The sequence below is a fragment of the Nelumbo lutea genome, chromosome 1 (assembly GCF_056320005.1).
Source record: "Nelumbo lutea isolate HS-2025 chromosome 1, American lotus-T2T, whole genome shotgun sequence".
NCBI lineage: Eukaryota > Viridiplantae > Streptophyta > Magnoliopsida > Proteales > Nelumbonaceae > Nelumbo > Nelumbo lutea.
In genome coordinates, this window is record NC_142684.1 from 16,579,932 (window position 1) to 16,652,020 (window position 72,089).

Consider the following 72,089-nt stretch of genomic DNA (forward strand, 5'->3'; position numbering starts at 1 on the left):
CGGGCTGAAAAGGGGAAAGAGACAGGCAGGAGAGATGGGAGGGTAAAACTTACCGAAGTTTAGGGGCAACAACAGAAACACAATTAGAAATCAACGCCTTCTTCTTCTTTCTCGTTATTGTTTTTTCGTTTGAAACAGGGTTGAGAACGAATTGAATATTTGGGTGAAAGGGTGGCGGTTGGGAGGAGATTTTGAACGAGGCAGCAAAGACAGAGGGTGGCTGTCTATCTCTCTCTTCTCTCTCTCTCTCTCTTTTTCTTTTCTCTTTGCTTGCTTTGTTTTCCTTCCTTTCTCCAACCTCACCAACCACCCCCCCAAACTGTCCTGTTTTTTTTTTTCCTTTTTTTCTAAATTTTCTTTTTTAGTCGGTCCCACTTTCTTTTACATAATTACATTTTTCTTTTTTTTCTTGGTATTTTTGTGTTTAGATTTTTAGTGGACTCACATTTGATCGCCGGACTTCAGGCCATTAACTGCCACCGCCGGCGAGATATCCATCCTCGCGGGGTTTTCGTGGCGGTAATGAATCCCACCTCCGACGTCCCCGGACGCGCCAAAATTTCATTTGCCCCCGTTTGACCAGGACCCCGGTCTTAATACTCTTATCAATGAATGGCTCACAGCAGTGATTAAAATATGGGCTTCTAGTGGATAATGGCAATTTTTTGCCCTTAATATTAATAAAAATAATAATTTTTATATAATTAGAAACTTTTTTCTTTTTTGAATTTTTAATTTTTTTTAATACATGTTATTTTTGAAACTATCAATTAGAAACTCTACTTTCAAAAAAAAAAAAAAAAAAAAAAAATTCTAAAATCTCTCTGTCCCACATGTTCCAATAATCTAAATAATCTAATATCCTAAACAACCTATTCCACTATCCCCAACTTTCTCCTAAATTATCTCTAATTTAGTAGAGAATTTATCTCCTAAATTATCTTTAATTATTATTTATCTTCTCCCCCACTTTTTATCTACTATCGAGTTAAGCTTCAGGGCAAAGCCCATTTGGACAACTTTTACTGTCTTGCATTGAGAAGATCTCCATACTTGTGTGCTATATTTTGTATGAAAATATTTCCAATGCAAGGCTATTAGAATGGTATATGCACACATTTGCCCTAATAGAAGCTGATCTCACATCTATCTAAAGAAAGTTTGAATTAAAAAAAATTAAGAATTATTTAAATATTCTAACAAAATTATATAATAACTTTAAAGTATTTATTAAAAAGACAAAAAACAACTATAATCGATTTAATAATATTCATATTAGTAATAATTATATATTTTTACAAAATTCATCACAAAATTATGTACAAAAAATATAAATTATGATTTTTTGGATTATCCAATCTAAATGTTAATCAAATAATAAAAATCTAACATTAAAAATGAAATATTACTTAAATATTTCAATAACAAAATATTTAACATAATTAGATTTTAAATAGTTAAAATAACAAAATTATGTATTAATAGTAATATAATTTTATGGATTATTAAATTCAACAAGTAATTAATATTTTAAAATTTAAAAATGATATTATTTCAATAAATCAACAATATTGTAAATAAACAATTTCATTTATACCAATTAATAATTCTAGAAAATAACTTTCAAAAAAATAATGTTTATTAATAATAATTTAAAAAACATAATCTATATTTATTATATATTTATATATACTAAAATTAATATTTATTGTATTTTAGTAATTATTTATTATTTTCTATGATAAATATATTTTCAATAATTATATATAAATCTATTTTTTTTGTTATTTAAAAGAAAATTTTCAATAATTATTGAAGTTTACTATTATTTAGCTTTTTAAATTTAATTTATTGTTTATTTTGCTATAAATTTTTAATAATTATCCTTTTCAACCATTTCTAAAAACAAGTAATGGATAGAACAATGAAGGCATAGACAAATAAGTAAACAATTGTTACAAATAACTCACATATTATCTATTTCTAATAATAATTAGTAGATGAATATAATGAATGCAACATAAATAAATGAACAATTGTTACAAACAATTCAAGTTTGATTGAACAACATATAAAGATCTAATACATTTGACACAATATACATAATAAAAATCTAGTACATTTGATACAATAGCCTAAATAAGAAATTGCATTACTTAATGTCTAAATTGTTGCCACATCTGATTTGTCAAGTTGTCTCTGAATGCAGCCCATTCATTGCTACTCTCTAGAATTGTGATTTGTTCATCAACCTCTGCTACACTTTGTGAACCTCCTTCATTGGCTAAGAAATTTTCAATTCTTAATTCCATGGAGTCAATTGACATATTTTTCCTTATATAGTTGTGTAAGAGGCAACATGCACTAATGGTCCTATACTAGGTCTTTATTGGATACCAAGTTGAGGTCCTAAGTATTACCCACTTTATTTTTAGGAGGCCAAATGTCCTCTCAATTACATTCCTAGTTGCATTTGGAGTACCTAACATCATACAAGTAATAATAACCTAAACAAATATGACAATACATATTAGTTTCTTAAACATCAATATTAGAATTTTTTCTCTAATGTCTTAATTCTCATGGTTCAATTATTACCTTGTGGTACTTTTAAGCCATTTCTCCTTGAAATGGCATCACGAAAGACTCTAGTGTCATGAGCAAATCTCTCCCAACCAAGTAAGGTGTAGATGAATTGCATATCTGGAGAGCAAACACCCAATACATTTGTTGCAATTTCATTCTTCTCCATTCGATATCAAGGCTTATCTTTTTCAGACACTTGGAACCTAATATATGTTCCATATAAAGCCCCTAAACAACCCTATATAATAAAATAAGAGAGATAAAATTAAAAATTCTAACCTTTAAAGGTTTGTTATTTGTAATTAAAAAAATAAATAAATAAATGGACACACCTTGAACCACTTCCATTTCTCATCAATTGAATTTGCAGGCACAGGTTCGAGCTTTTTAAGAAGGATTTCATGTAAGTGTAACACTACATTCAAGACCATATTGAAGTACTTGCTTAAGGTGGACCCAGACCTCCTAAAATGCCATTTTTGCTCCCTAATCTTGACATCTTGTGATAAAATATTTTGGAAGCATACAACAATTTCTTCCACTCCCACATGTTTACTAGTTCTTAATTTTCCTACACTCCTTAGTAACTCACATAACCTCAGATAACTAGTCCTATCCATTTGTATATAGTCTATACATGATTGATTTGATTCCATGACCATAGACTTAATGTTTGAAAACTTAATTGCAAGCCTTTCCTCCCATGATTCCCTACCATTCCCCTCTTCATCATAACTACTCAGTATTGTAGAGACCATCATAAATAAGCATACTACATTATCATTTCATAATGAGTAGAAATAGCAATTGCAGCCAACTTTTTCTTTTGATTCCTATTTAGTGGTAATCGAGGTATGTCATTGCAAAATATAGTGATGACCAAGGCATGCTTTTCAAATTAGACGTGCAAGAAATTATTAGAATAAAAACAACTTAAGATGGAAAGAAATTCAAGTTACATAAGGCTTAGTTTAATGTAGAAAAAAACTTTTCTTGTCTTAGACAGTCTTGATATTATTTTTTTTAAGCATCAAGTAATCCATGTATAGCAAATCATAGTGATTAGGTCATCTCCCTGCAAAATGTAGAGAGTTTCAAAGCCATCATCCCCTATACCTATACCAATTAAATATAGTTATCGAGAAGAGCCCAAGTAAAATTAAAGTTTGTTAAATACCTATTTATCAAATACAAAATGGACATGTAAAAAGGTAAGAGGGAGAGAAAGGAGATATCTTTCTTTCTTTCTTTATTTTTCTCCATGGGGGGAGGAGGGACTGAGGGAGAGAAAGGAGATATGACACACTTCATATCTATGGATGTTTTATAGTTGTATTTATAAGTAGTACTATAGTTATTGGGAAATGTTTCCAACATCATTCCCAAACAATGCTTAATTCTCCTTGCGGCTAGATGAAACAAAGACTTACCTTAGTTAAAACAGTTTCCGGCAGTTAAATGGTTTAATTTAAGTTTATGAAATCTAGACAAATGAGAATCAGTATAAAACATCAATAAGCAAAACATTGAGATCATGTACTAGACCTAGCCATTCTGTTTCCCATAAATACCAAATAAAAAAATCAGTATACAAATAAACAATTAAGATGCTCCAAATCCCCCACATGTTTCCACATACATTAGTTTGGACCATTCAACATATAAAAATTGTGTCTTTCACCATCTGTGGATATGTTCATGAGACAAATTCAAACACTTAAATAAAATTGTCACGATCAATGTTATTAAAAAACTCTACAAAGGTGTATTACAAAATTCCAGATCCAAAAACTTGGCATTTCACTTGAGGCTGGGGCCATCCAAATATGCAACTTATAACAAATTGCCTCTCTAGAATCTAGTGGTTGACACCAACCAGCACCTAATCAAGGCGAATAGGTGATGCAAGATCCAACAATTCAGATATGGGATTTGCCAAATTATATATACATACATATATATATATATATATATATATATATTTGATATTATTGCCATTATCATTATTTCAACAGCTATTTTTTTCTATCTGATATTTTGATTTTGATTAGTTTAGTGGTCATACCTAGCTGCATTAGGAACCGGTTTTCTTAATTATACCAGGAATCATCCTAATTGGATTATAAGTTAAAGAAGAAAAACAAGGGTAGCCAACCATCCCATCTTTGAGTATATAAGACCCTCTCTTTTTCTATATTTTTTTCTAGAAAAGGTAAAGTGTAGCTCTCATTGTACATGGCAAAGATTGGAATACAAACCAGAATGAACAAGACAACAGAAGCAATGCACATGAGAGAATATAAGCATACCCTAATAATGAGCTTACGCAACCAACTTTATATAAATTAACATAAACTAGATCCTGTGTGGTTCAAGAAATCTAAAATGGGTTGAGGCAAAAATCCCTTTGCAGTTACTATGAGAATTAAAACAGATAGTTGCATAATCGTTTTAATACATTTACTAAAAATCTAAAATGAGCTGAATGGGTTCAATCATTTGTATGGGAGCATTAGGGCAAAGAAGTCGAGCATATTACAAAAGAAGATGCACATTCTTAGAAATCAGAGAAGACCGAGATAAAGATTTGCAACTCAAAAACCTAACTAATCGAACAAAGTTTAATAGAAAATGAAAACCTAACTGATCAAATACAATACCATCTACTAGCTCTTACAAAAGCTATGAGATTTGCGACTTACCAGATCGAGCTTGAAAGTTCTAGTAATGGAAAAGAGAGTGGAGGCCTAGAGGTGGAGGGGACGTCGACCTTTGCTAGTAGTGCGAATGCCCTAAGCTTGTTGACAACACAGGGGTATTTTCAACTGATTAAAACACCCCACGATGAGAAAATAAACTTATCCACCTCTGAGGTGGGCAAGTTTTTCCTAGGTAAGTGAGCTTTAAACTTACCCGGGGGATACTTTAATTTCTGTGGGCTCCACATGTTATTGTAAAAGAACATGGGAAAGTTGGTCAATTCCCACCTCAACTTATTGGTAAACGAACGGGGCATTAATAAAAATTATTATAAAATACATTAATCATAATGAAATGAAGATGATATAAAATAAGATTGTACTTTTAAAGTCCAACATCTGCAACCCAAGTGAGTTCAATTCAATAATTTAAAACTTTTCATGACCTAAAAATATATAATTAAGAATGAGAAAATATTGCATATAAATAAAATTATTAAGAAGATGATAAAAAGGCTTAGTCATTTAATAACATACCTAGCATTAATACCACATGGAGGTTGATAATCAGGATCGAGATGGCTAATATCAATGTTATGCATGTTTCTAATATAGTTGCAATATTGGCCCCAACTCATGAAATTGCGATGATAATCTCTGAACCCATTCAAAAGTTGCTGATATCTCTCTTGAGGGACGTATTGTGTTCCAAATTCATGTAAAGATACACCACCACTATCACCATATCACTCAAAGGACTAGAATCAAAGAGCCAAGAACCAATTACAGATTGGTAAGAACTGTCATGCCCATATGAATCATATCTTGAAATTGATGAAGACAAACTCATACTACTAAGTCTTGCATCATTTCATCATAATAATGAGATTGTCTTTCATGATTACGATTTGGTTGTCTAGTTGTATGACTAGAATGATCTTGGTTTATGTGACATGATCAAAAAATTGTTCTTCAATAAATACAATCATATCATCATTATCAACATTGCCTCTTTGTGGTGTATATTGAATTTCACTCTAACCACCACCACCACCACATTCCTCATTATTGTCATTATCATCATCACCACCATCACTATAATGACTATCATTTCTATCATTATCATCAGTAGATTATGTTTCATCAATATCCCTTTGGGTGCATTGTTCTTCAACCCAACTATCAACATCTACATGTAATTTTTCAATAATGAATGTGTTGGGTCTAAGTGGATCACCAAGTTCATCTAGCAACATTGTATCATTTTGAGCACTTTGCACTTGTATCCATTCTATTAGTGAATCATCATCATCATCATATATGCCGTCTAAATTTATAGGATCAGAATATCCCTCCGAACGTTTTCTATCATTTATAAGATCTCTAATCTTTAACCTTATGTTGTAGTGGACGTAAACTGACATTTCCAAGTTTTTATATGATAGATGATTTCGCTGCTTTTAATGTATAAAGTCAAAAGTGTTCCAATTACGTCCACACCCATTATATGATGTAGTCTGTGATAGTACTTTCATTGCAATGAATTATAGATTTAGAGTGCTTTCTCCAAATAAAAACCGCCATCCAGCTACAAAAAAAAACAGAAAATCATATATTAGTATAATATATAATTTATCATCAAATATTTAATATTACAAAAGTTACAAAAATTAAATTACTTAGATAAGAATTGTCTCTTAATCTTTTGCTTGAAGAATTTGCAAAAACTCTATATGCCTTACGAAATTTTTTTATCTATTTCGTAACAGTAGTTGTTAATACAAGAGCTTAAATATGTTACTATAAAATAATTTGAATTTTACTTTTTATTACCTCTTGTAATACCCCAACTACTTTATCTTCATCTCTTTACAACTTCATGATAATAATTCTTAAGGATCTTAATAGATCTTGATCGACATCGAGGTCTAAAGAATATGTTAAATATGTTATTATAAATACAAGAGCTTAAATATGTTATTATAAAATTATTAGAATTTTACTTTTTATTACCTCTTGTAATGCCCCAACTACTTTATCTTCATCTCTTTACAACTTCATGATAATAAGTCTTAAAGATCTTAATAGATCTTGATCGACATCGAGGTCTAAAGAATAGTTTGAGTGTAAATAATATGTTAAAATTCAAAAATAACAAAATATTATTAATATCAATTTAAATATTCAAATTATGTAAATATAATTAAAAATATAACTAACCAAACATACCTACTGCATGCAAGTCATGAATAAGTTGCTTATTCGATATATTTTCTATAATATTTAATATCTATTTACAATATCTTGGACTACCTTTTTCAATAGTAGCACATATTCTATGCATGGCTTGATCGACAACACCCATTATTGCTTGTTTTTCACCATCTACAATTCTTAACAGTTTCACAATTGGCTCAATCATTTGACAATATAATTCACATTACTAAAAATTAATGTCACTGATTATGGTTTTCACATCTCTACCAATTGATGTTGAGGTTGTTTTCAACCATTTTTGTTCATAAGAATCTATCATAGCCCTTAAACTTGCTCTTTGCCTAAGAATGCTTTGGAGTGCAATAAAATTTGTTGCAAATCTAATAGGCTCTGGACGTATTAGCTCACAATTCGACCTTCCTCAATGAGTTTAGCAACATATGGAAGTTTTGAAATATCTTCCAACATTATATCAATACAGTAAGTTGCACATGGAGTCAAATATAAGTGTTTTCTCTTATGCTTTAATAACTTTCTAGCTTTTTTGTATGCACTCTCATTATCAGTGATTATTTGAATGACTATTTTTGCTCCAACTTCATCAACAACTGTATCAATCAATTTATACAAATAATTTGTGTCATATGTCTTTTCTGATGCATCAATTGACTTATGAAAAATAATTTATCCATTACAATAAACCATGAAATTGATGATGGACAATCTTGTAGGCCATATCCAACCATTACACATGATGGTAAGTCTATATGTATTAACATTTTGAAAATAAGAGTTAAAATACTGTTTAAGTTCTTAAACTTCTTCATCAAGAAAAGCACCCATAATCTCATATGGTGTAAGGCATTTAACTCATTTTCCTACTGTTGCTATCTCATCAATCATTATTTGATAATATGGAGAGATGGCAACATGAACTAGTATATTATTATAAAACAAAATTTTTGCAATTGATCTCTTGGCATTAAATCCATAACCTTTACTTAAAGAAGCCCCTTCATAACATTCCTTTATTTTCTTTTATCTGACATCTTAATGTCTGTACATATATGGATCAACTTCTTCAATACTTGGAGATTAACCTTTTAATCTTGATTGCTTCTTGGAGAAATTAAATATACCTAACAACTCTTTTATAGATGATCGTCGTTCTACTGTACTTTAACTTTTATTTAATGATAGTTGGGATGAGCCTCCTTTTTGATGTTGTGATTCTTCAAAGGCATGTCTTTCTCTTTCTAATTTGTGTCTCTTCTTTTGATCTCATTACTTAGATCAGGACATATGCCTTGCTATGTTAAAATTTATTTCATCATCATCATCATCATCATAATCATCATCCTCATAACGCTACAACTCCCACATCTTAGTGATTCTAGTAATTGTTGCTTCTCTATTTCATTTTGATTCCTATGTGTTTTTTGTTCTTTAAGATGTTGTTTCATCAACATAGAAATTTCTCATGGACATGCACTACGATCATTAAAGTTTGAATATCCACCAACTAAATGTTATTTAAATCTTGTAATCCCACCACCTTTTCATTTAAATCCACAAGAATTTCACTTAATGTGGAATCTATTCCCTTCAAGCTTAGTTCCAAACTTCCATCCAACATTTTATTCTTATTGCTTTTTTGTGTCATTTCAGTATAAAAATCTTCTCACTATATCTTGTTACACTTCGGTAGTGATGATACATAAACAATATTTATTTTATTATGAATAAACAATATGAAAATTTTGTAAATGCATAAAGAAATAACTTATATAAACAATTTGTATAAATGATACATATTCTTTCATTTTAGCTTTTATGATACTAATTTTTAATTTTTTTATAATTATAAATTTAATTTTTATTTTACTTATTTTGTATATTTATATAAATGATAATTATGTTTTCTTTGAATTATTTTATTAAATATATACTTTTCATTGTTATAATTTTTGGTTTGAATCACTTTATTTTAGTTGTTTTTCATAATTTTAATTTTGATTTTTATTATTTTTTCAAAAATTATTGATCTATTTACAAAATAACTATAATTTCTAAATAATAAATATTGTTTTTAAATAATTACCACTTATTTTAGTTTTTATGATTATAATTATAATTATATTTTTTATTTTACTTAGTATATTTATATAAATGATAAGTATGCTTTCATTGTTAAATATATAATTTTCCATTGTTATAATTATGGATTTATAATTTTACATCACTTTAGTTTTTTCATAAATCTAATTTTGATTTTTTTTATTATTTTTTTAAATTTATTTATTTATTTATTTAAATAATAAATTTAATTTTTAAATAATAAATATGTTTTTAAATAATTATAGTTTTAGTTTTTATTATTTTAATTACAATTATAATTATAATTATAAAAAAGTACGCTTTCATTGTTAAATATATAATTTTCAATTCTTATAATTATGGGTTTATAATTTTATATCATTCTATTTTAGTTTTTTTCTTAATTTTAATTTTGATTTTTTATTATTCATAAAAAATATTCATTTATTTAAATAATAACTATAATTTTTAAATAATAAATATGTTTTTAAATAATTACCACTCTATTTTAGTTTTTATGATTTTAATTCTATTTTTATTATAATTATAATTTTTTGATTTTACTTCCTTAGTATAACTTTATAAATGATAGGTATGCTTTTATTGCTAAATATATAATTTCTATTATTATAATAATGGGTTTATAATTTTCTATCACTCTATTTTAGTTTTTCACAATTTTAATTTTTAATTTTTTATTATTTTTAAATTTATTTAAATAATAATTTTTTAAAAATAATTGCCACTCTATTTTAGTTTTTATGATTTTAATTTTCATTTGTATTATAATTATAATTATAACTTTTTTATTTTACTTACTTAGTATATTTATATAAATGATAAGTACGCTTTCATTGTTAAATATATAATTTTTCATTGTTATAAGTATGGATTTATAATTTTGTATCACTCTATTTTAGTTTTTTCATAATTTTAATTCTGTTTTATCATTTTGAAAAGTTATTTATTTATTTTCTATGTAAATAATAACTATATTTCTAAATAATAAATATGTTTTTAAATAATTACCACTCTATTTTAGTTTTTATTATTTTAAATTTTATTATAATTATAAATATATATTGTTTATTTTACTTATTTAGTATATTTATATAAATGATAAGTATGCTTTTTAGAAATTGTATTTATTTAGTATTTTTATTATTTTATATAAATAACAAGTATATGTTTTCAAATAAAAATATGCTTTGCTTTTAAGTTTTAACGTATATGCAGAATAAAATATATAAATTTGTAATATCAAATTGTTTTTATTATTATTAATTTTTAGTTTAATTTTTCTTAAAATTACAAATAGAACTACAATTTTGAGAATGAATGCATGACATATGAATCATATAAAAAACTAACAATAAATGTTTTTTATAAATTATAGAATACAAAAAGAACTACAATTGCAAATATATTATTTATTTACAAAATAAAAATATAATTCATAAAAATTTAAATAAGAAAACATTAATAAATATACCTTACGATGGACTCATGGAGTTCTCCTCCTCTACTTCTTCTTCCTCCTCCTCTTCTTTCTTTCTTTTTTCCTTCTCTCTTTTCTTCTTCTTCTTTTCTCCCATTTTTATCCCTTCATTTGTCTTAAAGTAATTATTCTTTATCCCTATTTTTGTCCTAAAGCAGGCCTCTAAATGATGGAATATGCTTTTCACTAAAAGCATGCCAAGACCAACCAACAAAAAATTGAAGGCAGTCATTTCTCCCATTTGTCGTGAACCCAGGCCCCGATACGGAGTCGTATCGTATTGATACCTACGATCGGTCGTAGTGTATCCTGGTATAGGAGTGTAATAGTCATAGCATACCCCGTCTCCATAGTCATCAAAACCGATATGATACGCCTCGTATCGGGCGTATCGTATTGATATTTTAATCCCTGGTGGAATGGACCACATAAGTTAAGGTGGTCCTACATTGACAAAGCTCAAGTGGGTAATTCATTTCTTGTGTCACTAATGAAGCTTGATTCTTGATCGGGTAGTTAAGATGTTACGGCAGATCCCTCTTTTTCTTTCTTTCTTCCTCCATTTTTTTTCTAATGTTTTTGATGGGCATAAATCTTATCTCATAAGGCAAACACCTTCAAATGATTTTTTTTCCTTTTTTGTATGATAAATCGATCCCTGGGGTAAACAAATGTGGGAGATATTTTCTAAGCCCTAATATCGCCCTAGAGTCTTTTTTTTTATTATTATTAGATTTTACAAAAAGAAGTTTCCAATGGTTATCATCTTTTGTTTATGGACCCAATGAGCCTTTGGGGAGAAATGTGGGTCCATTCTAATTGCATGTTTATTCTTTTGTCAATAAATACTTATTTGGGGTTTAATTTTCAATTGCTAATAAATGTTTATTTGTGTGGTCTCCCTCTCCACCTAAAAGAAGTACTTATTAGAATAAAAGTTATTTTTAAGCACTTTCGAACTTAGCCTACTAAGGGTAGGATTTGTGGGCACCAAACATTTTGTGACTTGGGTATTTTTTAACTAAATAAATACAATAATTAATAAAAAAATATAGCTAATTTTCAATAATTTCTTACTTGGTTATTTTTTTGATAATTTAATAATAAAATACTATTAATTGTACTTTTTAATTATTTTTGGTAAATACTCATATTAATATAAAATATTGTTAATTTTAATATTTTTAATTATTAGTATTTTAATTAAGTTTAGGTTTTTTAGAATTCTCTAGATTTTTAATTAATTGTTGGTATTGTTCATTATTATTCAGTAATTTTTGCAATAAAATACTATTAATAAAATACGTTCTGTATTTTAAATTTTCATTAATTTTTATCATTTGTAATGAGTTCATTATGTACAATAAAGGTCTCAACTCATAAAAAACATTAATTAATTAAAAATGCATTAATACAAAGTTATCTAATAATATCATTAAAACTATCATTTGATATGTTTATATTTAATTTCTTATTTTTAATCAATTGCTGGTATTTTTTTATTATTATTCAGTAATTTTTGTGATAAAATATTGTTAATAAAATGGGTTCTACATTTTAAATTTTCATTAATTTTTAGCATTTTTAATGAGTTCATTGTGCACAATAAAAGTCTCAACTCATAAGTTATCTAATAATATTATTAAAACTATCAATTAATATTTTTATATTTAAATTTCTTATTTTTATTAGCGCTTATTAAGTTTGATTTTTAAGTGGAGTTGAAACACATTTTTAATATTTACTAAGTTTTGTTAATATTTATTTTTAGTGAAAGTTTAATGGATTTTTAAATTAATAAATTGTTTATTGTTTAACCTCAATATATTTATATTATTTGATTTATATTATTACCATTCTCCCTCTTTCTCTCTTTAAATTAATATTTGATTTATATTATTTTCTCCATTTTTTCTTTTTTTTTTGTTTTAAAAATATAAAACAGTAATCATTGCTTATCTTGATTAAATTAATAAAGCTACACACTAATAAAGAGAGACCTTTGGATTTTCAAAGGCCTCTTATTTTAATGCATGTTATTATTACAATTAGAAAATACATTTAAGAGAGAGAGAGAGAGAGAGAGAGAGAGAATAGTAATAATATCAATCAAATAATATAAATAGGTTGAGGTTAAACAATAAAAAAATTATTAATTTAAAAATAAGAGTTCTCGAAAAACCCAAAGGTCTCTCTCTAATACTGTGTAACTTTATTAATCTAATCAAGATAAGCAATGTTACTATTTTATATTTTTTAAACAAAAGAAAATAAGAAAAAATGGAGAAAATGGAGAAAATGCTTCTCTCAAAGGAGAGACATGTTGACATGGACCGTCCAAAGTTAAGGTGGTCCCTACATTGACAAAGCTCAACTGGGTCATTTCTTATGTCACTAATGAAACTTGATTATTGATCAGACGGTTAAGATGTTATGGTAGATCCCTCTTTCCTTCTTTCTTCCTCCATTTTTTCTAATGTTTTTGATGGGCATAAATCTTATTTTAGAAGGCAAACATCTTCAAATGATTTTTTTTCCTTTTCTGGTATGATAAATGGATCCCTGAGATAATGGAATGTGGGAGACATTTTCTAAACCCTAGTCTCACCCTAGAGTCTTTTTTTATTACATTTTAGATAAAATGTTTCTAATGGTGATCATCTTATGCGTGTAGACCCAGTGATTGTTTGGGGAGAAATGTGGGTCCCATTCTAATCACATGTTTATTTTTTGTCAATAAATACTTATTTGGGGCTTATTTTTCAAACACTTTGTGGTCTCCCTCTCTACTTAAAAGAAGTATTTTTTTTAATAATTAGTTATTTTTAAGCAACTTTGAACTTGGCCTAGTAATAGTAGGATTTATGGGCACCAAACATTTTGTGACTTGGGTATTTTTTAACTAAATAAATACCATAGTTAATAAAAAAATACAACAAATTTTCAATGTTTTCAGTTATTTCTAGCTTAGGTATTTTTTTTTTATAAATTAATAATAAAATACTATTAATTGTACTTTTTAATTATTTTTGGTAAATACCCTTATTAATATAAAATACTGTTAACTTTCAATATTCTTAATTATTTTTAGTGTTTTAATTATGTTTAGGTTTTTTAGAAATTTCCAGATTTTAATTAATTGTTGGTTTTTTCATTATAATTCAGTAATTTTTGCAATAAAATACTATTAATAAAACATGTTCTGCATTTTAAATTTTCATTAATTTTTATCATTTGTATTGTGTTCATTATGCACAATAAATGTCTCAACTCATAAAAATTATTAATTAATTAAATACATTAATACAAAGTTATCTAATAATATTATTAAAACTATCAATTAATATTTTTATATTTAAATTTCTTATTTTTAATTAATTATTGGCATTTTTTCATTATTATTCAGTAATTTTTGCAATAAATACTATTAATAAAATGGGCTCTGGATTTTATATTTTTATCATTTTTAGTGAGTTCATTATGCACAATAAAGATCTCAACTCACAAGTTATCTAATAATATTATTAAAACTATCAATTAATATTTTTATATTTAAAATTGTCATTTTTATTAGTGTTTATTAAGTTTGATTTTTAAGTGTAGTTGAAACACATTTTTAATATTTACTAAGTTTTGTTAATATTTATTTTTAGTGAAAGTTTAGTGGGTTTTTAAATTAATAAATTTTTTATTGTTTAACCTCAACCTATTTATATTATTACTATTCTCTCTCTCTCTCTTAAATGTAATAATCTATATATACATACATACATATATATATATATATATATTTATTTATTTATTTATTTATTTATTTATTTATCCCGACCCTAAATCATCACTGCAGAGCATAACAGAAGAGGGAGACTGACCTTACTCCTCCCAATCACCGCCAGACGCGGACGTGGGCAACCGACCTTACCAAAATCAAAAGCAAAGAGAAGAGGGTCTCGACATAGCCCGCCATGCGATGGCGTAAGTGGCCAACAACGCTTCAGCCCTTTTTCTCAGTCTCAAGTCTAGAAATTGATGAGAAGCCCACGAGCCACAAGGAAGAAAGATGCATCTCTTCGCTATCCTCTTTCTTTTCTCGATTGCACTGGAAAGCGACCAGTCGACCACTTCCCTGTTCCATCTTCTCTGCTTGTTCACTTTTCGTTCCTTAATTACAAGCCAACATTTTCAGTTGGGCTTTCATTTAATTTCTTCAATTTCTGGCGCTCTCCCCCTACTTCTTAAATATTTCAGTTGGGATTTCTCTTTCCCTTCCCTTTTAAGCCTGTTCATCTCCCTCTGATTTCTCTGCTTCATTCTCTTCTCTGTTTTGAGTGTTTCAAGGTCTGGGCTTTGAAGGGTCTCTGCTTTTTCTACCATGGGGTGGTTCTTTAAGACCCAATGTGTCATCTACAAGCCTGTAGAGGAAGTTGATCTTAGCCCAAATATCGATGAGGTTTATCTCCGGGCAAATGTTAAAGGTTTTAATCCCATCGCCTTTTCCTTGCTGTGTTATAGTTTATTTCCTGTGCATGACAAATAATTCTGCGTTGTTACCATCAGGCTGTGAAGTTATTTAGTTGTTGTGAGAGTGAGTACTAATGTTCGCAGTGCAAATTGATTAAAATTTTATCTGCAGCTGGGTAGCAATTAATGGTTGTCCATGGTAGATAGGATGTAAGCAGAACTCTGTCAATATCTAATTGTTCTGATTTCTTTTGTTCTGCGTCTTCTAATTACTGTTTTGGATATAAATTTTCATAATTGATGACTTTGAAAGAAGGGATTTTGAAATTATATTCATAATCTACTACTGCAGTTCAATACAATTTTCATTCCAGTTGAATAAATCTATTTATCACAAGTCTTATTCCATTTCTGTGCTTCTGTCTTTAAATTTGCTAATGTCTGATATATGCTCTTGTTTTCAGTTAAAATCGTATTTGCTAAGTAAATTTTGGATTAATTATGTAATTAGATATTGGTAGTTTGTTTATGTAGTTTGTTTAGAACCACCATGGGGTCGTTCTCCTATAAGTTTTCTTGCAAAACAAACACTAGAAAGTGGATTTTCTAACAAAAATTTTCTTAGCAAACAAACACATTATAACAAACTGAGAAAATAAATTTTCCTCTTCTCATCCCAACATTTCTCACCCCGTCCTTTCTCAGTTCAATTTTCTCAGCAATCAAACAGACCCTCAAGGAATTAATAGGAAAACATCTATTGACCTTATAGCCCCATTTAGACCCAACAAAACTTTGAGCAGCAAAAGCATCCAAGATCCAAATATTAGTCTTTTTAGCGTTTCGGTTTCAGTCAATGCAAGGCCCGTACTAACGGTGTTTGAACTGGCCTTGCACTAACTGAAACCGAGTTCTCAAAGTGTCTGTAATTCTACTTAATGCTAGGACAACCACAATACATAACCTCGAATCCATACATGTGGGGCTCATATATTGTGCTGATTTGGCTGAGTGTGATTGGCCCAGTATCCACTGGTTCCCATAGAAATTTCAGTCTTTTATCTTTTAGTAGGGTAATCAATTCTTATAACGTTGTTGAGTGTCAATTAGGAATGGAAATAGCTTTTAAAGTGGATTCTAGCCGAGCCGAATAGTACGAGGCTTGAGTAAAAAATTCAAAAGTTCGAGCTTGATTTGAAAAAAAAATTATAAAAATAATATATAAAAATATTTTTTATTTTATATTTAAAAATTAAGAATTATAATAGTTAGTTATTATTATATATAAAAATAAAATATTATATATAATATTTTTATTATATCTTATCTGTAATTTTATATTTTATTATTATATATATATATATATAGCTATTCGAGCTTGAATAGCTCATGAAGAGCTCAGCTCGTGGCCACCCCTACTTTTAAATAAACAACATGACAGAAAGGGACTTATAAATGCACGGGCTGGTGTTAAAAAGATTCCCATATTGCATTCAATATCTCCTGTACATGTATATTAAGTTTATGAAGAGATGTTCCCAAGGTGCAACTAGATTCCCATGCTTTCAGAACATTAATTAAGGATTGTAGCAATATGGGGAATTTGAAGAGAATAACTGCATTTTAGAATATAGTATAATACCATCATTAGAAACTTCCTTTTGTCAATTGTTCTTCATCAACCTACTTGACTTCAAGAAAATTAAAAACCCACCTTTTACTTAAAATGATAAAAGGTTGAAAAGATCAAAATATTTTCACTTCTTTCACAATAAAATACATTTGCATCTTTACCTAGAGTCTACTATTGCTTCTTTTTTATTTCCCTAGAAGCCTTTTAATTAACAGCCATGATAAGTGATTCCAACCAGTAAACCAATGGGCTATCTACTTCTTTCTATTCTAGACTGCAAGAGAGTATGGCTTGATGCTATTTCCAAGTTATAGACAGAACATGCGATTTCACATGGTATTTTGATCATCTGAAAAGTGAAGATTTGTGACTGTTTAACAAATGGAAAGGTATTACTGTTTAATACCACATTAATTAATGTAAGAGAGAGATATTAAGTTGTAGATCCTAACTCTAATGTTGGATCCCCACACCTTCCAAGGAGGAATGGGTGAAACTTGGGTGAGCTCAGGTTGAGGATTTGTTAATTTTTAATGGGTCAGATGCTGTGTAAATTCTTCAAATCGAGTACCCAACTTGCATCATTGAGAGGATTCAATATTAACATGTAGATGTAGTCCATCTTTGCCAAGATGGCACCTCCTTTATGAAAAGACAGTGGCCATGATTATTTTGCAAGTAAATAATTACTTTGACCATGTGCTTTCTTCTTTAATTAAGATTAGGAGGGAAAAAGTAAAGTAGGAGACGCCTACATTGATGTTCTTTCCCTTTGAAGCTAACTTTGTTAATGAAACATTACCAAACATAATACTTTGTCAATGAAACATATTTTGCAAGTGAAAATTTCCCACTTGGTGTTGGTCCTAGAATGCTCAATGTATTTGCTTTGATAATCAAAGAAAAGAACAGAAAGTTTAATTGGTGTTACCCAATGAACCAAGTTCTATATATATATAGAACTGGGGAAGGATTCTCACAAAAGCAAATGGGCTATTGAAAAAACAGGAGAAAGGAGCCAAAGGAAGATGTCTATCATGACTCTGAAGAGCACTCATTATGGGAATTTAGATAATAATGGAGGAGATGCTGATGCTGGTAAAGGTGTGGTGCAAATGGACAGGGCACACAATAAAGCTACAGGATTAGTGGAATAATCATCAGATTCATGAATTAGATCATGTGGATCCAAATTGATTATATATAAGTTTAATGTAGATATCTTTCATCTAAGCAAGGCTTATGAAGGGTAGATAATGTTTTATTCTATTGAAGTGATGAATCCATTGAATCAGGGGACATCTGTTAGGTGCAGAGTAACTCCCATATTTCGTTTGAGTGTAGTCCCTAAATGTGTAGAGTCTCAAGATGCAAATCTCCATATCTTTCCCACCTCTGAATAATGCTGCTATTAATATCTTTAGGTGGGATGTTGTTTTTACCTCATTTTCTCAATTATTAGCCATGTGGTACAGAAAAAGAGAGAGAGAGAGAGAGAGAGAATTAGTTGGGTTTATCTTGGAGATTTACAGTTTTAGTTTTGGTGGGGGCCTAAGCCACCCCACTTTCCCCATGCTTGGGTCCCATGAAAACTTCTTTGAATTAATGGCTAATGTTGTTGAAGGTCCATTTGCCACAGGGTCCCTTTTCATATGCTTGAGCCTTTGAGGATTTGAGTTTGGGCCCATTCTACGGCTATAATTACCATTATGTAAATTTCAAAACTAATAGACTCTTATTTGAGAAAGAAGAAAGAAAAAGAATTTTCTTGCACACAAACTGAATCATATCAAGGCATTCTTTCTACTACAATAAATAGTGCTGCAAATCAGATTGTTCGATTTGAAGAATTTTAACTACAATGTTTCAGATCCATTAAAAATTTAACAAATTCCCAATCCAACCCGATCCAAGTTGGGATCCTAACAACCAGCTAGATGCCCCACCAGTTGAGCCAGTTGGCACCTTGATAACAGTATGGTACAGTTTCTTTTACATGCTTACTGGTTTTCAATTCAAAACACTATATTTGACTGCATTTGTTTCTCTTGACTAAATGTTTGAACTCTTAAGATTTTCTATCCTACTAACTCTACATTCAGCCAGCCAGGAAAAACTAATTTTTCATCATAAAACGTAGGGCTGCAAGTCGGGTATCGGGTTTTAAGATTTTACACCGAGCCCGAGCCTGCTCAAATTGCACCCCCTAATAAAATGACAATGTTTCAAAGTATTGATATGCACAATACGCAAAAATTGCAAATTATATGATACAGTGTTTTAAAGTTTGGTTGCAATGCAAATAAATTTGCACTGATGCAAAACTGTAGCAGTGCAAATGATTTGTGTAAATTCTGACCTATTTTTGTTTTAAATTTTAGCTTATTTTATTTGATTGCATCACAAATGAAGTAAATTAAGACATGAAGCAGAATAAAGCAAAACCCAAAACAAAACTAAATGAGAATTTACATTTTTTGTTTTCATTTTCATTCCCATGCATTTGTACCAGTGCAATTAAAATTACACTGCAACCAAACACAGCCTTATGGATAAAAATTGTTTCAAGTGTCAAGCTTTGAATATGGTCATCTCTAAAGATGGTATTAAGCATTGCACATTACTCTATGTCCTAAACCATGGTATTTAGTAGGGCTATTCATAAGAAGGCCCAACCCGACCAAACCGACCAATCCGGACCGCCCCAACCCGACTAAACCGACCAATCTGGACCGACCCAACCCGAATCGGCCGGGTTATCTTTAGCATCAGTCGGTTTTGGGTTGTAAAACATCATAAACCGACCCAAACCGACCGACTTAGCTAAAGAAGCATATTATTGTATACTTTGTTTAGTTGTTCATAATCTTTTGTGTAGTGCATACAAGTTGATATAATGTTTGAAATTCATGATTTTAGTTTTCGTGGTAAAATTAATCTCTAATCCCAGATGCTTATCAAATTGTCTTCTTTTTGCCGTCTTCACTTCGAGCAAGAATAAATTCTCAAACTGATAATCCAAACTTGCACCACACAGGTACACGAGGGGCATGGTTGAACTTAGAGTCGAAGCCGACCCAACCCGATACAAACTGACCAGGTCGATTTTGCTTAACACTGAATCGGTTTCGGTTTCAAGTTAAGGCAACCCAACCAAGTCGGATCAGTTGGAAATACCTCAGTAAGCCGACCCAACCCGACCTGTAAACAGCCCTAATATTTTACATGTTTGTGATTCTGAAAACCAACACATATTGATACTTTGAACCATGTTAAAAAGAGCTCATATATTTCAAACCTCGAAACAAACGGAGCCTTGTTTTGTATGCATAAAACAAAGAGAAAAAGACCTCAATCTCATCACCATTGTTTTTAATTTTATCAACTTTGGAAAGATGCAATGCAAAATGAAAGGCTCAATAAAAAATGATGCGAATATTCTAAATTAGAAAGCAAACCCCAATATTGATGATATTTGATCTAACACTTGGAATCAGATACAATAAACCTTGAATCTGTTCACATTCTAACCTAGATTCTAGTGCTGTAAATCAGTGCAAAACAAGCAAGCTCTCTGTGATTTCCAAACTCCAAAGCCTTAGTGGTCCATGTTTTTCAGGATTCATTCACACTTTGAACCAACTCTCCATGAAAACACTGAAAGTTAACTGGTGTTAGCTTGAGACATGATTGCTGTAGATGTGCTTGAACAAGGAGTTAGCTTAAGGTTTAAACCAGAATGCAGAGAGCTCACCGACATGGTTGAACTGGTTCACTGACTGTTACATCATTTAAACCATGAATACAGTCAAAAAGGACCTAAAGGATCATGGGTCAATTGTTCATCGATAGGGCTGTAAATGTATCCCAAAATTAAGGGGGTAAATTGTATATATGTACTTGTGTTTTGGGTATGAACTTTTGAATGTTCTATTTTAGTACTTGAACTTCCATGAATTAACATTATATTGAGAGTAAAATTACAAAAATGCCCATGTTTCAGTTCTCCTTTTTCTTTCACTGTTTCATATTTCTTCTGCCTTTTAACTTTGGGATGCAAACCAGCAGATAAGACAAAGAAGTGTCCAAAAGTGAGACTAACCCCAATTTACAGAGTGGGGTGAGATTAATTTGCTAACAAAGATGAATATAGTGAAAAAAGACTCAAAATATGGCATATTTGTAAATTTACCCTTCACCATAACATTTTTTAAACATAAAGTTAATTATGTATTTTTAAAAATTCAAGTATTAAAATGGCACATCTAAAAATTCACCTCAGCAGTACTAGTTTAGTCAAAGGATCCATATGTGATCCGGATCAAATATGGGTCCACCCAATTAGGGAGGGTATTAGCCGTCTTGGGTTGGGTCTGGATCATTAATTAATTTGACATATGAGATGCGAAAAGCTGAAACAGAGAAAGTCTTCCTAGCCGGATCCACGTTCGGTTAGGATCATCTTAAAAAGTGGGTCGGGTCAGGACTCAGGAATGCACACGTTCCAAATTTCACACCCACACACAGAGAAAAAGAGAACTGGGGCAGGGGTAGTTTGGTCAAGTCATGGTCTAATTAAGGAGGAGCAAATCTGTTGTGAGAGGCATTAACAGGGAAGATACCGCCCTTTTTTAAGTTGTGTAGATTAGACCGGGTCAAAGGGACAAAGACGTAAATCTGGTAAACAACTTGTCTTGAAATTCAAACACAAATTAATAAACAATTAAAATTTAAAAATAAAAAGAAAAAAGGTTTTATACTATTTTTTTTTTATTTTTCCGATTTTTCTCCGCGTCCTCGTCTTCTTCCCTCTCCGCCCCCCACCATTCTCATTCTTCTTTTCTCTCGTTCTCCCTTTCTTTTAACTCAACTATCAAATCTTTCTCTCTCTGAAACAGAAGAAGAGAAGAAGCATAACCAAGATGTCTCTTAGAAAAGCATTTCTCTCCCGAAGGAATACAACCAAACAGTCCTTTAATCTGTCGAACTCTGATGAAGTTGAAGCACAGAAACGGCATACAGACGGCCATGGCGAGGCAGGTGAGGAGATCGAACAAGTTGATGAGGATTGCTGGTCTAAGATGTTCCCTGAGCTTCTCAGTGAGATCATCCAGCGAGTCGAGTCCAGCGAAGACCGGTGGCCGCTCCGGAAGAACGTTGTCGCCTGTGCTTGCGTCTGTAAGAGGTGGAGGGACGTTACCAGAGGCATCGTTAGGTCTCCTCTACAGTGTGGGAAGATTACTTTCCCCTCTTCCCTTAAACAGGTTTATTTCTTTTCTTTTTTTTTTTCCTTCTTAGTTCTTTTCCCTTGTCTTATTTTTATTTGTCCTTGTGGTTCGGTTGGATCTGGTAGAGTGAGGGCGTTTTAGTCGATGTCCTTAGGTTGATCAGTTTGCAAAATCGTTCGATTGATTTGTGTTACTTCCTTATTTTCCTTAAGTTTTGTAGTTTGCTTTTGCTTTCTGCGCCTTTGATGGTCTAATTGGTCTTCTACTTTAGTTGGTTTTTCTGAATGTTTTGGGTTTTGCCTCTTTCAGAAGAATCAGAACCAATCTCCATGTAATTGGTTTCCATACACACTGTGCAAGGTTCAGTGTTTCCATTAAGGTTCTAAATTTTGAACCTTGTGTTCTTGATTTCACTTTTGGGAATTGAGCGAAGGCACAAAGTTAGGAAACTTAGATATGCATTTTTGTTGCTTATTAGGTCTGCTGTTTTGATCTTGGGTGTTGGAGCTCCTTTTAATGGCATAATGGAATTTGTAGACTTGCTTCCTGGGTGTTGATTAGGTCTCTAAGTATTTATTGTGAACTTTTATCATCTTTTTTAATTTAATTAAGCGAATGGAGAAGCTTTTGATTATGTGGTTGATGTGTTGTTACTTGATGTTAAATGCAGCCGGGGCCGCGAGATGCTCCCCTTCAATGTTTTATCAAGCGAAACAAGAAGACCTCCACATTTTATCTCTATCTTGGTCTGACCCAGAGTAAGTAGACACTGATTAATACTTCTCAATATATGGCCTTTCATCAGAATTTTCTTCTATTTGTGTGAACACCTTGCAGCTCAAGCAGTTGGAATTGAATAAAACTTCACATTTAATTTAGGAAGACTAAGTTACAAAATGACAAATTTGACTTTTGTAGATCCTTTAAATTGACTTTTCCATGCTTTTTCATTAGTGGGACATAACTATTACTCATCTAAGATCTGTGTGTGGTGAAATCTTTATGATTTCTTTGAACAAGTGAAAAGAAAATGTGACTTGAACATTTTAATGGTATTTCTTATATGTGCATTTGTATGATAATTCTATTTTCCTAAAAAGGTAGAGCCAATTCTCCATGCTATTGAGTCTATCTGCTTATGAGTTTTGAACCTAATCAGGATTTCTAAGGTAATGGCTTTAGTTCTCCTTATGAAGCTTCTTTTATTCAAGTTTGGAATGACATTAAGCAGAATGGAATGGCGAAACAGGATTCATGTAGTCAACCCATAGAGTTGGGATAAGGCTTGGATGATGTTGATGATGATTCAAGTTTGGAATGCTATCGTTTTATTAGCATCTCATATATTCTCACTTTATGTCATTGATCAAAAGTAATATTCTCAACTTGTCTTTCTTCAACATTTCTTCTTCTGATCAACCTTATTATTCTTAAAAAAAAAAAAAGGAATCCAAAGAAGCATTTTTCAGTGCCCTATGAGTATCTGGCAAGCTTAGCTATCATGGATCCTACCTAGTGCCTACAGGTTGTACAAGGGAGAGTCTTGGGATGCAGATAGCAGAAATATGTTAGATTTAAAGATGTGCCATCTTAAACGAGTTATACATTTTTGACAGGGAAAAGGGAACTATGCTTTGGGAAAGCATTTGCATGCTAGATAGTGAATCTGTGATAGTGTAGGGTATGGTTTTATAGGAAATTTTGTAAGGCATGTCTAGTGACAACATTACCTTCCACCTCAGAAGAAAGTTGAATCTTCTTCTTGCCTTCCATGTTCCTATGACAAGTGGATGTTAATTCATATCCTTAGAGTTCAGCCCTAGGGGTGCAAATTGGGCAAGTGCTGTGTTGTTAATTTTTTCAAAATTTTAAGAGGTCTGCCTGATGTACCCCTCTTCAATTTGTTTAACTGAATTTGTACCCCTCTCAAGCCCAACACGGAAGCAGATTGAGTGCACCTAGAAATATGATCTACATTGTTAGCTTTCTAAAGAAACAACCTATTATTTTTATTCTGTGCTAGATTTATGCCTTCGAGAGAGTTGAAAAAGTTTTATCAGGGACTTTTGTCTTCAATTTTAAAACATGAGGATTCTAATGCTTCTTTCGAATATTTTCAAGCATCTTCAACTTATGCATAGAGGAAGACCATGGACTACAAACTTTGTTACCCAAATGTATTATCTTCAATCAATTGTTCTGCAGTAAATTTGGTGGTGGTTAATAGCTTATTTTAACAGTTTCTGAAGATCACATATTATGAATGTCCCCTACAGTGTACACATTTTCCTAGATCTTTGTAGATAATATTCAATGATCCTATTGATAAGTATTCCATGATCCTTCATCTGGTTCATCCAGATGACTATTCTCAATATATGGGGATTCATTGTTATGTCAACCATATGTTTATCCATTCCAAGCTCATGAAGGAAAGTTTGAACACCTTTCTGAATCTTTGAAGAAGCATGTTAATGTTATATATTTTCATTACCAATTATAGTTGCCAACAAGTTTTTGGGTGTTTTTTTTTTCTTATGACTAAAATTTAATAGATTTATCAATTCTAAAGCATCACTTTAGATTTAATGGAAGTGTTTTATTATTATTTTTTTTATAAAGCAGACATAGGGAGTATCACCAGGCCTTTCTTACAATTGGAACGAGAGAAATGAAGGTTTTTATTAGTTGTTTTGTTCTGGAGCAGGGCTATTTACCCTCCTAATCTAATGAAGTAGGTTATCTAGTTATGAAATGTATCTAAATGAGCCTTTATGGTTTTATACACCATTTTGAAGCTGAATATTCTGATATACCTATAATAAGTTAGTCTTTTTTTTTTTTTTTTTATCTTTTATCTTTAAGATTGTGATATACAGAAAATAGGTTAGCTATTGAATATACTTCAGGGTTCCCTTGACTAGACTCCAGTTGAACAATTTAGATTGTCGAGTTACTATTTCATTCTGACTTTTGGATTGTTCAATTTTCTTCACCCAGATAATAATGATGATTTGCTTTGTGATTGCTTTCTGTTGATTGGCCTAATTTAAGTACTTGAAACTTTCACTTACTTGAGTGGTGGTTGCAGCATTCATGGACAAGGGAAAATTTCTCTTAGCAGCAAGGAGATATAGGCGGGGTGCTCACACTGAATATATCATTTCTCTTGATGCCGACGACCTTTCCCAAGGAAGCAATGCTTATGTTGGGAAACTGAGGTAATTCATATTGGTAACTTGTTTTTGGTTTTGCTTTAGCGCAAGCTGTCAACATTTTGAGTTTAAAGTCCTTGTATTTTTAGCAAAATCAGAGTGACCCAAGTCGTTTTCAAGAAAGTATATTTGTTTTCTTTATTATAGCAAACAAAGAGTAGATGTTTTCTTAATCCAAGATCTAAAATACCTCCTTTGGGTGTTCGTCAACCAATTAATTTCCAAGTATTGATTTCTAATAATATAATGCATCGAGTTTCAGCAGTTAATTAGTCTCCTTGAAAAAACATAAAATGAGAAAAAAAAACTAGTATCTTCTGTATACTCAAACTCTAATAATGATAGATTTTTTTTTTCGCAAAAGTATTAAATTTTGTTTTTCAGAACATATTTTATAATTAAAATTTAAAGTATTGTCATGTTGGTTGCAAATTGTCTTCTGTATTTTGTTTGATATCTAATAGACACCTCCTGATCTGATAGTGATAGATTTTTTGGCAAAAGTACAACCTTGACTAGGATAATACCCTTTAAGTATTCATCCAAGTCCCTTGCCAATCTCTGTTTACTTGCCATTAAGTTTCAAAAAAAAACCCGCACTGTATAATAACAGGACACCTGTACAAGGGTGCTGTGTCATGTCAGATGTTATGGTGTAAATTTTGTATCCGACACCTTGTCCAGCTGTGTCCTTGCCATGTCTGGTTAACACATTGCATATGAATCTACTTTCCCAAGAGAATCTCAATTTAAATCCGTTCTTAAGTTCCATATTATGTTGCAGCTCGGATTTCCTTGGCACCAAATTTACCATCTATGACAGCCAGCCACCATATGATGGTGCAAAGCCTTCAAGCAGTAGAGCAAGCCGCCGATTTGCAAGTAAGCAGATCAGTCCCCAGGTTCCAGCTGGCAACTTTGAGATTGGGCAGGTTTCCTACAAGTTCAACCTGTTAAAATCAAGAGGACCAAGAAGGATGCTCTGCTCATTAAGGTGCCCATTAACAAATGAAATTGCCCTTGATGAACCTCAGAAGACTCCTGAGATACGGACAACAGAAGGTTCCACCACCAATGCAGGGTGCATGATTCTGAGAAACAAGGCTCCTAGGTGGCACGAACACTTGCAGTGCTGGTGTCTTAATTTCCATGGGCGGGTGACAGTTGCTTCAGTGAAAAACTTTCAGCTGGTCGCAGCGGTTGACCCAAGCCAACCAGGAGGGAAAGGGGACGAGGAGACTGTACTTCTTCAATTTGGGAAGGTAGGCGATGACATATTCACCATGGATTATAGGCAGCCCTTGTCTGCCTTCCAGGCATTTGCCATCTGCCTCACCAGCTTTGGTACTAAGCTTGCCTGTGAGTGACATAATGTATTCTGGTTGTTGATTCCAGCAGCCGCCTGTGGATGTTGTTTTAATATTTGTTTCCCTCCCCCCCCCCCCCCCCCCTTTTTTTTTTGTTTCTTTTTTACTATGTTAAATTGTTATCTCCATCTCTCTGATTAGCATCCGTGCAACAAGCACATTGTAAATGCTGCAACTGTAAGAATATTATGGAGCTTGGCTCAGTAATACTTGACTCTGCAATTCAATTGCAAGCAAGCACCTAATTGATCAATAACCAAGGTTAAGATGTGCTGCAAGCCTGCACCTAATCTTGTTTCACATTTCCCTCCAAGAGAAAGAACCCTTCATTAGGTCCTTATCCTAGTAACTAATCTAAGGCTCCCACATATTGAGCTGAAATATACGTACAATGGATGGCCCAGACACTAGGGTAGTGGTGGAGATCATGGATGACCAACTTCCGAATGAAACAAAAGGAAAAGGTGGGGGCAATGGACAAATTCTCAGCATCTCATCTCTCTCAAAAAAATATCTTAGGGACTCCTTTTCACACTAGGCAAAGCGAGAATGTGAATGAACAACAGCTTGCCCATGATCCAACCAGCTTTTAATTAGTGGCCAATTTCAAGCCTCAGAAAAGCATCTGTTCTCTTACCAAAGAAAAGCAGATGTTCCAGTGTTCCACACTATATTTTCTGCCATACCCATGGTTACCATTTTCTAAGCTAAAATAACGTATTCTTGTGAAATGGGGCAATGGGCATTCTCCAGTCTCCAATTAATCAAGGCAGTGCAAAGACACTGCTATCCTTCATCATGATTCATGAACAAGAAAAGTTGGAAAGAACACAGAAGTTTATTCTAACTTAGGGTATTTCTGTATCTTCATATCAAGTTGGAATTCTAGAACTGAATATTCAATGTCAAGCCGGACCCCAACCAGGTCAATCTGGACTCTGGAGAGTGGAGAATTGGAGATTGAGTACCTTACCTACCATCTATGATCTATGCCCCCAGTTTGGCTTGATTTACATGGTTTTGAATTGGCTAACCTTTTCCTTGTAACAGCCAATCTTTTCTTTTGCTAAACCTAATATAGTGATGTGTCTTGGGGAATTGCAGGTAAGCATGACTCCAAAGCTATTAAATTAGCAGATAAGCTTCGGTCCACTTCAACTTTTATCTACCAATAAAAAATATCCACCTCAACGTTGACGTCAACATAAAGTACACAAGATCATATATTGAGCAAATCAGAAACCTGTTGGCTTGTCGAATCCGGTTTATTTATTTATTTTGGTTTGGTAAATGAAAGGTCTGTTCTGATAAACAAATGAAGACAACTATGGAACTACTACAAGATGGGTCGGGTTAAACCATGAAGTCATCTTTGATCCAACCCTATTCGATCGGGTTCGGGGCGGCTTTAATTGGGTCTAAAATTGGGGTTCAGATTAAGGCAAACCCATAAAAGTAATTATAGCCTTCACTAAGAAGTAAGAACAAAGAGGTTATTCAAGGGTTGGGTCGATTTAAGATGAAAGTTGAAACCATATAGTATTGGGTCGGGTTTTATGGTTCTATTTCATTAGGTCCGATTAGGTCTTAAATATAGAACGTGCCTTCAGGCTTCAGATCAGATTTGGGTTGAGGCAAACCCGTATCAAAGATGACCCGTTGACATAAATAAAATCCGCAATTGGGGAAGGAACAAAGTTGTTGCAAATTGAAAATCTCAGTTTATCAGCCATTTGCATCAAGTCTTGTTGACTGCTTCTCCGAGTGTCATCAAAATGAAGCTTCTAATTTATTTTATAATAATCCTAGCACACATGGTAATGGTTTTTTTCTAGATTGCTGATGATGGGGAGGGAAGGACCGAAGGAAACACTCTCACCCAACAATCTTTAGTACTCTTTCTTGTCCACCATTCAATGGACAGAAAAATTTAAGTTCAAAGAATTTATTACAAGCAAACTTAGAAAGAGAAGGGGTCTTGGGTCCAGTTGCCTCCTGAACCATGTCCTCAGAATTGGGACCCAATAAAAATTAATGGATGATTTTTTAACCATCTGAGATAGATATTTATGGTGGGTCCCAGTCCCAACACTGGAAATCCGAAGAGGTGATAGTGATAAATTATGGGCCCCAGACCACCATACATACATGGGTCCCCTAAGCCTCCTGGCCCTCCTCCATCCACAATATTTAGCGAAATACCTTGTGCAATAACCTAATCTATTATTATAAACAGAACATGGATGTCTCTTCACTCCTTTATCTTATTGTTGGAATTTTGGGGCAAACGGGCAACAAGAAACTGGGTTTCTCAGACTACCTATCTGATCACCAACTCATCAATCTGTCTAGATTCATTTGCCGATACCCCACGACCTTCCCCTTGCAATGTGGGAAAATGCCCCTAACCCAAACAAATTAGTCCACAGGAACCCCTCTGGATTAGCCAAACCTTCATCTCTAATCCATCTCACCCTGTATTGGACACTTGTTGCCCAGTAATCCAGAGCTTTTTTTTTTTTTTTTTTTTTCTTTTTTTATTTGAGAATTGCCCAAAAGAGAGTAAACAAATAAACAACAACTAAACATCAACTCAACTCTTGAAGCTTTTGCTGCAACCAACAGGACAATCCTGAAGCTCCTAATTGATTGGTTCATCGCAGTGGGGCCAGAGTCATTTCACATGGGCCATGGCGTGATCACTACAATCCATCCATCATCACGCGTAATGATCGAGATACACCCTGCATGGGTGCATGAACCATCATTAGGCTGCAATAGCATTTGAGCTCTTGAGTTCAGAAAAGCAAACCATGCTTGCTGCTCAGCTGCCATGTGAGTTGCAGCTATCATTCTATCAAAAGCTTTTAGCTTTGCACAAAAAGAGGGTGATGTGGGGAAGACAAGGAGCTTTTCTGAACTATACCCATCAGAGCTTTCCACATGCAAGAGACTCTGGAGTGCCAATACTTCGTTTCTGGACAACCACTTTACCAAATACATCTCCTAATGTTGCAAATTGCAGTTCAATGACTCTCTCAGAGACCCATAATCGAGCTTAATCTCTGGGTTTTGGTTTTTATTTTTTGAGATCAATCAACAACTGGGGTTAGTAAGAGAAGATGTAGTGTAGTGCATGGTGAGATATGTAGTTGGCACTGGTTGGAAACTGAACATGTGGCCAACCCAAAGTGTGGCCCATCTGAAAGCCTTTTCCAACCCATAGTCCCATATATGCCATGGAGGGGCCTCCTCACATCACCTCTACATATATCACAGAAGCTTCCCCAAACATCTGTATTTAGGATTGAGGCCCACCATGATTGTTTTAAATATTGGAAAGATTACATGCACTTTTGGAGCATTTCATTTCCTTCTGTATCTTATATTGAAACGTTTAATCTAATATTTCATCAACATTTATTTCCCTGGAATTTTTGGAATATTGTAATATTACAAAGTACATTATGATGGAAATTTGTGAATATTCTGAAATAATTGAAATTTCAGTTGAGAAATTTTGACTTTTAACCTGCTTCGATGGAATTTATTTCAGATTTTTAATTATCTAAATCATTTATAATTATTATTTTATTAGTAACTGAAATAACATGATCTTATTTGACTTTTTTATGATAAAAACAAATGAAATTTCAGATTTTGAAAACATTGCCCACAAGATCATGACTAGAACTCTACTGTCACTTAATGTCACAAGAAAAGGACTTGAGTGGAAGAAATAATTTAAGCACGCTGTGAATATGGCATTGAACAGAAGGGAATGGTAAAATAGGATTCATGTAGTCAAACCAGTATAGATGGGATAAGAATTAGATGATGTTAAATAATTAAACAATTATAGGGAATGTCCCAATATGTAGGGGTGTATCGAATTCTAATCAAATCAATCAATATCTAAATTCGAATTTGATTAGAAGATTCAATATCTGAAAAATAGTGAAAATTAATAATCGAATTTGAATTTGATTAAATATTTAAATATTCGATTCGAAATCAACAGATTAATTCTTTTAACTAATTAATATAATATAAATATTTCATTTATATAAAGTATATAAATTATTTATATGATATTACATATATTACCTAAAATATTTAAACATTTTTATAAATTATATTATCGATTTAATTCAAATATTTATCAAATCGAATCAAACATAATCCTAATTCAATTAGATTACCATGAATATACAAACCCCTAATAAAAAGATTAAGAGATATTGTCAGCATTTACACATAGTAGGCAGAGTAATACTCCAAATTATAGACGGTGTAACTCTTGACCCATCCATTACGAATTACGAATATGGATCAATTTATAGTAATCACCAGATCCGTTCGGACAGACTTTATATATTCTGATATGATCCGCTCCATAAGATGCCTACTTGTAGTAATCAAGGTAAGGCATGCGCACTATGGTTCAAAATTCATGATTGCACCTAAAACTAAAAGCGAAGCTCCTAATCATTCATTTACATCTAGGTTATATATATATATATATATATATTATTTTGACCTTTCAAGTTTGGACTTGACGGTAGACAGGGATACAAATGGATGGGATTCGTGTGAGCTCATCCATGATTCATTCACCCACCCAATATCGAAAAAAAGATAAAATATGTTTTTTAAAAGATAAGGCTCTATTTGGATAGAGTTTTATAAAATATTTTTATATTTTTGAAAGTATAAAAATACAAAAAATTTGATATAGTGTTTATATTGTATATTTTGTATTTCTGCTTTTATACCTTTTAAAAATATGAAAATCATCACAATTATAAAGTCAACTTTTTATACTGTTATTGGCGAAATAGTACTTTCATTTTCATGCGAACGGGTGGTCACGTGTGATTATCTTCCAATACAACTCTCAGCTCTACCTCCGTTCGCCACTACTGAAGTTACATTGCTATCGTCGGTCTCATCCACCAAACCACCGGAAATCGTCATTGAAAGTGCGGATAAACGTACTTTTACCAAACAGGAAACGGTTCTTTTGTTCCGAAAAGCATATTTTACAAAAATGATTTTCAAAACAAAAACATCAAAATATTATATACTTTGATACTATTAAAAATACAAAGGTAGAAATCTATCTAAACAGTGCCTAAATAAATAAATACTGACTTCAGATGCAATAAGATGTTGCATATATGCAAATGTCACGTTGTGACGGATCAGCCACCATCATCGCCATCAGCATGCCATCTAAGTGTCTTCATGTGTCTTGGGTTGGGTCATTGTACTCTTTTTGTAACGAGGGGTATTCCAATGACAATTATGTAAATAATAGTATGAATATTCAATATTTTGATGTATCCTTCTATCACTTCCCCAAAAGCTTAACGTACTCTTTGATGGGAGGTATGTAATCGAGTGAATCGGTAGCGTATAAAGGTTAAGCACGAGATCCCCTCGATACTAAACTGTGTGCTTGTGCTTGCCATCAATTTATGCAATACAAAGAGCATTTTGTCTAATTTGTGTGCATTTGTTGCTTTCTTATTGACTTCATAGGCTTACTCGTCGACTAGCGGGTGTCGCATGGGCCCCCAACACGTAGCCCCGTGACAATTGGTATCAGAGCTTCGTTGATGCTAGCGGTTGTCAAGCCCAGCGAGTCCCTGTCGTGCTCTGCAACAACACCAACCCGATGAAGAAGCGAAATACGCTAGAGGAGATGCAGGAAGGGATCTCACGGGTTTATGATGAGGACGAGCCTAGAGGTAGCTCTCCTAAGGACAAAGGCGCCAACTCAAAACCTAGCAAGCGTGACAAGTTGGTTGACAAGCTTGCGACTATGGACAAGTGCATCATGCGCTGTGAAGTAGTGGTTGGGGAAACTCGTGATTGTGTGGACAAGCTTCAACTCAACCTTGAGACCGTGGCAGCGGTTGTTGAAAGATTGGAGGACCACTCAGTTGACAACTCCAACAGACCAAGCAACCCACTAGAAGACTTGGTGAAGTGCCTACGGACCCAGCTTGATGACTTGAAGGGGGAAGTCACCCTCTTGAAGAGATTGATGGCCAGTACAGCCAGCGCCCCTGCTGCTCCAGCCTTGCCAAAGATCAAAGTCCACGAGCCTACCCCATATGCAGGGACCAGAGATGCCCGAGAACTTGACAACTTCCTGTGGCAAATGGAACAATACTTCACCACCACCAAACTTGTTGAGGAGGCGGCCAAGGTGCGTACTGTTGTAATGTATCTTACTAATGTTGCTATGTTATGGTGGCACAGGAGATGTGCCGATGCGGAGCGAGGATTATGCTCCATTGATACCTGGTCCGTGTTCAAGAGCAAGATAAAGTGTCAGTTCTATCCAGAGAACGTGGAGTACCAAGCCCATCAGAAGCTCAAGAACTTAAAGCACACGGGCTCATTGCATGAGTACGTGAAGGAGTTCTCTGCACTATCGCTCGAGATCATGGACATGCCAGACAAGGATTTGCTCTTCAACTTTATGGACGGCCTGCAACAATGGGCTGAGCTTGAACTCCAACAACGAGGTGTGAAGGACCTCGCCATAGCCATGGCCGTTGCTGAACAATTGGTAGACAACAGGCGACCAAGCAAGGATGGCCCTAAATCCAACACATATCAGGGCCAAGGGAAGACAGGAGGTGATAAGAAACCTTACTATGGGCCCAAGGGGGACTCTGGGCCAAGTAAATCCAACACATTCAAGTTCTACAGGAAGCCTGATGGGGACTCTGGTTATAGGGGTGGCCAATTTGGGAAGAGGACACCTCCCTCACCATGCTTCATCTGTGAGGGAAAACATTGGACCAAGGGTTGTCCTAGTCGGGGGAAGCTTAATGCCTTGCTTGCAAAACTCAGTGATGATGAGCACAACGAGGAGGAGAAAGAACTAGAGGAGACAAGTATGGGGGCTCTACGAAGACTCAATGCAATGAAGAAGAAAGCGAGCCTGCAAAAAGAATTAAAGTACAAGTCGAAGGGACTGATGTATGTAGATATCTGCTTGAATGGTAAACCCACAAGAGCCATGGTGGATACAGGTGCCACACACAACTTTATCTCTATGGAGGAGGCATCCAGAGTAGAACTTGCACCTACCAAGGAAGTGGGATGGTTGAAGGCTGTGAACTCTAATGCCAAGCCCATACAAGGTGTACCTCACGGGGTGGTCCTGCAACTTGGTGACTGGGAAGGGAAGATAGACATCTCATACCCATGGGTGATTTTCAGGTTGTTCTTGGCATGGAATTCTTAACTCAAGTAAAAGCGGTGCCCATGCCTTTTCTCAATTCAATGTGCATATTCGAAGATCAGGCTCCTTGCATGGTTCTAGTTGTGCCAGAGACCAAGTCCAACCCCAAGATGCTCTCAGTGTTGCAATTCAAAGATGGAATGCGGAAAGGAGAAACCACTTACCTAGCCACATTGGTGGACTCCGACTTGCCTAGCCAACCAACTGAGCATATCCTACCTGCAGTTACAACAGTGCTAGAAGTATTCAGGGATGTCATGCCTCCCACATTGCCGAAGAAGCTTCCCCTAAGGAGAAAAGTTGATCACAAGATTGAGTTGGAACCTGGAACCAAACCACAAGCACGCCCACCATACAGAATGTCTCCTCCTGAACTAGCCGAGCTCCAGAAGTAGTTGAGTGAGTTGTTGGATGCTGGATTGATTCAGCCTTCTAAGGCCCCTTTTGGAGCAACGGTCCTATTTCAGAAGAAACATGATGGATCTCTTCGGTTCTGTATTAACTACCGAGCTCTCAACAAGCTCACCATCAAGAACAAGTACCCCATACATTTGGTGGCCGACCTCTTTGACCAGCTCAACCAGGCCAAGTACTTCACCAAGCTAGACCTAAGGTCAGGGTACTAGGTCAGGGTACTATCAAGTGCGTATAGCCAAAGGTGATGAACACAAAACAACTTGTGTTACCCGATATGGGTCCTTTGAGTTTCTTGTCATGCCCTTTGGGCTCACTAATGCTCCGGCCATCTTTTGTACATTGATGAATAGGATATTTCATCCCTACCTGGACCAATTTGTTGTGGTGTATATAGATGATATTGTAATTTATAGTAGAACCTTGGAGGAACATGTTGACCACCTCCGTACTGTTTTCCAGGTTTTGCGAGACAACAACTTGTTTGTTAAGAAGGAGAAATGCTCTTTCACCACAGAAGAGGTGGCCTTCCTAGGCCATGTGACTCGAGTAGGCACGATCAACATGGATCCAGCTAAAGTCAAGGCAATTCAAGATTGGGCACCTCCCACTTGGGTCACCGAGCTTCCCTCCTTCCTTGGCCTCGTGAACTACTATCGAAGATTCATCTCTGGATTCTCAACACGAGCCACTGCCCTCACCAACTTACTGAAGAAGACTAGCAGTTGGACCTGGAATGAAGTTTTCCAAACAGCTTTTGATGATTTGAAGAGAGCTATCTCGGTAGAACCCGTCCTCGGCTTACCAGACCCTAGCAAGCCATATGAGCTACACACAGATGCTTCTGACTTTGCCATCGGTGGGGTCTTGATGCAAGAAGGGCATCCCATCGCCTATGAGAGCCGCAAACTGAATGATACTAAGAAGAGGTACACTGTGCAAGAGAAGGAGATGACCACCATTGTCCACTACCTCCACACATGGCGACACTACCTGCTTGGCTCCAAGTTTGTGGTCAAAACGGACAACATAGCTACTAGTTACTTTCAGTCACAGAAGAAGTTAAGCCCTAAGAAAGCTCGATGGCAAGATTTCTTAGTGGAGTTTGACATGACTCTAGAGTACAAGCCAGGACCAATGAACATGGTTGCTGATGCACTTAGTAGGAAGGCCGAGCTTACAACCTTATTTGCAGGTGAAGGTTCCTCTAGAAGCCAAATCAGACTGGACCTCATTGAACGCATCAAGGAAAGACTCCAGAAAGACCCCATTGTTCGAAGTTTATTGAAAGCGGCTCATGAAGGAAAGACTAGGCGATTTTGGGTTGATGAAGGCTTTCTTTTGACAAAGGGAAGGCGGATGTTTGTACCAAGAGTTGAAGACTTGAGGAAGATTCTCCTACATGAATGTCATGATAACTTATGGGTAGGACACCCCGGGTGGTAGCGTACCTTGGCCCTTCTACAACATGCCTACTATTGGCCTCGTATGGAGGAAGATGTTCGGGAATATACAAGGACATGCCTGATTTGCCAGCAAGACAAGCCTGAGCGCACCAAGCCACTTGGACTCTTACAACCTCTTCCAACCCCATCACAACCTTGGGAGAGTGTTTCCATGGACTTCATCAGTGGCCTTCCTAAGGTGGGAGAATATACATCCATTGTTGTTGTTGTTGATCGATTTTCCAAATATGCCACTTTCATCCCAGCACCAAAGCACCTCTCAATTGAAGACACGACATATCTTTTCTTCAAGCACGTTGTGAAATATTGGGGAGTCCCACAAAATATTGTTAGTGATCGGGATCCCCGATTTACTAGTGCTTTCTGGACAGAGCTATTCAAGCTACTTGGTTCAAATTTGAACTTCTCCAGCAGTAGCCATCTAGAGTCAGATGAATGAACTCCCTCCTTGAAGAGTACCTCTGCCATTTTGTATCAGCTACACAGAAGAATTGGGTTCAATTGCTGGACATTGCACAGTTCTCTGTCAACACGTAGAATAGCTCCTCCACCAATCAGTCCTTTTGAAGTCGTCACCGACCAATTACCAAGATGTCCGCACAGCATCGTCAACGACCATCAAGAAAGAAGCCCTCAAGCCTTCACTTTCACCAGGGAATGGAAAGAATGCTTGACCTTACCAGAGCCTCACTAGAGAAAACCTCCAAAAGAATGAAGAAATGGGCCGGTTTGGGTAGACGACCCGAGAACTTCCAAGTAGGTGACATGGCCTTAGTAAAACTCCATACCCATTGCCATAGGTTTTTTCGAAGAGTACATCCCGGGCTTGTGAGAGAATATGAGGGACCTTGTGAAATCCTAGCCAAAGTAGGTGCATCAGCCTATAAACTCAAACTACCCCTTTGGCTAAAAGTCCACCATCTTCCATGTAAGCCAACTTAAACCTTACCACGCTGACAACCAAGATACCTCCCGAAACCAAAGCCAATACGCACATCCAACTTACCGACCACCCAAGAACCGATCCCTTGACTCCATCCTCAACCATAGGTTGTCCCAATCCTCCCAAACATCAGAATGAAAGTACTTAGTGAAGTGGAAGGGACCTGTAGAAGAAGTCACCTGGGAGCTTGCTGAAGACCTCCTTCTGTTTGTAGTGAAGCAGGACGAGTACCGGAGGAAGAATCTTCGACGACGAAGATTGAATTGAGTGGGGGAGACTGTGATGGATCAGCCACCATCATTGCCATCAGCACACCATCTAAGTGTCTTCATTTGTCTTGGATTGGGTCATTGTACTCTTTGAGGGGAGATATGCAGTCGAGTGAATCAGTAGCGTGTAAAGGTTAAGCACGAGATCCCCTCGACATTAAACTGTATGCTTGTGCTTGCCACCAATTTATGCAATACAAAGAGCCTTTTGTCTAATTTGTGTGCATTTGTTGTTGCTTTGTTGCTTTCTTATTGACTTCATAGGCTTACTCGTTGACTAGCGAGTGCCGCACGGGTCCCAACACGTAGACCCATGACAACGTGGTATATTCATATGCCACCATATGTCATATATGTGTCAGCTGTTATTAAATATCTTTAAATGTTTTGAGGCATTCATATATGCTGTTATGTAGCATAAGCATATCATTAATTATATACAAATAACACGTGGCATACATACAATATTAGTTTACATTCAAATATGGCATAACATCCATATATACTACCATTATTAACACCTTCCGTCACGGATCACAAAAAATATGGAAAGGAGGAAATACGAGTGGAAGTAAAAAGATTGGAAATCTTAAATGTCTCTTCACTCATTTAAAGTTTTAAATCCTCGGAGTGGGAGTCCTCCCCACCTTCACAAGTCACAACTCACAATAGAAGAGAAGAACACTCTCCCATCCCTAAGACATTTGACTCAGAAAACCAGACAATCCTGCAGATGGAGACCGCGTTCTGTGCACCCATGAGTGCAGTGGACGAGTACACCTTTCAATCATATTTGGCCACGTGTCGAACACGTAAACATTGTAACGGTAACGAAGGTTTGACCGTCAATTGATTTCATCCTATTCAATCACACGCAAAAAGACAAAATCTTTCATTTTCTCTTCACAAAAGTTCGAACTCCCACACGTCCAACAGTAAACGACGAAGCCACCGGCGGCAGGGATAAATCATCCGGCCTCTAGTCCGTGCGTCTTCTTTTTTCTCTTCCTCTCCCTCCTCTTCTTCTTGTGTTGGCTGGATGATTTGAACCCTACCCGTTAGGCCATTCCACGGTACAGTCGGCGTCTATGGCAAGAAATTATATCCCTGGACATGAAATTACATCATTGAAATTTCACTGTACAGCTGCTGCTCCTCCTCCTTCTTCCTTGCAAACTCAGTGAAGAAGAATGAGTCTGATTTGTCCTTCACCCTGTTACCAGTGAAGAAGAGTGAGCCATGGGGGAGTCTGCAATGCAAAATGGGATTGACTGGGAGACTCACCAGGAAAATACAAAGAAGAATATGGCACAGTCGGTGGAGCTCCTCCCGCTCATGAGTCCTCTCCCAAAGCAGAGCATTTCGTAATGCAGCTAACAAAAAATTGACTAATCAACAAAAGACCAAACGCCGTCAGTCCGTACACCGTCGACACATCCGAATCGTATACGGAGAACGTGCGCTCATCGTACTCATCCGGTTGCACCTTACCCTTCAGACAGAGAGAAAGGGGGGTTAATTAGTTCTGTACGTTCTGTAAAAAATCAGGAAATAAGAGAAGATAGTAGGTTGTTACTGTGCTCTGACAACGTTCGGCGTCTACAGCGAGGACGAAGGCGACAAGATGGAGGGACGTAACAATGGCCAAAAATGAGACGGAGACCGCCATCGCTGTCTCTCTCTCTCTGGATCGGCTTAGTTAGATGAACAGTGGCATCTGCTTATGTTGATGATGACCTTCGTTTTCACTCGCTCCCTGCTTTTTGCCTTTTCTTTTGAGAGCATTGCGCGGGTGGGGGAGTGCTTCGAGTACCAGGCCATCGGAGAGGCAAGCTTTAAACAATGGGAAGTCTTTCAGAGCTTCGTAATCCAACGATTTCTGCCCGTTGTTGCCAAGTGTCGTGACTACTTCCTTCACCACATCTTTCTCACTATTGGGATGTCGGGAAAGCGACCAGAAGAGCCACGTCATTGCCGCCGATGTTGTGTCTCTCCCCGCCATTATGAAGCTTATAACCATGTCTCTTAACACATCATCGTCGTGCCCGGCTGAATCCCCAGTTGGTCGCCACCGGCGCCGGTTGGTGTTTGTTCACCACATCTTTCTCACTAAATCGTGTTTTGTGGTCGGTTCAACCAGCCGAACGACTGGTAACGGAGAAAGTCTCCCTTAATTCGTGGTTAATACAGATGAGATGACGTGTTTGTCTCTCATTGGAAGGTGCACTCGTCCAGTGCACCCATGGGTGCACAGAACGTGACTCTAAAAAACGATACAGAAATAGAACCGTTTTGGTCACTGTTTTCAGGTTGATGGTCTGACCGTCTGATTTGAACAGACCGTTCATTCTGATAAATAAATTAAAAAAATAATTAAAATTAAAAAAAATAATAAAAAACTATTAAATGGGTTGTTGATTTTTTCAATAATTTTTTACTAAAACAGGGTTTGGGGGAAAATGGAATTAGTTGCCTAAACGGTTATTAAGCCAAACTATCTGACCGTCCAGGTCAACAACAGTTCCAAAACCTTACTTCACTATTTTGAACGGACAAGAAACAATTAAAATCGGATTTGTGCTCAGAAAGTATGGTGTTTGGCACGAGCGCAATTCACCAGTGTTCTGTTTTCGTCACATCAGCAAATAAATGGAATGGATAAGAAAATTATATTTTAGTAGGCTAGTTTTCAAAAAAATTAGTTTTATAATGATTAACTTTGGGATTTGAAAAAGGAGAGGTTTTTTGAATGGTTAAACTGAGGATTCTTGAATTGCTTTGAAGGTCTTGAATCACTTAAGTTAAAATGACACATTGAAATTTTAAAAAGCTAATTTCTTTTTTAAGATGTCATACAGTTGTCATTATAAAAATATTTTAATAAGAAGTCAATTCACTTTAATTGTATCTCGGTTTTTTCTTTATTTTTTTTGTGTTAAAAAAAAACGTTAAGTAAAATGAAACATTTGAATTGGAACCCACTTGTGAAATGAAACCCTTGTGAAAAACCATGGTTTTTAAAACTGGTCCAAAACCGGATCGGACCAGACAATCGGACCGATTTGCTTGCCTGAAAGCATGATAGTAAATGACCCATAATCTAGATGTGAGCTTACATGTCTACAATCTTTGATGATGTTCGTTAACCTCCATGGCTTAGTGATAGATCTTAAGCAATTGATAACAAGCTTAGAATCCTCTTTAGGAATGATTGAAGAGTCTCTGAAGGGCAATATTATGGGCTTCACAAGCGGCTCAAGCTCTAGCAACATTGATAGTATGTAGTACACTTTAAGGTCGCATTCCTAAATAGTTCCTAGAAATATAAGCGATAGCACACCAACCATCAATATTGTGGGAAGCAGAAAAAATTATTTTAATGAACCCTTGATTTGATCCATGCCACATGATAGGATTCTGATGCTATCTGATCCAAGGTAGCTCAAACAAGAACATAGTTAGATGGTCATGCCAACTAGACAAAGGGGTTAGAGCCCAGGGAGTTATTCTCCAAATAGACACTCCGATGCTCAAGTCAGTAAGAGAACGGGGTCAGATGGGATGAACAGAATGGAAGGATGCTGGTCCAAACCGAGGAGATAACAAGAAAGGGTGTTGAGTAAGTGGAAAGCCAAAAGTCCTTTACCTCAAATGTGGGACGCTTATTTATAGCCAAGAAAGGGTGTTGAGTGAATGGAATGATGCTAATCAGATTGGACTTTCGGGGTTATTGGAATGAGATTATTTGCCGAGGTCTTCAGAAGATTTTTCTTTCCTCCATGAAGTCTACTTCCTTATCTGTGTGAAACACTACTCTTGATCGTGTTCTTTCGTCAGATTCCATCTTTTATGCATATTTGATTTTCCCTCTATCTCATGGCAATTCTCTATCTCAATAAAGTAATTCATTGCTCTATCTAGCAGGATGGGAGGAATGGATTTATTGTTAAAAATATTATTGTTTCTATTTTTCTAAAGGAACCATAAGATTATAACACTCTTTTCCTTGTAAAGGCTCCCCAATGATGGAGAAATTATTTGAGATACGGCTCGATTAGTTTACCATAGTGGCAGCATCACCCCTAGGGCCAAAGACATTAGGCTCAACTGCCATCCAAATATACTTTTCATATGAATAATTCTTAAATATATGGTCAATGTCTTCCATCTCACCACAAATACTACAAGTACCGTCAATGTTGGAGGAACCCGAATTCTCCAAGCACTATTCAGAACTCTAATATATGAATAATTTGTTGAACTAATATGACTTTCCATATTGTAAGCTGTCTTAATAAAGAACTTACCATCTGAAGTCAAATTCCAAACCAAATTATCCTCTCCACAATTTAAAGGGATTAAAATAGTTTTGATTATATACCAAGAATGGTTTGGAACCATGGATCTAATAAGACTTTCCTTCCAAATGTTTCTTTTTTGACCCATAACATCAACCAATAGATCTAATAATCCTTCTCCAAGCCCATGAAATACCATTTTTTCTTTTGACCTCCCAAAAATTCTCCTTATTTAACTACTTATTAGAAACGACTCTTACCCATAGGTTATCTTTTTAGTAAGAAATTTCCACCCTAATTTTATTGAGTAAGTCTTATTGAACCATCTAAGGTTTCTAACACCAAGGCCACCCTAATTTTTTGGTTGTATACACTCTATTCCAGTTAGGCTTCTTGTAATTTGACTTCGACCAAATGAAGCCCCTCTAAATTTTATCAAACACATCAATTATATATTTGGGGATTTTGAATAACCTCATTACAAATTGGGGTATCATCGAAGCAGTGGAGCTAACAAGAGTTAACTGGTCGAGTAAAGAGAGAACTTTTTTCCAACCTCCAAGTTTTCTAGATAATCGCTCCCTAAGGTACTAAAACATGTATTTAGTCACTCTACCCTCAATGGAAGGTGATGGAGGATGATTTGGCCCGACCTCGTAGCTCGGGGACACGTGGGTATAACCTGGCATAAGTGACAGCTCAGCATGGAAGCCTGGCCATAACTCGGTGTACTGAACTCGCCGGAGCCCAGTAATACAACTCGGTGGACGTAGCAGCTTGCCGAGAAGAAACATCTAGCATACTCTGAATTCTCCCTAAGGTAGGAGGACTCCCGAGCTCCTCCCAGTGGGCCTCGAACTCTTCCTTCCTGAGAAGGGAACACCCCGATCTATGGGAAGTACATTCGGGATAGCCCCATTAATGCTCATGCCCATACTTGCCTAAGGCTCGCCTCAGACACTCGCACCTTGGCTACCCTAGCACCCCATTGTAGGGTAGCTCAGACCAAGGCAGCTCGGTGCAAAGTAGCTCGGCAACCTACAGAAAAGATCTGCTTAACAATAGTACTTGCTGAATCTGGAGGCGGCGTCGTGCCTACCCCCTCTGCCATATGTGGCACGCCTGACAGGTCCGTACCCTACAACGGCTGCCCACATCCGCCACCTTAGCTCTCGCAATAACGGTTGTGGCAAAGGCGGTTACGCCTGATTTGGGAGATCTTCAATATAAAAGGACCCTGACCCTCGAAGAGAAGAGGTATTGAACTTGTGCCATCTGCACTCTCAGCTCTTTGATTGTATTCTTCAGTTTTCTCAGAGTTCAAACTTAAGCATCAGAGTGTTCCCGTCGGGCGAGCTCCCCGGGAATTCTTCACCTTCCTCTTCGCCTTAGGTACCGTCCGTCACTAGCTAGGAGCTAGGTTTCCACCAGCTAGGAGTTCCCGGATCGCGCAACATCATTTGGCGTCGTCTGTGGGAAACGCTTCAAAAAGCCTTCCTCTAATTTCCACAACTCTCTCTCAAAAATTCAGCATTCATAGCTTCTTCCAGCAATTCCGGAGAGGTGCAAACCAAAACACCTCTGAGGAACAACCCCAACTTCCCACTGTCTGCATCGGACAGTTCACCATTCCCCTCTTTGCGGACAGAGTTCCCAGTTTGAATGTGCCTCAAGCAGTGGCACCCGTGAACATTCCACTTCCCCCTATGATTGGAGCAACCTTCCCAAAACCCTTCATCATTCCTCCAGTGGCCAGCCAAATCCAGCTTGAGGACCTGATGCAGTGCATGCGAGCTGTGCAAGCTCAAACGCAACAGTTCCAATAGCTTCAACTTTATCAGCAGCAAGTGTTGCACCAAGTTTCTCAGTATCAGTATCAACAGCAGTTTCCCCCACTGCCTCAGGCTCAGTAGCCACTCCCTCCTTGGCATCCAGCCATGCAACAAGCTAAGCCCCGCCGCCAAAACGAACTTCCTTCTCATAGAGGAAAGACCTCGGCATCGTCTCATGGCGGAAAAGAGAGACCAGCAACCCCTGCCTCGCATCCTGTATTCAGGTCGGGGGTCTCCCAGCCAGTTAGGCCTGCGTCGCCTCAGCATTCGCAGTTCGATCTCCCACTTGCGGAAAACCAGTTCGAGGTGTTGGTCGTAGACTTGAGGCAAGGCCCCTCAGTTCGCATCTACCAACAGCAGTCCGAGCCCCTCCTTGGGCCCATCGAGCTCGGTAATACCGAATCCAACAGCACCAACGCAGAGCCAGCAAGGAAGCAGCGGAGGCACCGCTGAGCTCGCCGAGCTCCCACTCACGATCTGCCCAAGCTCCGGGGTAAGGAAGAGGTAAGCTCGGGTGAAGTAAAAGTTACCCAACTTCTTTTAGTTCCTTCTCCTCTGTCACCCAAACTTCTTGTTGTTCCTATGCCAAAGGACTTCAAGCTTCCCCCACCGGATAAGTATGACGGATCCTTTGACTCGAACGACCATGTGGACGCCTTCCAGTCCCAGATGCACCTGACAAGGGCCAGTGAATCCTGTATGTGCGTGGCTTTCTCCACCACCTTCAAAGGGGTAGCCCGTACATGGTACCGAAACCTTGCGCCTGGATCAATAAGGAGTTGGGCGTAGTTCGTGCAAGTCTTTGTTTCCCACTTTGTCACCAGCAAGAGATGCCCAAGAACTCAAGAGAGCCTCTTGGCATAGTCCAGAAGGAAGGGGAGTCCATTCGAAGCTATATCAAGCGATTCAACGACGCTTGTTTGCAAATACCCGACCTAGACCCTGCAGTTCGGTTCACTGCGGCCAAGCGAGGCATCACCCATAAAGAATTCAAGTGGCATGTGGTTGTTAATCAGCCCAAGACTATGACCGAGTTCCTCAAGCTCGCGGATCAGTTTATAGGGACGGAGGAGGAGATCAACCAGAAAGGTGAATAGGCCCTTGAGAAAAGAAAAAGGGAGACAGAGCCCTCAACCCAGGGTGATAGTAAGAAGAAGAAGGACCAAGCTCGGGGGGCAAGGCTAGGACAGCCTTTCCGAGCTCTGGCAGCAGAAAGAGCAGACTACACGCCCCTAAACGCGAAGCGGGCCGAGATCCTTATGGCCATCAAGGATGCTTAGTATGTGAAGTGGCCACCTCGGTTGAAGGCAGACCCTAATGCAAGGAATAAAAATTTGTATTGTAATTTCCATAAAGACCACGGTCATAGTACCGAAAACTATAAAAACCTTCATGACGAGATAGAGGAGCTCATCCGTCGCGGATACCTGAGGAATTTTGTACATAATAATAATAATAATAAAGCAGGTTGGCAGGGGGAGCAGAGTATAGACGCTCCCGAACCTAGCAGGCAGGTAGAGAAACTACAGAGGCAGCCCCCAAAAGAGAGACCAGTTCGGGGGACTATCCATGTGATCATTGGAGGTTCAATTGTCGCGGGCTGCACTTCGGCCGTTGCTCGGGCATCAGTTCGCGAGGCCACTAGGGAAGAGCAGAATCCCCCGAAGCGGCCAAGGATTGAAGACCCGATCTTCTTCACAGAGGACGACGCGCACGGGGTCCAGTACCCCTATGATGGTGCGTTCATCATAAAGATAAATATTAATGACTTTGAAGTCAGGCGTGTCCTCGTCAACTCGGGCAGCTCGGCGGATATCCTTTTCAAAGCAGCATTCGACCACCTTCAGCTCTGAGAAAGTGACCTGAAGCCCGCAAATGCTCCCCCGGTAGGCTTCAGCGGAGAGGAAGTTAGGTCCCTGGGAAGAATTACAGTACCTGTGGAAGTCGGCACTTGGCCTAGCATAGTGAGGCTCAACCATGACTTCTTAGTGGTCGCAACCCCCTCCCCGTACAATGCCATAGTAGGTCGGCCGATCACCTATGCCCTACGTGTTGTGGTCTCCACTTACTATCTAGCAATGAAGTTCCCCACAGACTTCGGAATCGGGATAGCGCAGGGTGACCAACTTGAGTCTCGCAAGTGCTACATCGCCGCCCTCAAAGGGAAAGCTAAGGTGGCTGATGACCTCGAGTTGGAATGACCTACAGAGCAATGCGAGGAATGAGCTGCACCCACCGAAGAGACTGTCTCCATCCCGGCATCGACAGAGGACCCAACTCGGACACTTCAGATCGGCGCTTCTATTGAGGAGCCTCTGCGATCCCAACTATTAGGCCCGTTAGATAGAAGAAACGCAACTTAGCCCCAGAGTGATGGAGGGCAGTCAATGAGGAGGTCAGGAAGCTCCTCACAGCCAACTTTATCAGGGAAGTCCATTACCCGAGCTGGGTGGCCAACCCCGTTCTGGTAAAAAAGGCTAACGGTAAATGGCACATGTGCGTCGACTACACCGACCTAAACCGAGCTTGCCCAAAGGACTGCTTCCCACTCCGCAGGATTGACCGTCTGGTGGACACGACCTCAGGGCATGAGTTGTTGAGCTTCTTAGATGCCTATTCGGGCTACAAGCAGATCAGGATGGATCCAGGTGACGAATAAAAGATTTCCTTCATAACCGAGCTCGGCCTATACTGTTACAAGGTCATGCCCTTTGGGTTGAAAAATGCTGGGGCAACCTTTCAGAGACTTGTAAATAAATTATTTGAGCCACTGATTGGCAGGAAAATAGAATGTTATGTAGATGACATGGTCGTCAACACCCAATTTTCACATGATTTAATACAAGATTTGCATTTGGTTTTTGAAATTCTGCATAAGTTTAACATGAAGTTGAACCCGAATAAGTGTGTATTCGGTGTCACCTCGGGTAAATTCCTAGGGTACATCGTTAACCGGTGCGGCATTGAGGCTAACCCGGACAAAATTAAGGCTATACTAGAAATGAGACCACCCCGGAAATTGAAAGAGGTTCAGAAGTTGAACGGCCATTTAGCCGCTCTGAACCATTTCATGTCCAAGTCGACAGACCATTGCCTACCTTTCTTTAAGGCAATAAAAAGCAAAGGCTTCGAATGGACTGAAGAGTGTCAGTTTGCATTCGACGAGCTCAAAAAGTACCTCACCAACGTCCCTATCTTAACCCGACCCGAAGAGGGTGATGTTTTAGAGTTGTACCTCTCGGCAAGTGATGAGGTGGTCAGCTCGGTACTAATAAGAGAAGTAGATCGGGTCCAATGACCCGTCTACTATGTTAGTAAAGTGTTGCAGGGAGAAGAGACGAGGTACTCAGAGATAGAAAAGCTAGCCTATGCACTAGTCATTGCAGCTCAGAAGCTCCATCTGTACTTCCAAGCTCACACCATCGTCGTCTTTACCAACAAACCTCTAAGGAAAGTCCTGCTCAAGCCCGAGATCTCTAGAAGGTTAACGAAGTGGGCCATCAAGCTCAGCGAGTACGAGCTCCAGTACAAGCCATGAACTGCTATCAAGGCCCAAGCCTTGGTAGATTTTGTCGCAAAATGCACCTTCAGCACCGAAGTCCCCAGGTCGGTTGAACACGAGGCCCCCAGCTCGGGCGAGCCCGAGGTTCCTAGGCCGGTTGAGCTCAAGCACTGTGAAGTAGCAACCAATGCGACATCTCTCCTAGTTAGACCAAGCGCAAAGTGGGATGAGGAGCCCTGGATCCTTCACGTAGATGGCTCGTCAAACCAGCAAGGCAGCGGAGCTGGGATCATTCTATACGGGCCAAGCGATGTGAAACTAGAGTATGCACTACGCTTCGAGTTCACTGCATCCAACAACGAAGCAGAGTACGAGGCATTACTAGTCGGACTGAATCTAGCAAACGAGGTGAATGCCAAGCATGTTGTCGTCTGTAGTGATTCTCAACTCGTGGTCAACTAGGTTACGGGTGAGTACGAAGCTTGCAAGCCAACCATGATAGCTTCCAATCACACTTCGTCTAGAGGATCCCGAGATCAGAGAACGTTGAGGCCGATGCCCTATCCTGGTTAGCCAGCACTAGTGATAGCACCATGATAACTATGTATATAGAGAACTTACCTCGGCCTAGCATTCTCGGGGGGGGCAGAGGAGGTCACTCCCATCGTTCAAGTAGAGCCGATCTGGATCGATCCGCTTGCGAGCTTCATGCTACACGGAACCCTCCCTGTAGATCACAATGTCGCCAGAAGGGTAGAGCGTCAGTCAGCCAAATACGTCATGATAGATGAGCGATTATACTGAAGATCCTACACGCTCCCCTATCTGTGCTGCTTGCGACCCTCTGAGGCCGAGCTCGTCCTCCACGATACTCATGAGGGCCTGTGTGGCGGAAACTTGGGGGGTAGGGCCCTCGCCTAGAAAGCACTGCGACGGGGGTACTACTGGCCAACGATGAAGGCAGATGCAACCAAGCTCGTCAAAAGATGCGACAAGTGTAAGAAGCACGCCAACATCCACCACCAACCTACCGCCGACCTAAAGTACCTTACTAGCCCGTGGCCATTCGCACAGTGGGGGATCGACATACTCGGGCCATTCCCACCAGCAACAGGGCAAAGAAGATTCCTAGTGGTAGTAGTCGATTATTTCACTAAGTGGGTTGAGGCTGAATCCCTCACAACAATCACAGATTGGAATGTGCAGAACTTCTTCTGGAAGAGCATAGTGTATCATTTTGAACTACCTCAGGTACTGATCTCTGACAATGGTAAGCAGTTTGATGACATCAAATTCCAAAACTAGTGTCAAGACATGGGAATTCAACAGAACTTCACCTCAGTGGCACACCCTTAAGCAAATGGTCAAGCGGAAGTCACGAACAGAGCTATCCTCCGCGGGCTAAAGGCACTCCTAGACCAAGCTAAAGGACTATGGGCAGACGAGCTGTCCAGCGTATTATGGGCTTATCGGACCACAGTAAAGACTGCAACTGGCGAGACTCCCTTCAAACTCACTTACGACACTGAAGCAGTCATCCCAACCGAGATTGAGGTCCCCACACTACGACTAGAAGCATATGATGACAAGGTAAATGAAGACGAGCTATGCACCAACCTCGACCTACTTGACGACGTATAGGACCTCGCATATCAGGACCGTAGCCTACCAACAAAGAATAACTCGGTACTATAACACCAATTTCAAAAGGCGAAACTTCCACGTCGGAGACCTGGTTCTTCGTAAAGTTATGGTGCCTGAGCCCGGCATTGGTAAGCTCGGGCCTAATTGGGAAGGACCCTACCGAGTAAAGTGGGTGCTCGGGGAAGGTACATACGAGCTCGAAACCCTAGAAGGGAAACAAGTACCTCGGGCATGGAACATTGTCAACTTAAGGCAATATTACCCATGATCGCCAAGTTGAGTAAACTACAAGTCGCTCTCTGAGCCCATGGGCCAAAATGTCAAGCTAACGATGACCTCAGCACTATAGGACCCAATCGCCTCTTCGGCATGGGCAAACTCTAGGAGGGGGTGGACCGTAGTCGCTCCCAGAGCCTAAGGGCCAAAATGCCGAGCTAACGATGACATCGGCACTATAGGACCCAGTTGCCTCTTCGGCATGGGCATACTATACGAGGGAGTGATTAAAGGCACTCCCCCCAACCAAAGGGCTAAAACACCAAGCTAACCAAGGGCCTCGGCACTACAGTGCATAGTATGCCAAGGACGCAAGCAGCTCAGGTATGGACCCTATGGCACTTAGCCCACCTCGGCATACAACGGGTTGGACCCGCTAGGGACAGTCAACAAGTCAAGTACTAGAAGACAGCTCCAGCATATGCCTTACTATGTCGCTCACATCGGTGTACGTTATAAAAACCACCCCCTACAAGGCACTGGGAGACAGTTCGGGGAGGCGACAGATGAAAAACCCTACTTCGGACACTTAACAGTTCGGATAAAGCAGTCACTCTGGCAAAAGTATAAAGTGCGCAGTACTTAGCAAAAAAGCGAAATTCATTGATTCAGAGATCCATACAACGAGCTCGGTAAAAAGGAAAAGAAACTAAAACTGAGCTCACAGGTTCAAGGTACAAGGACTACACAAACTATTTGGGGGACTCGTCATCTTTACTCGGGACCTCCTCAGGAGCTTCTGCTAGGTCGGTGGCATTTGCCTCTTTGTCGCCACTCTCTTCAGAATCCGGGTCCTCTGTGGCCTGGCAGGCTATCTTGTCCGTGATCTGTGAAGTGGTGATGGCATTCGTGTCAAGCTTGGGGTATGTGTGCCTTACCAACCCCCTACTAAGCTTAAAGCCCTTACGATAGGCCTCCATCAGCAAGGCGTCAAACTTGTCCGATTTGACATAGTCTAGGGCGGCCTTAACCTTGGTCTCCTCTATGGCCTGGTTGAAGATCTCAATTTTCTCCTCAATATCGACCTTGAGGAATTCCACCTCGTGCTTCAGGACCCCTTTATCCTCCTTAAGGCCTTTCACCTCGAGCTCTAAAGCCCCCTTGCCTGCCTAGAGGGTGTTCACCTCGTTGTTCAGCTCATCCCTCTCACGTGCCAGCTCCTCCTTCACCATCAGTGCCTCGATGACATTCTTCTGAGCTGAAGCATCGCTCTCCAGCCAATAGATTTGGTCGCGAGCTGCCCTCAGATCAGTGTGGGCTGCACGAGCCAAGTCCTCGGCAGCTAGAGCCCACTTTAGATGCCTCTCGAACTGAAGGGTCAATGCGTGCACGGCGGAGTTCACCTGACCAGAGAGGATTTGTTAGCACCGAAGAGATGTACAAAAAAAGGGGATAAAAGAGAAGAGAGAGAAGGGTGTTTATAACTTACCACCATTGTGTGGGTGGCAGCCTGGGTTTCGAGATGAGCAGGAGTGAGGTCGGCCCAAACGGAGACCTCTTCAACGTAGACAACCCCCTTGCTCTTCCGAAGGCTGCACTGAGGAATCAGGATGCTCTGGGTTCCCTCTTGACTCCCCGAGCTGGAAATGGCCATCTCGGTTGTGCGGATGGGCTCAGCGGAAGCTTCAGCCACTGCATCAGCGGCCTTGATGGCGACCTCGGGCTCCTGAGGTGGTAGGATCTCCTCCAAGTCGATGATTGGAGGTACGTCAGGGATCTCAGGCTCAAAGGTAGGAGCCTGTAGAAGCTCGGGTTCGAAAGTGGGGGCCTACAGAGACTCGACGCGAGCTCTCTTGGCAACTCGCTTCTTCCTCCCTTTCATTTGGTGGAAAAGCCTCTCCCCCTTAAGCTTCTCTTCTTCCATGGGTCCTGCAACATAGCTCGGCATTAGTAAACTCGAAAGTACAAACTATTTAAGCAAGGTACTAAGTAATACAACCTACCCGGGCTCAAGCCGGCCTGTATGAGCTTGCCCTCAGCCCATGATTGGAGCATCTCCCTTGTCTTCTTGTCTAGGATAACGCCGATGTCTTGAATAGCCACCCTCCAATGAGTGGGGAAGGGCCACCTCACGGTGTTTCAGACTACAAAGTAGTCCTACTTCCAGGCCGGGACTTTGCTAGGAAGCTTGTGTAGTAACATAAAACCCAGGCGAGGGGACAGGTAGTAGGCCCGCCTGTGCTCGGGGAGAACACTTGAAGCGCTCTTCTTTATTGAGAGGATCAAGCAAAAGATATCTAAGTTCAAAGGAAGGACATACTCGAAGCAAAGGGATATGGTCCCGACCATGTTACGAACGGAGTTCGGGTGAAGTTGGTATATTGTGACATTGAAGTGGTTCAGGATCTCTACGATAAGAGGGCGGAAAGGAAGACGGAGCCCGGCTATAAGCTGCTCCCGGAAGATCACGATCTCTTCAGGACCATGCTCCGATGGGAAGTTACCCACAGGAAGACTATAGGTATACTCCCTTGGTAGATTGTATTGTCGGATGAGGTATCGAAGCCTCTCTAGGGTCATAATGGAGGGACCGAACCTATCCGGCATCTGACCTCGGTGAGAGGTGGATGCCAAATTACCTGAGGTCTCCCGTGCCTCTTGAGACTGGACTTCGATGGGATCACCCTGAGCCGAGGTACCTACCTCGGGCTCATCCAGTTGGTTATCGAAGCTAGACATAATGGAGAAAACCAAAACGAACTGGAAGGAAAGGAAACTGAAAGAAAAGCAAAGGGGACTCACCAAGGAAAAGCAACCGAACTAGGGAGAATTGACCCGAGCTGGAGACCATAGACGCGAGCTCAAGACGAGTGCTGAGGACTTATGGTAAGGGAAAATGACCAGGACCCTCGCTGTTTATAGCCACTATACTCGGGCATCAACGGTCAAGATCAAGACGATCTGACGGCTCTCAAGAAAACCAGCTATGCGACCCCCGAGGCAAAATCAGTTTAGCGCATTTTTTGACATCCGCGGAGTTCATAGATTGCGTGACGTCCGCGTGTAGACTGTACCAATAAGCCTCCTGATCAGGAGGCCAGAGCTCCGAGCCAAATCCACCCCCAACACAGGGAGTGGGGGACAATTGATGGAGGGTGATTTGGCCCAACCTCATAGCACGGGGACACGTGGGTACAACTTGGCATAAGTGACAAAGCATGGCAGCCTGGCCATAACTCGACGTACTGAACTCGCTGGAGCCCAGCAATACAACTCGGAGGACATAGCAGCTCGCCGAGAAGAAACATCTAGCATACTCTGAATCCTCCCTAAGGGAGGAGGACTCCCGAGCTCCTCCCAGTGGGCCCCAAACTCTTCCTTCCTGAGAAGGGAACACCCCGATCTACGGGAAGTATCCCAAAGTGGGGACACTTCGGGATAGCCCCATTAACGCTCCTGCCCATACTTGCCAAAGGCTCGCCTCAAGCATAAGCACCTCGGTTACCCCAGCACCCCAGTGTAGGGTAGATTGGACCAAGGCAGCTCGGTGCAAAGTAGCTTGGCAACCTGCGGAAAAGGTCTGCCTGACAATAGTACCTACCGAATCTGGAGGCTGCGCCCACGTCTCTTGTCAGGCGGCGTCGTGCCTGCCACTTCTGCCAGATGTGGCATGCCTGACAGGTCCGTACCCTGCAACGGCTGCCCACATCCACCACCTCGGCTCTGGCAATAACGGTTGTGACAGAGGCGGTTACGCCTGATTTGGGAGATCTTCAATATAAAAAAAAAACCCAGCCCTCGAAGAGAAGAGGTATTGAACTTGCACCATCTGCACTCTCAGCTCTTTGTTTGTATTCTTCAGTTTTCTCAGAGTTCTAACTTAAGCATTGAAGTGTTCCTGCCGGGCGAGCTCCCCGGGAATTCTTTACCTTCCTCTTTGCCTCAGGTACCGTCCGTCACCAGTTAGAAGCCAGGTTTCCGCCAGTTAGGAGTGCCCGGATCGTGCAACATCAGAAGGAGCCCGAAAATAGGTCTTACATTTCCTCTCAATTGGAATTTCAAAAATTTTAGCAATGCCTTTTTTGCAATTTGATAAGACTATTGTCAGAAAAATGGATAGCCAACTTAGAAAATTTTGGGTATTGACATGAGGCCTTAGGAAACTTGTCGAAAATATCTCTAATCTCAAGACAAGCATTGATAGAGGCACCATTATAAGACTTGGACTAGACACAAAACCAAAATGCTTCTTGAGTCATGGGTTAAATGGTTTGATTGTGAAGTGAAATGGTTTGATCATTATTCACATATTTAATGTTTTTAATTTTTTTTGTACAATATAGCACATCTTATGCATGGGAGGGGTGGTTAATTCACGAGACTTGCATTTTAAGTTTCAGAGCACTTACCCACCTAGACAGGTCATTAAAATTGGTTGAATCATCAAAACCTGTTGATCTTTAATAGTTCTGTTGAGTTTTGACCGGTTCTACCAGTTTTTCAAAAACCTAAAATCCAGTGTTCTAAAAAACTGGAATGGCTTCTGGTTCCCGGGTCTAACGATCTAACCATTCAGACCAATTCGGGTTTTAAAATATTGGATAGAGGTATTTACAAATATAATGCAATCATTAGCAAATTGGAGAATGGGAATTGAGGGACCATTCCTGAAGATTTTACAACCAATTAAATTACTATTACTCTTTGCCTTTCTTCCCAACTTCCTAGACAGAGCTTCAACATATAACACAAAAATGTATGGAGAAAAGGGGTCTCAGTGTTTGAAACCTCTAGACACAGCAATGTCCCTAGTTGGGGAGCCGTTAATGAGAATCTAAAAAGAAATAGTTCTAATACATTCATTCCATTACCCATTCAATCCATTTTCTGTGAAATCCAAAATTAGTCGAAACTTTTTCAATGAAATCCTATTCTAGACAATCATAAGCTTTTTTCTATATCAATCTTGTAGGCCATAATTCTAAACTATTCCTTATTTTTCCTCACAAAATGCAACATATTATGAGAAATGATAATATTATTAGTGATTTGCCTATAAAGTATCAAAGTATTCTAATAAGGGGATATAATATCAAGGAAAAGCTTGACTCTAATGACCAAGATATTTGAAATGATTTTATAAATCACATTACATAAGCTATGGGTCTAAATTATTAACCCTTTTAGGATTATTTGATTTGTGTATAAGAATGATGAAAGTTCTATTAAGTGTTCTATTTAATTTACCAGAGTTGAGAAAATGCTTGTACTGCACCATAAACCGAATCTCCAATCACATTCTAGAGTTTCTTAAAAACAGATGCCTTCAGATCCTTAATAGATGAAATAAGATCCTTTATGAAGTTCATATTCATCTCATTTGATACGCATTGATTAATATCACTAATGAAATCTTCAACATTATTAGTTCCCTTAGATTTGTATCCTTCGAACTTTTTAAAAAATGACTATTCATTTCTATAGAGTTCATAATCCACCCCCACTATCATCCTTTATACTAATAATTTTATTTTTGCTCCTTCTGATGGGTGTCAGAATATGAAAAAAAAAATCGTTCTTTATATTTTCCAGGTTTAGCCAATCTATTTTGATTACCACTTCACAAATAAGAATATTATCTAATTGCTTTTGGAGAGCATTCTCGAGATGAATAAGTGTAGTTGGGTCATCAATCAAACATTTTTTCACGTTAACCTTACCAAATCATATCCATATTTTTCTTTTTGATTTTACCAAAATGAGAATTATTTAATTCTTTGAGCTTTTTGAGCAAGAGTATTTCTATAAGAGTAATGGTCGAATTACCTTGTTTGTCTTTCATTACTGATATTTATAGAGTATAGAGCTTATCTTACTAGGATAAGTTTATCCTTTACTGAGATAAGGATTATCTACAAGGGAGAGAAGTACATTAGGAGAGGTAATTACAATACAAATTAAAGCGGGAGTCCAGAAGGTGAAGGAGGAGAAAGAGGAGGTCCACGTGTATGTGCCATGCGTGCATGTGCTATGCATGTTATCATTTACACCCTCCTCAAGCACAATCGGGGGAGACATGGTGAGCTTGTGATGAAGGGCCTCAAATTGTGGAAGACCAAGAGGTTTGGTGAGAACATCTTCTATCTTATCCACCGAGGGAATAAACCGTACATCAAGAAGCTTAGTTGCAACTTTCTCCTGAATGAAATGAATATCCAACTCAATGTGTTTGGAGCTAGAATGAAGTATAGGATTGTTAGAAAGAAATTTAGCCCCCACGTTGTCGCACCATATTAAAGGAGTTGTAGAGAGGGAGATACCTAGTTCTTGGAGGAGCATATGAAGCCACAAAACCTCAACAGCTGCAGAGGCTAAGCTGCGATATTTCAATTCAGTGCTAGATCGAGCCACTGTAGGTTGCTTTTTAGAGCTCCAAGAAATTAGGTTAGGACTAAGAAACACACAATAACCACTCTATGAACGTCGATCCATAAGACAGCTACCCCAATCAGCATCAGAGTAAGCAACAAGAGAGAACGTATGACATGGTTGAAGAAGCAAGCCATAAGTGATGGTGCCTTTTAGATATTGAAGAATCCTCTTTGCAACAGGATTGTACTAGGAGATTGCATGAATTGACATACATTATTTATAGCAAAAGCATTTTTTGGACAAGTAATGGTTATGTACTGGAGAGCACCAACAATGTTGTGGGAGAAAGTTTGATCAGTGAGAGTTTCACCCTCTGATTTGGTGAGACGAATGGAGGAAGACATAGGAGTAGAGAGAGGTTTGGCATCATGAAGTTGTGCTCGATGCAGAAGGTCATCAATATACATGTGTTGTGAGAGATGAAAACCATTGGATGATCGGTGAAGTTCAACACCTAGAAAATAATGTGTAGAGCCCAAATCACGAAGTGAAAACTGAGAAGCAAGATGTTGAATGAGGGTGTTAGTAGTGGAGGAAGATGATCCCGTAATGATGATGCCATCCACATAAATAAGAATTAAAATGATGTCAGATCCAGAACGGGAGATAAAAAGGGAGGCATCAACACGAGATTCAAGAAATCCAAGAGAGAGAAAAAATTCACGCAACCTTGTGAACCAAGCTCGATGTAACTGTTTCAAACCATAGAGAGATCGATGGAGACGGCAAACATGTGTTGGAAATCTGGGATTAACAAACCCAACTGGTTGCTTCATATATATTTCTTCTGAAATGTAGCCATGTAAAAAGACATTGCAAACATCCAATAGCAAGAGATAGTACTATGCAAATGGTGGCTGGTTTGACGATAGGACTGAATGTCTCATCATAATCAAGGCCAGCTTCTTGAGAGAAGCCTTTGGCAATAAGTTGTGCTTTGAAACACTCAACCGAACCATCAGGCTTGTGCTTGATTTTAAAAACCCATTTGTTGCCAATAATATTCTTATCAGGTGGAGCCGGGACAAGAGTCCAAGTTTTATTTTGAAGTAAGGCCCTATACTCATCAGTCATTACAAGAACCCATCGAGGATCTTTGTGAGCTTGAGAATAACAAGTTGGTTTATATTCAGGAAGAGGACTAGAAAGTAAGGATTGGGCTTCAATCATGGTTTTCAAAACCGGACCGGACCGAACGGTCAGATCGGAAAAACCGGGAACTGATCATCTGACCAGTTCCATTTTTTCCCAAAACCGTTGATTTTGGTCAGCAAACCGTTGAACCGACCGGTTAACCGTTCGAACTATTCAAATAGTTGTGACTTTTTTCAAATTTTCAATTTTTTTTAATTTTGTTTTTATTTTTTTGTCAGAACGGGCCGACCATTCGAACCGGTAACTGGACCTTTGACCGGCTCGATTTTAAAAACCATGGCTTGAATATACCATGTTGAGCCCAAGTGGTCATCGGATGCAAGGGAGAAGAAGGTGGTAAAACGGAAGCAGCAAATTCAGTAGTGGTAGGTGGGGATGCAACATCCTAAGGAGATGATGGAGAGGATGAAACTTCACCTGGCAATGCAATGTCTGAATCAACAACAAGGGGAGGAGCCCCAACTGGAGGAGGTGGAATCAAGGATGGTGGTGATGCAGTATCCGCGGTATGAAGAAATGGAAAATAATCTTCATTAAAAATAACATTGCGAGAAATGAAGATTCATCACGTACAGTGATGCAAACAAATATACCCTTTATGGGAATTAGAATACCCAAGAAATACACATGAAAGAGAGTGATATTGTAATTTGTGCTTATAATGTGGCCGAACATGTGGAAAGAATTTACACCCAAAGGCACGGAGTTCGAGGTAGTCTAGAGGATGACCAAATAATTTCTCAAACAGAGACAACGATCTAAGAAAGGAAGCTGATTAATGAGATAGGCGGCAGTGAAAAAGGCTTCGAACCAATATTTAGGAGGTACTCCAACATGAGTCATAAGAGCAAGACCAGTCTCAACAATATGGCGATGTTTGCATTCAACTCACCCATTCTGTGCCTGTGTATATGGACAGGATATACGACGAGAGGTACCCGCATGATTAAAATAATTTTCAAAAGTCTTGAATTCAGAGCCACCATCACTTTGAAAATATTTAATTTTAGAATCAAACAGTAATTCAACATTAACTTTGAATTTCAAGAACACGTTAAAAGCTTTAGGTTTGTAGGTGAGTGGAAAAATCCAACTATACCAACTGAAATCATCAACAAACAAAATATAGTAATGATAGCTAGAAGCAGATGTCACTAGAGAGGGTCTCCATAAGTCACAATGAATTAATTCCAAAGGAGATTTACTAATAGTATGGTTTCTGGAAAAAGGAAGTACATAACTTTTGGCTATTGAGCAAGCTGAATAAAAATTAAATGCAATACTAGAAATTATCGGTAAATGCTGAGAAGAAATAATTTCTTGAGTCACTCTAAGAGTAGGGTGACCTAGTCGATGGTGCCAAATCGTAGGGCTAGCACGAGTACCTACAAAAGCATAGGGGGACGAAGCTGGTAACGTAATAGGAAGATGAAGCTGATACAAGCCATCTTTATTTGGCCCTTGAAAAAGTATCATCCCGGTGCATTGATCCTTCATAAAAAATTCATGAGGATGATATTCAAAGTAGACATTATTATCAGTAGAAAACCAAGCCACAGATAAGAGATTGAAGGAGATCCGGGGAACATGTAGAATATTATTCATAAGCAATGATCTGGAAGATAAAGTAGAAATAGTAGAAGAACCAGAATGAGCAATCTGCAAACCTGAACCATCGCCAATAGAGACTCGATCAAATCCATCATAGTCATCATGGATTTATAGTTTAGTGAGATCTGAAGTGAGGTGATGTGTTGCTCCAGATTTAGGAAACCAGATATCTATATTCTGCTTGTTGTTGCTGGAAGTAGCCGTAAACGCCAGGGATTGTGGTCATTTAGGGTTCTTCAGACTATCAATATGTGCAAGGAGTTTTCGACAGTACTAGTAGAATGATTTTGTCCTCCACAAATCTGGTAGGGGTTATTGCTATATTTTGAGGGTTTGGTGGATCCATTACCCGTTTGAGGTAGATCAACTTTATTATATTTCTTGGAGTCTTTCCCTTTAGAGGCAAGATTCACAAAAGGAGAGGTAGCATGTGTAGTTACTAAATGAAGCAAATGATCTTCATGAGTGAGAAGCATACATTGTAAGCTAGCAAATGGTAATTCATCTGTTTGGGTAATGATAGTTGTAAAGAAAGCATCATACTCTAGACTGAGGCCATTGAGGGCATGATGAATTAGCTACGAATTTGTCAAAGGCTCTCCAATTGCGGCTAGCTTGTCACCAAGTACCTTGAGAGATCATTCTTTCACAGTGCTTCGAGTTTGTTTCTGAGGGCAACACTAGCCGTTCCCCGAGGAGAATAAAGACTCTCAAGGGTTTCCCAAACATCCTTACTGGTTTTGCTTCCCATGACTTGTGCTAGTGCTATTTTCGTTAGAGAAGATAATAGCCAACTGAAAATATAATGATCCTGCTTAACCCATTGTGTATAGGGTTTTGTCATCGAGGCAGATGGATAAGGGGTTGTCTCATCGACATATCCGAGGAGCTCAAGGCCCAGAAGGGCATTTTCAACCTGAAAGCGCCATACAATATAATTGGAATCATCCAACCGAACCGAAATCAAATGAGGAATATGATTCCCCGATGCTCCGAAGTTTATTTGATTGATCGAACTGGTAGACATGCTGGAAGACATGACAAAAACCTGAAGAAAAAGAACTGCTTGAAAAGAAGAGAAAAAGAAAAAAAAAAAAAACAAAGAACTGCTTATGACTCTAATACCATATGAAAGTAATGGTCGAATTACCTTGTTTGTCTTTCACTACTGATTTTTATAGAGTACAAGAGTGGGTAAGTCCTATCCTAGTTAGGATAGGTTAGATAGAATCCTAATTGGGATAGAGTTTATCTTACTAGGATAAGTTTATCCTTTATGGATATAACCTACAGAGATAAGGATTATCTACAAGGGAGAGAAGTACATTACGAGAGGTAATTACAATACAAATTGAAGTGGGAGTCTACAGGGTGAAGGAGGAGAAAGAGGAGGTCCACGTGTATGTGCCATGCACGTTATCGTTTACAATTTCTTTTCCTCATAAATTATTTTGCTCTCAAACTATGACCTCAAATCGAAAAGGTTTAGCTAGAGTAAGGGAGGTTTGTGAGGAGGAGAGCAGTATAGTCGGAAGAGAGATTGCTCTTAGGAAAATCACACCTCCAAGTTTTATTAGTAAGAACCAAATCAAAATTTTCTTTGGTGGTATAAGTTTTCCATTTATATTGTATACCTTTCATATCCAATCCATATTAATGAGGATACAGTGATTGAAGAGATTATTAAATCACTGAGTTTGGCTAGGCATCACACTTTACCAATTTTATTAGAACTATTTCTAAAAGAATTGAAATCTCACATTAGGCACCATACTCTAGGGGTGCAAATGGATCGGATCAGATCCGATCCTATTTGGTCGAATTTGGATCACCCCTAGTCAAATCTTCTAATCAAATTCGGATCACCCCCTATCTAATCCGAGAAGATTAGAATATTAGATCTGATATGTATATATAATACATATATATGTTATTTATTTATTTATAAATATATTATTATTATTGTATTTTTATAAATTTGTTATATTATTTATTTTTTTATAAAAAAACATGTATATATATGATGAAAATAATTAAAAAATACTTATATTTTTGTTTTTTCTTTATTTAAATTGGTATATAATTTATTATCTTTTAAAGAAAACAAATCGGACCAAATCAGATCCAATAGGATTTGAATTCAGATCAAATCCTATCAAATCCGATTAGATCTTCGGAACGGATCGGATTGGACATGAACAATGTTAGATAAAATTCGGGCATACCTTGATTTGAATCCAATCCGATCTGTTTGCATCCCTACGATGCTTAGCAATTTCTTTAATCCAATCTCATATAACAAATTGCTTGGATCAACACAAGGGGCACAAACAAGGGTTTAAAACCAAGATTTACTAGTTGTTAAGTCACTAATTAAAGCATGCACAATTCTATCATTTGGCAAAATAACTCTGATAGAGCATTGATTGGAATACCATATAATCCATAAACACCTAATAAAATTGATAGAATCCACTACATGAGAACAATGCCAAGCCTTTCTATTTTAAAATCTCAAGCACATGGTGTCTGAGATGAGGCTTACCGGCACCCCTAATGTTCCAATTTATTGGTCCCTATATACCGTATTAATAATCAAAATATGGTCGAAAAAAATCTCTATTTGATAGGGCTTCTTCCCATACCCATTCCTTTAGACCCAAAAATGATACATTAGAAGAATCTTTTGTATCTTCCAATATCTATAAGAGATGTTTCATGAATCCAAAGAGAGTACTTGAATTCACCCAATAATTAAAGTGTATCAGGCCTGAATCTAACTGAAGAGAGTACTTGAATTCACCCAATAATTAAAGTGTATCAGGCCTGAATCTAACTGGAGTTCGCAATGGTGAAGGAACCAGATCGGAAGAAAGATGAATTCTAGTTGATATCTAATAAAACCATAGCTGGAATTGAGATCTTATTCGAAGAAAATGATGTCAAATATCTGAAGTTTCTTTTTGTATCCTATATGATTAGAAATTGTTCGAGCAGAGGAGAGATCTCTCCCAACCAAGACCAGACATTTCAATACATATCGGAAGCTTCCCAATATACAGGGGGTGTTTTGGGATTTAACCCGGTTCAGGGGGTAGAGACAGGCCTTAAACCGACCCCCCTGTGCCAGATTTAAAAAAAAAAAACAAAAACAAAAACAAAACAAATAATAGAAATGAGCTTCCGTGAACCCTGCTCTCAACAAGGCTTGAATGATATAAACACGTCCCCCTTCAATCTGCACATGAAAAGGTTGAGATCCACAATAATCTTCAAGGACTCCGAAAATGCATTAGCCTCGCATTCGACAGTGGTGTGTATAACTTTATGGTTCTAAAATAAAGTCTCCTCTATTCATTAAACGCAGGTTGGTGTCATCATGGATATCTAACTAAAATTTCTTTATGCGCCGACGAGGCACGAGGAAAAACCGTCTACCGACCAACGGATTTTTTACGGATTTTTTTTCCGTTGATTCCCGATTTCCACTGCAGAGCTATAAACGTTCAAAGGTCAAAAACCTCCACTCTACACACCAATGCCCGCCTGTGAATTGGCATCAATTCCAAGCTGGCACCCACCCCAACTATACTTTGGGCCTAAAAATTCTAACCCTGGGCTGAACCGTCATTCTCCCTTTTCTTCTGTTTTTAGATTTTATATGGAAATTTCTGCACAATATTATTCATAGATTATATTCACACAACCAAGACCGAGAAAGAGTTTAACGAACTGTATCAATATGGACCAGAGGAACAAACATCACTTGTTAGACCAAACAACCTTGAGTGATAAAGAGACTGAGAGTTCCTCAGACATGACTGACAGAGAGGAAATACACAGGCATCAAAGATTTCATAATACTACTGAGATGCTCAAAACTACACATTAAAGAAGCATCCATCCAGACCTACTGAACCGTTTCCCCATGATTTGCTACATACAACTCGTTTTACTTCTTTCCTCTAAGTTTCACACCAAGAGCCCGCTCTAGCTTGGCAATTATCTGTTGATTTGGGATGGCTTTTCCAGATTCATACTCTTGAATCACTTGGGGCTTCTCATTAATCATCTGCACGTAGAACCACAGCTCAATTTCATTTTTCCTTTTTTTCTATTTGAGGATACAAGCACAAAGAAGTCCAAAGAGCATACATGTGCACAATACACAGAAAAATGTTCTTGCTACATACATACATACATGCATACATATGTGTGTGTGTGCATATATATATATATAGAGAGAGAGAGAGAGATAGAGAGAGAGAGAGAGAGAGACCTGTGCAAGCTGGGCCTGGGTGAGTTTCTTGTCCATTCGAGCTTGCATGATGTTCTTCTTCAACTCAGTGGGTACACGCCCATCTACATCCAAAAAAAGATGCATTAAATTTAGGTCTGAAATACACGTTACCTCACTAAAGAATAAACATTAGCCAAAAGAGATGGTGAAACAAACAGTATCAAAATAATTGACAAGGATAACGGATTGGAAAGTGGGTCAAAGTATTAGTTGACAAAGCCAACACGTTGGAAATGAGTTTCTAATTACAAAAGTTCCAACGCTATGTGACCATACTTCCATGCACCAAAGTCCATCAATATTAAGTATTTCCATTTAACTATTAATCGTTACCTACAAAACAATGGAAACTTAATTGAACCATGGAACACCAAGTCCAATGTTGTCCTAAGCAACGGCACATCAACTCACTGTATAACATCTAGTCCACCTTCCCCTGATCAAACAAAGCCTATGTCAACAGAACATTGAGTAGGGAGGAGTGGGAGTGTAAGCAAGAGCTGGAGTACAACAGCAGCCCAGTAATAAATCTTTTAGGCTCCATTTTGGAAGTACAAACATAGGGAGAACGAGTGAAAATTATGCTTTACATCTGTTTTTCATGTTTGATTTTGTTTGTTTGCTTGGGAGCATAGTTTTAAGGCACCAAGGCAAGGCAAGGCTATGTGACGGGGCGCCTTGTTGCCTAGGCGATGGATTTTTTTTAAGTAAAAACATGTATCCTATGGTAGCTCCCTAGGTTCAATAATCATATTTCCTTAATGAATATCCATAATAAAAGTATAAACTTCATGTTAAAGTATAGAAAATCAACATATTCATGAGAAGAAAGAAAAGAAAATTAAAAAAATATAGGGGCTGAACCCCTATTTCTGTGTTGATTTGACAATATTTTATGTTCTTCCTTGCGTATTGGTTCAGGTTTTGAAGTCTTTGAGGGTTCAATACAGCATTTAGCAATGTTTGTGTTCATTAAACCCTAACAAATAAGAAAATAATATAAATAAATCAGTATATAAACACACAATGAACATTTTAGTTTAAAAATGTCTATTTTATAATTATAACCTCAAAAAATTAAGAATATAAAAGTTTTTTATAACACGCTATAGAAAACTACTTGGCGATTAGGCAAGGCAAGCCTCCAAGGGCACCTTGTCACCTAGGCGTCGCCTTGACAACTATGATTGGGAGTAAAGTTGGAATTAAAAATGATTTGGTCCTTGCCTTACATGAGAAAATGAAAGTAGAAAGATTGTTTGTTTGAGAGGAGTAAAATAGAGTCCCCACCATAGTTTTCAAGGTGCCAAGGCGAGATTAGTGAATGGTTATAAATCCCCACCATAATTAATCTTCTCAATTACGAGTTATTTGGGGGTACAAGACCACACCTTTGACAGAAAAGTCCCTGCAATGTTAGAAGACTGAAGGGCCTGAAAAAAAGAGGCACAAGACTCCAAACAAGGAACATTTCCAAATTCTACTACCTGGAGAGGATTGATCCAAATAGGTTGACCCTAAAAGAGTAACAAGTTCATCCAGAATTGCCATTTCTAACTCCCTTAGCCCTCTCCTAAGTCCCAAGTCCCATGAATTATTAATATAAAACAAAGAGGTTACTTTTCTTGTATTCTCTGAAAGTGAATAAATAGAGGGGAATCTATCACTAAGGGCACTCTCCCCTACCCAAACATCTTCCCAGAACAACACTTTGTTTCCTGCATAGGCATCAAATTTGAAGGAATCATAAAGGCAAGCTACCACAAATTGCTTTCAAAGAAGAGCAACGAGAAGCCCTAGGATCGAGACCCACATCCCAACCATTGTCTACCAATCCGTGAATGCTCACTATAACGCTGTACCAGAATCTATACTGTTCCAGCGGCAATCTCCGTAATCATATTCCCAACAAGGTTGTATTTCTTAACATGATACTTCCTATTCCTAAGCCTCCATCATCTCTACACCTAGAGACCATCTCCGACTTCACTAGGTGATCCTTCTTAGTGCCCCCTAGTACTCACAAGAAGCCCCTCGTGATCTTCTCTAACTGGATTTCTGCTTTCACTGGAATTCTGAAGGTAGAAAGTAAGTACACTAGTAAATTGGCCAGTGTTGACTTTTTAAGGGTTATCCTGCCCCTCCCCAATGGAATGTAGTTTCTCTTCCAATTTGCCAGTCGTTTGGTGAATCTCTCAGAACAGTAACTTTCATTAATGAAACAATTAAAGGAGTACGCCGTCAACCACCCAAGACAAGAGTGTTGACTCCAAGATTTAGATTCATCTCAATATTTCAAAACTGCCCAAAGCAAATTATACCTGAAGGTCTCTTGCTTTGCCAAAGTATCAGTTAATCCATTTGCCAATCTCCATAGTCCACCTAAACAAAGCCAAACCTCCATTGCTATACAATTTATTTCCCTTTTTCAAGGTAAAAATAAACTTTCATTAAAGAAAGAAAAATCCTGAAAGGTGATAAGGTATCACCACTTACAACAGCATAAAAAAATACAAAAAAACTTCAACCAATATTTTCCACATTACAAATTTGAAACCGCAACACTTCCACAAGCTTATCCCCCAGATCCTCCCTTGTTATTTGTCTAAATTCTGGTAATATTAATACCATGTCTGCAACATATTTGCTGACAGCTTCCACAATTTTATCCACATTGTGCAATTTGTCTTCAAAAATTCTTCTGTTCCTTTTCTTCCATATATTCCAGCATATTGCAAATAGAATACAGCTCCAAATCACCTTTGCTTTCTTGTTTCCTCTTATCTCTGGCCATGAAGAGAAGATCTCAGCAGGAGAAACTCAACTATAGTCCCTAACTCCAAGCATGGCAGCAAACAGCTTCCATAAAAATACAGCTATCTTGCATGAGAAAAATAATGGCTAGCATCTTCCTCTTTTTCTTTGCACATGAAGCACATATTAGACAAGTTGAAGCCCCTGGATTTCAGATGTGATCCGCAGTCAAGATATTATCCATCGCCACCAACCATCCGGATGCTTCAACCCTGGGAGGGATCGAATTCCCCCACACTCCATCAATGTGACTTGAATCTGAAAGAACCGTACAGAGAGAAAGATAGCAAGACTTCACAGTAAACTTCCCATTTAAGCACTCCTTCCACCATAGTTCATCCCTTGAGTTGACTGAGCTGAAACTCTCACCTCCTCCAATTTCTCCAATAATGTAATGCATTCTTCAAACTCTCTATCTAACAAAGGTTTTCTGAATTTTGGGCACCAAACCAGTTGATCCCTTCTCCTTTCATAACACAGGCTGATAGAAACTTCAGGTTCAGTCAGCCTATATAGCCTTGGACACAGCTCATTCAATTTGCCCATCCCACTCCAATCATCCTACTAGAAAGCTTGTCAGATTTTTGAATTCCTGGTTGAACTTCATGATCCCTTTTCATACACTCACCCCATAAGAAGCCCTAATCTACCTTGTAAACTGTCTGTGTCCAAATCCCCAAGCTGTTTGACTGCAGCCACCCAATCTGTATTCATTATTTCATTTCCTCTCCCCTTTCAATGACCTCTTACACGTGTCACTCAACTAGTTGAAAAAAAAATTGGCAATGACCATATCTAGTTGCAATGAATCAATTATTTTATCATATATTAACATATATAAAGATGACATATGCATGGGAATCTATAACCAGTTCCAAATAAGAAAATCCCAGCCTCAATTAAACAAGTCTGCAACACTTAATTACCCAAGGGAAATGATTAACCAACAAAACAATATACACATATGACAAATGTTTAATATCAGAAAAAGGAGGGAGGATCTGTATAGAGTGACTATAGAAATAGACTATAGAGTAGAACTCACATGTAACCTCACAAACAAGATTATTGATGGCATCTCTATTCAGCCACAAAACCAAGTTAAAAAAGATCATGGTTCAATGAGGGTAACCACCAGATGACATGGTGCTTTATGGTAATTAGATTGAAATCTACTTAACACCATCAGACAGAAATCTACTTATCACCATCCTTTACATGTGAGAAACCCTATTGATTTGCTACTTATATAAAACCATAAAATTCAACTTAACCATGGAATAGGCGATAGTGTAGGTGTGTGTATAAATAATTACATCAGCCAGAATTCCCTACTTGTGGAATAACCAAAGAATTGGAAGCTGTATTTTTTGGGCCAGCCTTTTTGGATAGATCCCTAGCCACACCTTGGATTGATTCCTAATCAAGGTGTGTTTGGTCTTGAAGAAAGAATTCAAGGCAGCCAGGCACCTTGATAACACCATGTTGTTTCCTGAATGACTACAATTTAATTAAGAGAGTAGCTCACAAGCATAGGGAATTTCAAAAGTTAGTGGAAAAACACTTGTTTTTTTTTCTTCCTATTTTGTAAAGATTATATTGAAGACCTAACACCTAAGCTGCATAGAAGAATGAGTCAGAAGTGAATAAATACTAAAGCATATTCCAACTCTTTGACCCTTAACACAAAATACTTTTACAGTAAGACCTCTTTCCACTATTTCAATGAAGCACTCATATTTTAATAAGAGATAAGTTGTCAATAGATTTGGTAATTGACAAGGAGGAGGTTCACTTCATTGGGCTCCCTAGGTGATAACTTAGTTGTGTTATGACATGCTAACCAGTCACTCCAACCACTTTGGCACAACAAGGACTTTGGACTTGATTGAATATTATGACATAGTATCCTCAATTATCCATAACAAATTAAGAAAAAATAAATTCCCTTTACGATAACTCAGATAAGAGTATGATCCATGTAAAAATACAAGCAATGCATTTTTTTTGAAACGCAAGGTAAAATTTTATTAATAAAAGGAAACACAACAAATTCCTAGACATAGAATGACTAGGAAACACAAGCAATGCTTATTCACCTTTACAATTTGAAAAACAACTGGCAAATAGCAGCTGCTAACCAACTACAAGTCGAAAACAAATCAAATAATATATCATCTCAAGTATAACTCTTGCCCTAGATTTTACATAAGAACTTTCAAATTTCAGAGACATAACCGGTTCTATCAAAATGGAAACAACCACCACCTAAAAACAATTATCCTAACTCTATCATGCAAATTTAGAGCAAAAAGCACTCAAGTACTCACGAGCAAGATTTTCAGTCTCATCATCAAGCTTCCTTGTGTTGAGAGAAGTGCTACTAGAGGCAGCTCTGTTTGTCCCTGCATTGGCTGTAAGAAAATAACAAAGGAAAACAAGCATAAGAAGTGGAAGTAAAACATCCATCATTAATACTATGAACCATGCTCAAAGAAAATAAAATATATATAACTGCAAATGTCTAACAAGTGATCAAAATTGTCAGAGTTAGATAATAATAAACAGGAAGATTAATACATAGAAAGCCAATGAGCATTGCAGAAGGAATCATTTCAACTTAAAATAAAAACTAGGGCACCTAAAAATAATTACAAGAACAATAATGAGAGAACAAACCTAATTTGACAGTTGACAAGGGGAAGTGGCTCACCACTCTGCATGTGTCTCAAAGATCAATATCAAAGGCATGGACATCAATTCATTTCCAAAAGTTGAAAGACAGTTTCAACAGCTAGGCTAATTGAATAGTATCAAGGACACAAGTACTACCTGGATCCACAACCATTGGCATGCCTCAAGGTTTATATGCCTCAAGGTTTCAGCCATATAACATTTCAAATTACTTTTCTTTAGGCATATTTTTTATGAATAACAGAAATTCATTAAAAATAATTAAAAATTACAAGATAGGGAGAGGTAAACTTTCTTAACTCTCCACAGACAAAAACAAAAACTATTACAATTGAGCCCAAAACAACTGGTTCCTTCCCAGCCCTTGTTTTGCTAAGACATCAGCAAAACCATTTGCTGCCCTTTTGACCCAACTGAACTGCACTTCCATATCTTGAGTCATCCACTTGAATCTCTTTTTCTCATTATTTAAAGTCCAAAAATCCTTTATCTTCCTTTTGCAACCACTCCAATACCAGCTCTGAATCATCTTCTACAATCATCTCTCTCACATTCAGATCTTTTTCCTTTTGCAATCCTTCCATGACAGCCATAACCTCAGTCCTTAGGGAGTCACCTATTCCAAACCTTTACTGTCCCTAAAACACCCCTCCAATACCAGATGGGCCTGCACCTGGATACCCTGCACTGTTCCCATCAAAGTTCCACTTGTAGTAATCAACCACTGGAGGAGACCAAGCAGGGCTTATATTAGGTTTGTGGCAATCAGAACTAGCCACTTCCATTTTTTCATGACATCACCTGTTGAGAAAACAGCAAACATCTTCATAGATTTTACCCAATGAACAACTCTCACCATAATGATTTCAATGACAGCTTCTCTACTTCTTTCCTTGTCTAAGAATGGTCTTGCATTTCTTTCTTTCCATATAGTCCAGCTCACAGCCACCCTTACACACCTCCAAAACACTCGTTCCTTTTTCTTTGACCATCTCAAGTAAGTAGAAGCAAATAAGCTTTGCACACTAGCCGGAGGAGACCACCAACACCCAAAACAACTAAAGTTTGGAACCTTGATGAATCACCTTGGCATTTATCCTCTGGATACAAAACAAATAGCAACCTTTTGTTAAAGATAGGGATGTTCAGAATTTTTTACAGTACCTTGGCTCAATCATCCACAGGACCATAATGAGGTGGAAATGGAAGAAGATGCTGCCTATAGAATTAGAGTAAGGTGGTTGAAGTGGAGAGGTGAATCTAGTGTGTTGTGTGGCCAGCATATACCAAGAGACTAAAAGAAAACTTTTATGATACAGCTACAAAACCAGAATTGTTATATGGAACAAAGTGACAGTCAATTAAGAAACAACATGTTCAAAAAATGGTGTAGTTAATATAATGATGCTGAGTGTCAAAGAAAGAAAGTTATGATAAGAAATGAGCACATTAATGAGGAATTAAGAGTAGTTCCAACTCTGAAAAGATTAGGAAAAATCAACTGAGATAGTTCGATTATGTTCATAAACAAACAATGACTGCACTAGTGAGATAGTTTATCACCCACTTTATGCAAACAGTCAACCCCCCTTCTCTCTCTCTCGTCTGACAATAAGAAACCCCTGCTTCCACTGCACCAGTCTTATCCAACAGTGTATATATATGCTCATCGACTACAGTATCCCCCTTTTATTATCAAATAAAGATCCCCTTCTGCTACATCCATCCACCATTAAGGATTGATCAACCCCTTCAACCCTCCCGTTTGTACTATCATCAATAACCCTAGTTAAAAATACACTTTTCTCTAGACAAAGAAAGGAAAACAGCACTTAACATACAACATATTACAGAATGCTCAACCGCACGTATGAATCATGACGAACTCAAAGATTAAAATATGTACCATATCCATGTCTGAATATGTGATGCAGTTCTGGTAAAATGTATCATTGGCTCATCGCAACTAAATCCTTTCAATTTTCATTGTTTCCTTTTGCATTAAACAGATTTCTTTTTTTTCATTATTTCCGCAATCCACCTCTTATACCTTGGTATTAGTATTGATCAAATACGAACGTTGCAAACAGAAGCTCACAAACGTCACATTAGAAGAACAAGATAATTTCAATCATCATTCCTAGACAGATAAGTCTAGTATTCCATAAATACTTGGCTATAAGCTTCAAAATCCATAAAAAATCGGAAATAACAGAAACTCCATCAATAGATCAAGATAAATAATGAAGGTGCGATGGATAATCAAAAGTCTCTTAATAATTCGTTTTTCTTGACACAGACCCATTCATTCATCAAACCACACTGCAGCTCAACAACATCAATAGTAAAAGAAATCAAGACAGAAAAAAACTCAGCAATCAACAAAAAAAAAACCTAGGGACGTATATTGAGAGGGAGATAGAGAGAAAGAGGGAACAGGAGGAGTAAACCCTAATCCGGGGAAAGGAGAGGAGAAAGCGTACACTTCTTAACGGTTTCGATATCGGCGCCCATGCGACGGGCGGCGTTAACGGCCTTCTCGTCTTTCTTAGCGGCGGCGGTTGGAGCCTTCTTCCGGATGACGACGGGCTCCCAGTCCTGCGTCAATGGACCAACTCCTGCCATTTTCTCTCTATTGCTTTCTTTCCTTGACAAACGATTTCCTTCACCTTCTTAGGGGTTTTTCTTGTTTCGACCGACGCTCGGAGCAACACTTTCTTCTACGTCTGCGTGTGATAGAGGGTTTTTAACGATGGAAGAAGCTTGTCTCGTTTCTAGGGGTGCAACTTGGGCGGGCCCAGCTCGAGCCCGAAGCGGCCCAACCCGAAATTTTACACGGATCGGACTTGGATTTTCGGTCTACGAGCTGGATTCGGGTCTAAGAAGTCGAGTATTTTTTTCGGGCCGAACTCGGGCCTATTCCTTACGTAATTCGATCCCAGCCCAAGCCCAACCCAATTATATATATATAAGTGTTGGGTACATATTTATAAATATATGAAAATATATTTGTATAAATATATTTATATATGTTAATTTTAGAGTGGATTTATTGACCAATCTAAGACTGGCCCGGGTTCAAACCTAATTTGAATGCATCAAATTACAGGGCAAGTTAGTTCGAATTAAAAAAATTGGACCTGACCTCGGGCTCGGGCCTTAAACCTAAATTTTAGGGTCGGATTTAAGTTGACCATAAACTCGACCCAACCCACCCGATTTACACCCCTACTCCTTTCTCTAAAATAATAGAGAATTCTTTTAAACCATCCGTAAGGTCTGAAATGGATTTACACAATACCCCTTTGCAATTGAGATGGCCGTTAAACAGCGACGGAAAAGAGGAAATGTCAAATTTACAGCTAAATTAGAAAAAAATGACAAAAAAATAATAAAATATACGAACAACTCAGTTTGATCATGGTGAACAGCGTCATAGCTCTCCGTCCAGCTGAAACCCCAAACCCATGTTTTCCGTCCAGCTGCGACGTCCAACGGTTGTGCGCTGTTGAAAGACAAAGTTATTGGCTACTGGTAAGCAAGTGAATATCTACTCTATTTTCCAAGGTTGATGATAATGTTAAAACCCTATTATTCTCTTTATTTTTTCAATGTTTGGCAGTGCCATTAGAGACAAAAATACTTGTTTATTGAAGAAATTGTTCTCAAGTTTCGAGGTGTGCACAAAGTAATGTTTCCTTCTTGTTATTGTTGCGTTTATGGGGTACCATTTGGTAAGGCTATAATTTGGGCCGGGTTGGCCCAAATCCAATCCAAAAAATTCGGATTGGATTAGGTTGAGTTGAAGCAAGGGTTAGGGTTAGAGTTGAAATTCAAACTCAATTTTACTTTGGGTTGGGTTAGCGTTGACCAACCCAACTATATAGTACATGTCATATATAAATATATGTTATATATGATATATCATACATTAATTTGTTTAGATTTATAATAGTTGTATATTCCCCACCATATATTATTATGTATTTCTTTTAAGATAACCGTTTCTCTTAATTCTAATCGGAAAGACTAAAATCTTAATAACATATTTTATGTTTTGGGAATATTTTATTCTTCATTTTCTCTCTATTATTTGTATATTCCCCACCATACATGAATTTGTCGCCCATTGCTTGCAGCCCATAAATGATCTATCAAAAATCATAACTTATAATAAAACTATAGTCATCTCAAACACTTATTTTTTTGAATTTTATATTAAAAGAACTAATAA

The 72,089-nt window shown here is 37.7% G+C and overlaps 3 protein-coding genes and 2 long non-coding RNA genes across 10 annotated transcripts in view; 2 read left to right on the forward strand and 3 right to left on the reverse strand.

The window, feature by feature from the left end:
* Positions 1 to 398, reverse strand: part of LOC148873713 (protein MALE DISCOVERER 2-like) — a 6,997-nt gene extending 6,599 nt beyond the window's left edge. For 3 of the 6 annotated variants that reach the window (XM_088963634.1, XM_088963630.1, XM_088963629.1), the window contains exon 1: positions 54 to 347. The gene's annotated coding sequence lies outside the window, so the exon portion shown is untranslated. Of the gene's footprint in view, positions 1 to 53 lie in introns of all 6 variants that reach the window. The other 3 variants (XM_088963633.1, XM_088963631.1, XM_088963632.1) reach the window with 3 other exon arrangements.
* A 21,552-nt stretch (positions 399 to 21,950) lies between these two features.
* On the forward strand, positions 21,951 to 27,234 carry TLP7 (tubby like protein 7). Its single transcript, XM_088965796.1, has 4 exons — positions 21,951 to 22,455; positions 23,090 to 23,177; positions 25,511 to 25,640; positions 26,419 to 27,234. Exons 1-4 carry the CDS (start codon positions 22,114 to 22,116, stop codon positions 26,999 to 27,001), a joined length of 1,143 nt encoding a protein of 380 aa, XP_088821922.1. The 5' UTR covers positions 21,951 to 22,113; the 3' UTR covers positions 27,002 to 27,234.
* LOC148873715 (uncharacterized) lies at positions 22,526 to 23,033 on the forward strand. The gene is made up of 3 exons (XR_016105387.1): positions 22,526 to 22,573; positions 22,729 to 22,798; positions 22,898 to 23,033. It is a non-coding gene; the product is annotated as an uncharacterized LOC148873715 (long non-coding RNA).
* A 10,534-nt stretch (positions 27,235 to 37,768) lies between the features above and the next one.
* Positions 37,769 to 39,609, reverse strand: LOC148873716 (uncharacterized). The gene is made up of 3 exons (XR_016105531.1): positions 38,934 to 39,609; positions 38,642 to 38,849; positions 37,769 to 38,570 (listed from the first exon to the last, which is right to left on the reverse strand). It is a non-coding gene; the product is annotated as an uncharacterized LOC148873716 (long non-coding RNA).
* A 22,106-nt stretch (positions 39,610 to 61,715) lies between these two features.
* Positions 61,716 to 70,598, reverse strand: LOC148873717 (multiprotein-bridging factor 1b). The gene is made up of 4 exons (XM_088985986.1): positions 70,339 to 70,598; positions 67,492 to 67,575; positions 62,327 to 62,409; positions 61,716 to 62,119 (listed from the first exon to the last, which is right to left on the reverse strand). Exons 1-4 carry the CDS (start codon positions 70,478 to 70,480, stop codon positions 62,000 to 62,002), a joined length of 429 nt encoding a protein of 142 aa, XP_088842112.1. The 5' UTR covers positions 70,481 to 70,598; the 3' UTR covers positions 61,716 to 61,999.
* Positions 70,599 to 72,089: the final 1,491 nt, after the last annotated feature.

Bases quoted from the DNA above. Each gene is read 5' to 3' on its own strand.
- TLP7 (XM_088965796.1), top strand. From the start codon at position 22,114: ATGTCTCTTAGAAAAGCATTTCTCTCCCGAAGGAATACAACCAAACAG. The intron at 23,178-25,510 runs GTAAGTAGACAC...TGGTGGTTGCAG, and splicing joins CTATCTTGGTCTGACCCAGA to CATTCATGGACAAGGGAAAA. The intron at 25,641-26,418 runs GTAATTCATATT...ATTATGTTGCAG, and splicing joins GCTTATGTTGGGAAACTGAG to CTCGGATTTCCTTGGCACCA.
- LOC148873717 (XM_088985986.1), bottom strand. From the start codon at position 70,480: ATGGCAGGAGTTGGTCCATTGACGCAGGACTGGGAGCCCGTCGTCATC. The intron at 67,576-70,338 runs GTACGCTTTCTC...ATTTTCTTACAG, and splicing joins TATCGAAACCGTTAAGAAGT to CCAATGCAGGGACAAACAGA. The intron at 62,410-67,491 runs GTGAGTACTTGA...TTTTGGATGTAG, and splicing joins TGAGACTGAAAATCTTGCTC to ATGGGCGTGTACCCACTGAG.